The following is a 72,089-nucleotide window of genomic DNA, read 5'->3' on the forward strand; positions in this document are numbered from 1 at the left end:
ATCTCACATTTTACACCGTGCACATTGTGGACAGCCATCCAAACAAAGGGTTTTCGGAGAGAAAAAAAAAAATGAAAAATAGGTCGTCAACAATTGGCTCGTTTAGACTGACTGTATCCAATGAACTACAACCCTGAACAATCATAATAAAATTTTAAAATAATAATCAGTGCCACATATTAATATTGAAGATTGTCATATTTGAAGTTGGCATCTTAATGTTTTACCAATAGGACTTCAATATTTGCTAAATACTGCTGCAGTGTAATTAAAAATTGCAAACAAGCAAGCTAAGGAGATTGTGAAATTCCAACTAAGCGTTGCTGAAAGATGGCCTTTCACCATATGACAAAGTGCCAGCAACATCACTTTTTTTCAAACATAGCTCTAAAAAAAAATGGCAGAGTGCAAAGGCACCTTACTGACAATTTTTGCACCCACTGTCTACAAAGATAACCATGCCTTCCCATACCTTATATCTTAAAGGCACAAAGCAGGTCTCTGGCACTATGAAGACAACTCATCTGTTGTTTAGGATGCCTATCACAGCTAGGAATAGATATTAAACCCTGTAAGTGAAGCAAAGAATTCTGTTAACCCCAGCTAGCAGCTCTTCACTATTCTAGACTATACTGACACTCCTCAATAGAAGGCAAATGTGAATATTTATAATTGACAGCACTCTTATAACCCCAGAACAACGGAAAAAAGAAGTGCAGACTAAAACGCAAGTGGTTCAAAAAGAACAAAAAAAAAAAAAGCAGAGTACACTTCTGTACCACTTCTACATCTTGACTACATGGTCAGTTTTTTTTTGTGGGTGTTTTTTTTAACAGGTTTTTTATTTTCATTTCTTGATTTGACCCACAACTAAAAGGTTAAAGTTTCAGGTTTGACGTACCCCATTTAATTTTTTGGTCAATGTCCACTAGATTGATGTAATAGTGTGCACGTTTTCACAAGGGTGTATGTGCAGCGTATTTTATGTTTCAGCATCGTTCAGTTTTAGCCTCTTATAGAAATATCTAGGAGCCTTCTGTACGGAACTGATTGAAAAGAGTGGTGTTAACATAAATTGTTTAGGTATTGCGCCCCTACATAAACCATTAAAGTCACTGCATTGCCAGTCCTGCTGCTGATTTTAACAGTCATTTAGGCATGTATTCAGCCTACTAATGCAAAATACAGATCTCTCATTCACATGGCACTGTGCTCTCAAATTAGAAAGCTGAATTAACACCTCAAAATGTACTTAAAAATAAACAAATACGTCTTAAAATTGCTTTCACACCATAGAGACTGTACACTGAATTTAAACAAAAATTGCAATTTAAATTTTTCATGAGTCAGCATAGTGGTGTCACGTTTGAGAGCAGAGTAGTTAGACAGGAAATAACATTCTGTATTAAGTTAAAGCATTTATTGGCCATTACATCTTCGTGATACAAAACGTAAAATTCTGAATACTATAATTTGAGATTTGCAAATTGTTCAGGTTTACAAAAAATAAATTCGAAAATAAACGAGAGCAGCTTCTTAACAATTCCTTGAAGTATTTTACTGAGACCCCCATTCCTCCTTTTTCTCCACTAAAATTTTGTGCAGCTCATCAGCATCATCACCGGTTTTCACTCTTATCAACATGGTAACCGGCACGTTGGGATTCTTTTCATCAATGGGAGGGTTTGGTACACATAGAACAATCACGTTATTTTTCCCAGTTCTTGAGCAGGCCATCGAAGGCTGGACCAAAACGTTTAACAGAATATTACCTAAATTTGCAAAACAAAAGCAAAAAGTGCATATTTAAAGGAAGAAAAACCGTGCCAGGAATTTTAATCTTTAGCATGACTAATAACATTCTTTGCAGTACCAGAACAGTCAACGTTTGCTGAAAGGTCGCTTATAGCCAAGAAATAAAGACTGTATTTCACCATCTCCTGTCTATCCCACTTTTAGATGTCATTTCACTCAAGGAATTCTGGAACATTTTAGGAATGTGAAAAGAACAGAATACCAGGAAGGGGTTAAGAATGTTATAAAATATCTTCTTGCATGAAGGACAGAGGCTTCATATATCTACTAGTCTGGTAAAATAATCCACTTGTAATTTTGGTGCCAGGCAATGAAGTTTCATGCTATGGTAAAGTTCTCCTTACATCAGCACTCTGATCATAGCCTCTCTGAATAATCCAGAGTCATGATGAACAAGTTATCTACCTTTGGTAACACCTTACCTGGTCTAGCCGCAGATTAGTTACCTTTGAATTTCCCCAGGTGTCAGACTGGATCTGAAAGATTTTAGAGAGCAGTACACCCTGGCTAGTGCCAGGGTGCCCACACACTAAGTAACTTTGCACCCAACCTTCACCAGGTGAAGGTTAGACATAAAGGTGACAGATAAGTTACTTAAGTGCAATGGTAAATGGCTGTGAAATAACGTGGACGCTATTTCACTCAGGCTGCACTGGCAGGCCTGTGTAAGAATAGTCAGATCTCCCTATGGGTGGCAAAAGAAATGCTGCAGCCCATAGGGATCTCCTGGAACCCCAATACCCTGGGTACCTCAGTACCATATACTAGGGAATTATAAGGGTGTTCCAGTATGCCAATGTGAATTGGTGAAAATGGTCCCTAGCCTGTTAGTGACAATTTAGAAAGCAGAGAGAGCATAACCACTGAGGTTCTGGTTAGCAGAGCCTCAGTGAGACAGTCATCACACAGGGAACACATACAGGGCACATACTTATGAGCACTGGGGCCCTGCCTGGCAGGGTCCCAGTGACAGACTAAAACAACATATATACACTGAAATATGGGGGTAACATGCCAGGCAAGATGGTACTTTCCTACAGTACTGCACCCTCATCCACACAGAGGCTGGGGAGCATTCCTAGGTCAGTGGCTGGGAGGGAATTAGCATGGCTGTAAGCCCCTTCAGGTAGCCACAAAAGGAGAGTAAGGGGGATAATTAAAGGGGGGGGGGGGAAGGTCCAAGGACTTTGCCGTAGCACGAGAGTCCTTAAAGTGCTCCAGGGCTGAATCTGCATAGTGATGGATGCCAAAGGACATGTCCATGAGGGAATCATAAGGATGCTTGGACATCCCTTGAAAAGCCAGACGTCCTCAACCAGGCATGACGCCACAGGGCTACTGTCGAACCCACTCTGCCCAGTGAGTCAGTGGTGTCAAGTGCACATTGTATTGTGAACTATGCTGCATCTCTCCCATCTGCAACAGCCTGAGAGTACGGCCCACGCCTCCTCCAGGACCGGTGACAGCACTTGCACAACTTTGTCCCACAGTGTGACTGAACACTGCATGCCTTTTGGACCGTTAACTCAGACCGCAATGCTGGGCTGGTGGAAGAAAACTTCTTCTTCCCCAAAGAGTCCATTCTCTTTGAGTCCCTATTGGTGGGGAGGGTTGGTGTCTGGGGGGTTGGAGGTGAAAACTCTTGATTATAGGAAGCAAGGTTCCAGCTGCCATTGGATGCGGCATCGTGCAGCGCCCCTCCAGCTCAGTGTCAGGGGTCACAATGGGGATGGCGCAGCCAGAAGAGTTGACATTGGGACTGGTGAAGGTTGAGATGGAACGACTATTGCCATTCCAGATCCAAGAATGGAACCCTGGTTGCCAACTGGAGCTGGGGCCAGAGCCACCTGAGCGGAACCAGATGGCCTGCCCATAAATGAGGTACCTGGCCTCATAGAACTCCTTCAGGTGCACGGGGGTTGCTCCAGCTCCCAGAAAATCAGGGAGGCGCGAAGGTGGCCCAAGCTCTGAGGAATCAGGCCTTGAATGTATAAGCTCCTTTGTCTCATCGGTCGACAGACAAGGCAAAGTTTGAGACCACTTCAACTGCTTGCGCCTCAACTTACCCGTTCGTCCCAAGGACTTAGAGTGGGATGATGACTACTTTGGGCTCCGCTACCAGACCCAGGACTTTCCTCTCAATGGGGCCCTTGACTTGTGCAGTCTTGCATGCCAGGCTACGATGAGCTTTAGGGACCGCTCCCTCATAGCCTTCGGGTGCACAGCGTGGCAATCAGAGCACGACTGAGTCATAGTCACATTCTAGAAACAACAGGCAGACAAGGTGCAGGTTTGTCACCAACATCTGCTGATGACAGGCTTCGCAGGGCTTGAAGCTTGTCTTCCTTGATGACAGCTTCTTACCCTCTAGGAGGAAATCATCAAAAATTCGACAGGTCAAAATAATCCAGTCAAAAAATAAGAGGGGTAGCTCTTCTCCGGATCAGTGCACCTGGGTGGCACCTATGCCGGTACCACGACATCTGAGCAGATCAACACTACCTACTGGTGTGCACGGGTACTGCTCACACATCTTCTGAATCCAGTCTGACACCTGGGAAATTCAAAGGTAAGGAATCTGTGGATAGAAGTCTATCAGGACTTCGATTTTAGCAATGCCCCGATTTTGTCAACGTTCTGCAAATGTACATGCATGTGATTGGGAGTAGCAGGAGGCAGTAGTTTCAGTGTTGGAATGCCCTTTGAGTCTGGATACAGTGACAAACTTACACATTTAAAGGTTTTTCGCAATTCTTCAGAAGTCTCTCAGCAATCTGTTATTTTCTAATTAGATGGAACAATTGGAATGCTTGGAAATTTACTTCTGAGGAGGGCAGAAGTAAAAATTTAGCATGGAAGGGGAAAAAGGTTTTGGAGAGGAAGTGAACTTGCACACACATGCATTTTCGTTCATGCAAAAACACAAAGCACTATTGTAGGATTTTCTTTTTTTGACTGAAGGCCCGTCTCAATCAACAACCACTATACCTGTCAAGGTGAACCACAAAAGCCACTAAATTAACCTGTGCTTCACTCTCTGGCAGCTTGACACATAAGCAGTCATTCTTAACTTGGAGGCATTTACGTAGCACACAAACAGTAATAAACGGAGAACACAACACAAGAAAAAGCCCACACTAGCACACCTTAGCCACATTTGGTAAACTATCCATGGTGGCAAAAAACGCAGGGAAAAGGACTAGGTACAACAAGTCTACAGCATCTAAGAGGGTAGACTGAATATCGAACATTGCAATACCCATTGCCCTTCGGAACAGTAACTGGTTGTCACAAAGATTACAAGGTCATAGAACATAATTTTGTGAGTGACATATTGCAGGTAGGGATGTTTATGGTCGGACTAATATTTGTCCATTTTATTTATTATTATTATTATTTTTTTTTTTAAGAAGAGGGTGATACCAAGGTTCTTTCAAGGAGGGTGCAACTTTAGTATCATTAACACAGACAGCCAGCTCCTTGAAGCCTTCCTTTACCCAACTGGAAGAACCTTGATTTCTGACTGGCCGTGGGATTAGAAAACTTCATAACGTTCACATCCAAGGAAATTTCCAGGAATAAAAAGACACTACCTAGTAAAGACAATGTACTACCTGTATCCTGATTAACAGCTAACAAATGATCACTTTCCCAAAACACTCCATTTTATTGTGGAAATAATCCTGAGCTATAGTTCAGGTATTTGTTCCGCTTTAAGAACGGCTTACAGGTCTTTCTAAAAAGCCCTTTTGACAGGTGTATTCAGATGTCCTCAGTTTACCCTGCTCAGCTCATAACTAAGCCAGGTCTAGTATTTATTAGGCCGGTTTGATTTTAAGACTTCAACAGTGTATATTGACAAGTATTACTGTTCCGTTCAATCATACAGTGGCAATATAATTAAAGTGGCCATTTCACTTATTGACTATCAATAGTATGAATTACTTTATCCAGTCAGAGGGTGTTACGACCACAATAGATTGGGATTTTTTTATTTTCTATTTTGCTTTTAGGAAGCTTCCAGAGTTCGTTCCACTATTAATGATTTTTTAGATACAGAAAACCATATGTATTTTGGTTTAAATATGGAAACCAGAAATGGGTACTCAGTGATTATCAACATTTGTACAGCGTAAAAACCAATTAGGCATCCGAGGTCAAATGTACCTATTAGTAAAATAATTGTGGGAATACAGTAGCTGCAGCTTGCTTATGTTACAAAATAAACTTGAAATATACTGATGTATACAGATACAATAAGCAAAAAAAAAAAAAAAAAATACGGGCACAAACGTACATCTACCTAAAAACAAACACCATACAATGAAGAGTTTGAGTTCTAAACCTGTGAGGTGAACACAAGATCAGGAATAGTTAATGACTAATAGACTAAACTAAAGCATTAATTATTCAAAGGTCGTAGCAGCTGAGGAACTGCATATCTGGCATTTAGAGAAGGGAAAACCCCAAGGCCTTCACCGGGCTCTCACTACGCCCTTCACTGGAAGTTGGTTCAATCCAGCCTAATGCAAATGTGCGCGTGTGGCATGACAAAAAATAAGATCCAGCTCAGATGTTTCACCAAGACTGATTTATCCGACCTTAAGACTTATTAACACTACAGCTAATCCTCAATGAAGCAATAGGGGCCTGAAGATTCTGCTGTTGGCTTGCTTACCGAGGCACGCCCACATTATCCTTTCAATTTTTAGTTAGTATTTCACAGGGAAAAAAACCTCATTATAAAGGACTTCTCTCGCATGGTTGATAAATGAGATCTTCCGATCTGCAATTAATAAATGAAAGGACTTTTTTTTTTTTTTTTTTTTTTTTTTTACAAAACAAGGTGTTCTCATCAACAGAGCTGGGGAATCTTTTCCTAAAAACTAATTTTGCATCAATAATGTATTCATGGCATCACAAAAGCCTGTGCTCCTTGACCAGAGAAAGATTCTTCTTTAGTGATTCTGAACCATACTTGCATGATTACATACAGGCTCACACAAACCGAGAAACTGTACTAAACTCTTGTCAAAAATATTTGAGCTTTTGAGCATATGATGTGTGTAAAGGTTATTTGCAATGTGAAAGACAGCTGAGCTTGTTACTCAATATATCAATGAATGTGTGTTTACCTGGCAAGGCTTCCTGCAATAACTGCAGATTGATACCAGAGTTCGAGAAAACCAAGATGTACATGTTTATGTGCAATGCCCGGCTACATTATAATGATCCAGGGCTTTTGACAGTCTCCAATCTCTTGTTGCCTTTGAGTCTAAAATCTGAGGGACAATTGTAATATTTCCTTCATTCATATTAATCAGTAGATGGTTTTGTATGTGGCAAGGATTCCATGCCCTTTTAGTTTGAATCACTGCTAATCCAGAAATATGCCCCTCCCCCCCCCAAGGTGCTCTGGAAGGCCACAACCTTGTATGTTGTTATTTTATGAAACAGACAAATGCTATACAACGTCACTGTGTACACAGAGGTTCACAGGAAGCTAGAATTACCAAATTAAGAAAAAATGCACTTCTACTTTAGAATTTCAACCAACTGAATGTCTAAATGGTGTATTTCGCATGTTCAGCTCCAACACTCACGTTAGAGGAAGTGATTAGAAATAATGGACACAACATCAAAAGACCAAAACTAAAATGGCCTTAATCTAAATTGTTCCTTCTTCTGAATTACTTTATTAAAATAAAACACATCACAAATCGAAAGGGGGGTGGGGTAAGAGAAAGAAAAAGTACCCCAAAAATATGAATTAATCCAGTAATCAGCGGGGTTATTCAGCTGCCCTTGACAGTTCAAACTGACGTAGACGTTGGATAAGTAATGTTATTAAACTGAATAGCTGGAGCAAGGCAATAAAACATTGTGACTTCCATATGACCAAATTTGTAACCTAAGAAAATGTCTAATGAAAATTAGATTACCAAATTCAGCAATAAGACAGACATCTGCAAAGACATATCATTCATGTAAAGCTTATAAAACAAAATCTCTAACACATCCACAATCTATTGAGTTATCCAGATTCAATTTCCATAATTTTTTTTAGAGCATTTGTCAATGAAACGCAACAACTTCAAAGAGAACACTTAACAGCACAATATGTACCAAATCTCCAAATTACAAATACTCACCTAGATTTGTATCTGCCCGCACCAACAACTGTGTCTTTTTATTTCCTACAGGCTTCAAGTGCAGGGTGCCTACTCCCTTCTCTTTGAATTCGTTCTCTTTTTTATAAAACAATTTGCACCTGGAAAAAAAACCACAAATTTAAGTTCCAGACACTTCCCCCCCCCCCCCCCCTTTTTTTTTTAAATCAAAACATGTCAGTGAGATGCTTATATAGTACAATATAATTAGATGAATAAGCAAACGTGGCGCTGTTATGTTTATCTCATGTCTAGAAAAAAAAAAAATAATAATAAAAGGACTCGGGATGAAAAGCTCAATTTGATTTGGAATGTAAACAAGCAGAAAGGTTGTGAAGTGCAATGCCATTTGAGGGGATCATGAAGTCTAGAAAAAAAATACAAGCAGATTCCGAAAAACTGCAGAGGGAAAAAAAAGCTTCTAGGTTAAGACTGATGCTTATATGATACGTGTAAGTTGAGGAATCTGCAGCAAGGGAAAGGGAGTCACCTGTAATCCTAGTTCATTTCCAAGGAAATAGTCATCCAAGTAATAAGCGCTGATTATATATATATATATATATATATATATATATATATATATATATATATATATATGGAAAATGTCACTTACCCAGTGTACATCTGTTCGTGGCATGAGACGCTGCAGATTCACATGCTGTGCACATCCCGCCATCTAGTGTTGGGCTCCGAGTGTTACAAGTTGTTTTTCTTCGAATAAGTCTTTTTCGAGTCACGAGATCGAGGGACTCCTCACCTTTCGGCTCCATTGCGCATGGGTGTCGACTCCATCTTAGATTGTTTTCCCCGCAGAGGGTGAGGTATTTTTTTTTTCAAACTTTAAGAACGGCTACAGGCTCCCGGGGAGGTGGGAGGGCGCATGTGAATCTGCAGCGTCTCATGCCACGAACAGATGTACACTGGGTAAGTGACATTTTCCGTTCGATGGCATGTGTAGCTGCAGATACACATGCTGTGCATAGACTAGTAAGCAGTTATCTCCCCAAAAGCGGTGGCTCAGCCTGTAGGAGTTGAAGTTGTTTGAAATAAAGTCCGTAATACTGCCTTTCCTACTGTGGCTTGCTGTGTTGTTAACACATCCACGCAGTAATGTTTGGTAAATGTATGAGGCGTAGACCATGTGGCTGCCTTACATATTTCAGTCATTGGTATGTTTCCGAGAAAGGCCATGGTAGCACCCTTCTTTCTAGTTGAGTGTGCCTTTGGTGCAAACCTGTTTTATATAACAGGTTTGAATGCATTTAACTATCCATCTGGCAATGCCTTGTTTGGATATTGGATTCCCTGTATGAGGTTTTTGGAACGCAACAAACAATTGTTTTGTTTTGCGAATTTGTTTCGGTCTATCTATGTAGTACATTAGTGCTCTTTTATTGTCTAATGTATGTAATGCTCTTTCAGCTACTGAATCTGGTTCTGGAAAGAACACTGGGAGACTGATTTAAGTGGAACGGTGATATGACTGTAGGTAAAAATGTAGGATTTGTTTGTAGAACTACTTTATGCTTATGTATTTGAATAAAGGGTTCTTGTATAGTAAATGCTTGTATTTCACTTACTCTTCTGAGAGATGTGATAGCTATCAGAAAAGCTACTTTCCATGTTAAGTACTGTATGTCACATGAGTGCATTGGCTCAAAAGGTGGACCCATAAGTCGTGTTAAGACAATGTTGAGGTTCCACGAAGGAACTGGTGGTGTTCTTTGTGGTATAATTCTTTTTAGACCCTCCATAAATGCTTTTATGACTGGGACCCTGAATAATGAGGTTGAGTGTGTAATTTGCAGATAAGCCGAAATTGCTGTGAGATGTATTTTAATGGATGAAAACGCTAACTTTGACTTTTGCAAGTGTAGTAGGTAGCTGACGATATCTTTAGCAGATGCGTGTAATGGTTGAATTGGATTATTATGGCAGTAATAAACAAATCTTTTCCACTTATTTGCGTAGCAATGTCTTGTGGTTGGTTTCCTAGCTTGTTTTATGACCTCCATACATTCCTGTGTAAGGTCTAGGTGCCTGAATTCTAAGACTTCAGGAGCCAGATTGCTAGAATCAGCGATGCTGGATTTGGGTGTCTGATCTGTTGTTTGTGTTGAGTTAACAGATCTGGTCTGTTTGGTAGCTTGATATGGGGCACTACTGAGAGGTCTAGTTTTAAGTTTGTTTCGACTCAATTTGTTTCATAGATATGGAATGAGTGGGAGAGGGGGAAAAGCGTAAGCAAATATCTCTGACCAACTCATCCATAACGCATTGCCCTGAGAGTGGGCCTGTGGGTACCTGGATGCGAAGTTTTGGTATTTTGCGTTTTCCTTTGTTGCAAAAAGGTCTATTTGTGGTGTTCCCCACCTTTGGAAGTAAGTCTTTAGTATTTGGGGGTGAATTTCCCATTCGTGGATCGGTTAGTGATCCCGAGAGAGATTGTCTGCTAACTGGTTTTGGATTCCAGGTATGAATTGCGCTATTAGGTGAATGTGGTTGTGATTCGCCCAATGCCATATTTGCTGTGCCAGGAGACACAATTGTGTCGAGTGTGTCCCTCCCTGTTTGTTCAGATAATACATCGTTGTCATGTTGTCTGTTTTGACAAGAATGTATTTGTGGGTTATTATAGGTTGAAATGCCTTCAGCGCTAGAAATACTAATAGTAGTTCTAAGTGATTTATGTGAAACTGTCTTTGCTGAGTGTCCCATTGTCCTTGGATGCTGTGTTGGTTGAGGTGTGCTCCCCACCCTATCATGGAGGCATCCGTTGTTATTACGTATTGAGGCACCGGGTCTTGAAAAGGCCGCCCTTTGTTTAAATTTAGTGTTCCACCATTGAAGCGAGGTGTATGTTTGGCGGTCTATCAACACTAGATCTTGAAGTCGACCCTGTACTTGTGACCATTGTGATGCTAGGCACTGTTGTAAGGGCCACATGTGTAACCTTGCGTTTGGGACAATGGCTATGCATGAGGCCATCATGCCTAGTAGTTTCATCACTAATCTTATTTCTATCTTTTGATTTGAGTGCATGGCTTGTATGACGTTTTGAAAAGCCTGTACCCTCTGTGGACTTGGAGTGGCAATCCCTTTTGTTGTGTTGATTGTTGCTCCTAAGTATTGTTGTATTTGACACGGTTGTAGGTGTGACTTGTTGTAATTGAGTGAGAAACCTAGTTTGTGAAGGGTTTCTATGATATACTTTGTGTGTTGTGAACACTGTTCTTGCGTATTGGTTTTGATTAGCCAATCGTCTAGGTACGGGAACACATGTATTTGCTGCCTCCTGATATGAGCAGCCACTACTGCCAGACATTTTGTAAAAACTCTTGGCGCTGTTGTTATCCCGAATGGCAACACTTTGAACTGGTAATGTACTCCTTGGAATACAAAACTTAAGTACTTTCTGTGGGAAGTATGTATAGGTATGGAAATATGCATCCTTTAGGTCTAGTGTTGTCATGTAGTCTTGTTGTTTGAGCAGTGGGATCACGTCTTGTAGTGTCATCATGTGAAAGTGATCTGATTTGATGTAGACGTTTAGTGTTCTGAGATCTAATATAGGTCTTAGAGTTTTGTCCTTTTTGGGTATGAGAAAGTACAGGGAGTAAACTCCTGTTCCTCTTTGAAGAATTGGTACTATCTCTAGCATCTTTTTGCAACAACGCTTGGACCTCCAGTTGTAAGAGTTCCATGTGTTTGGACATGTGTGTTTTCGGTGGGACATTTGGAGGGAATTGTAGAAATTCTATGCAATAACCATGCTGGATAATGGCTAGGACCCACGTGTCTGTTATTTCTTCCCAGTGTTTGTAGAACTTGCTTAGTCTCCCCCCCACTGGTGTTGTGTTGGGGATTTGGGACGTTGAAGTCACTGTTTATTTGGTGGAGTTTTGGGACTCTGGGACTTCCCTCTACTCTTTGGGAACTGTCACCCTCTATAGTGTCCCCGAAAACCTCCCCGTTGATATTGACTCTGATAAGTGGGCCTTGTTTGTGAGGTTGAGGGTTCTGTGCTCTGTCCCCGAAAACCCCCTCGAAACTGATTTCCGGCTTGAATCCAGTTGTACGCAGCCATGCGTGTCTCCTTATGGTCACTGCTGTATTTACTGTCCTAGCAGCTGCGTCCGCTGCATCCATTGCAGAGCGTATCGGATTGTTCGAGCTACTCTGTCCTTCCTCCACCACTTGTTGTGCTCTCTTTTGGAACTCTTTGGGCAAGTGTTCAATGAAATGCTGCATTTCGTCCCAATGAGCCCTATCATATCTTGCAAGCAGTGCCTGTGAGTTGCCAATGCGCCATTTGTTGGCCGCTTGTGCTGCAACCCTTTTACCCGCAGCGTCGAACTTGCGACTCTCCTTGTCTAGAGGTGGTGTGTCTCCTGAGGTGTGTGAGTTCGCTCTCTTGCGAGCTGCCCCTACTACCACAGAGTCTGGTTTTAATTGCTGCGTGATGTACACAGGGTCTGTTGGTGGCGGCTTGTATTTCTTCTCCACCCTTGGAGTTATGGCCCTGCCCTTCACAGGCTCCTGAAACACCTGTTTGGAGTGTTTTAGCATTCCAGGTAGCATAGGGAGACTCTGGTACTGGCTATGTGTGGATGATAGTGTGTTAAATAAAAAGTCATCCTCGATAGGCTCAGCATGCAGGGGGACATTATGAAACACCGCTGCTCTTTACACCTGTGCGTAGGCTGTACTGTCCTCAGGTGGTGACGGTCTCGCTGGATAACAGTCTGGGCTGTTATCGGATACTGGCGCATCATAAAAATCCCATGCGTCGGGATCGTCCTGACTCATTCCAGTATGAGTTGGGGACTGCATCAGTGGTCGAGTGACTACCGGTGATTGTTGTGTTGAGCGTGGTGGAGATGGTGGCGGGGTTACTTGTCTTGCCACCTTTGCCTGTGGCTGCTTGTCTTTCTCTTGGAAGGCAAGTTTTCTTTTCATCCGAATTGGGGGAAGAGTACTGATCTTCCCTGTATCTTTTTGGATGTTGAGCCTTCTCTGAGTGTAATCTGGCTCCATTGACTCTAGATCTTGTCCGAATCTATGTCCTTGCATTTGTGAGGACAGTCCCTCACAAATCCGAGGCCGGATGTTTCGGTATGGAAACCTTTTCAGCAGTCTTTTTCGGCTCCGACAACACTTTTTAAATCTTCGGCGTTCCGGTCTCTCTGTGCCGACTCGTTTCGGTGCCGCCCTCTTGGTGCCGAACCTGCTCTGACCCGCTGTCTCGGGGTAGAGTCTGCTCTGTGCCGGTATCTCGACCGGAGTCGGATGCCTTCGACACATGCGTGCCCTTTTTCGGTGCCGATGGTCGGTCACCTACTTTTCGGGTTAAGCCATGGCCTGCTGGCGGTGGCGTCCCCTGGGCGTTACTGGATTTTCCGTGAGTTTTGTGTATCCTAGTCTTACTCACGGTTTTCGGCGTCTGTCCGAAAACTCGATGGAGAAGGTTTCTTCTTCCTCCTCCAAGTGTTTTTGTCCTGTCGGCGACGACGCCATTTGTAGTCTTCTCGCTCTTCGGTCTCTTAAAGTCTTCCTCGACCGAAACGCTCGACAGGCTTCACAAGTATCTTCTTTGTGTTCTGGAGACAAACACAAGTTACAGACCAGATGCTGATCTGTATAAGGATACTTGTTGTGACATTTGGGGCAGAAGCGGAATGGGGTCCGTTCCAATAGCCTTGAAGACGCACGTGGTCGGGCCGACCAGGCCCCGCCGGGGAATCGAAAACCCCAAAGGGCCACCGGAGCTCTTCAAAATTCGTGTCGATCTGTTGTAACTAACCAACCAGATACTGAACGCAAACAATACCGTCGAATTTTCCGAGATTCTAACTATCTTTCCGAACCGAAACGCGGAGCGAAAAGGAACACGTCCGAACCCGATGGCGGAAAGAAAACAATCTAAGATGGAGTCGACGCCCATGCCCAATGGAGCCGAAAGGGGAGGAGTCCCTCGATCTTGTGACTCGAAAAAGACTTCTTCGAGGAAAAACAACTTGTAACACTCAGAGCCCAACACTAGATGGCGGGATGTGCACAGCATATGTATCTGCAGCTACACATGCCATCGATCATACATGTGTGTGTGTGTGTATATATATATATATATATATATATATATATATATATATACACATATATATACACACATACATATATATATATATACACACATACACACACACACACATTACATGCATACATACAGACACATGCATACATACATACAGACACACACACACACACGTTTACCAAACTCCCACCAATGCTGCCAAACTGCAATTCATGGCGGGTGCCTCGGTCGTGGGAGTAGGATCCACGTAAATACACCAAACAAAACCGAAACGGGTCACTCACAACGGCCTCCATAAAGTTTAATATAACTTCCACATTCAGACGCGTTTCAGTGTGATGCCTTCCTCAGTGATTGTGATTAACCAAACAACAAGCTTAATTTCAAGAGTTCACACATGTTGCTCCAATGCCAACCAGTCTAACTGAAAAGGGGGCGACAGACACGGATACAAATAGTGTTCTATGGCTGCCAAAATGAAAGGGTAATTCCCCCCCCTTTTTTTTTTTTTAAATAAGTTTCAGTACTGGCACTCCACATAATTCATTCAATTGATGGCTTGAATGCCCAATATTCAATCTCAACCTAATGGGCATGAAGTTGCTCGATACCATATTACACGGCAACCAATGTTGTTAAAAGGTCCCAGCAGTCCACCTCTCATGCACCAGCCACATTCTACTTTTACACGCTTGCCTTGCACTTACAAAACCCTTCGCCAATCTGCTAAATATGGGTTTACCATAGGTGGCAGTAAAATTGCTATACATCTTTGAAACTTGTATAGTTCAAGACTCCAAGTCAATGGCCACAATTCTCCGCAACGGCGGTTCAGGCAGTTTAAATACATTTCTTTACCAAAATCCCACCAATGCTGCTGAACTCCCATATATGATGGGTGCCTCAGTAATGGGGTAGGACCCACGTAAATATGCCAAAGAAAAAAATTAAATGGGGCACTCACGGGGCATCCATAAAGTTTAATATAACTTCCACATTCAGACGAGTTTCGGAGTGATGCCATCCTCAGCGATTATGAAATGTGATAAACCAAGTGTAGGAAGTTGGCTCTGTATGTACTATTTCAAAGTAAGAAATAGCATGCACAGAGTCCAAGGGTTCCCCTTAAAGGTAAGATAGTGGCAAAAGTAGATAATTCTAATGCTCTATTTTGTGGTAGTGTGGTCGAGCAGTAGGCTTATCAGAGGGTAGTGTTAAGCATTTGTTGTACACACACAGGCAATAAATAAGGAACACACACTCAGACAATTCCAGGCCAATAGGCTTTTTTATATAGAAAAATATATTTTCTTAGTTTATTTTAAGAACCACAGGTTCAAGATTTACAAACAATACTTTAAATGAAAGGTACTTCACTTAGGAACTTTGAATTAGCAAAATAGCATATACAGTTTTCACACAAATGGCAATAAGCTATTTTAAAACTAGACAGTGCAATTTTCAACAGTTCCTGGGGGAGGTAAGTGTTTGTTAGTTTTGCAGGTAAGTAAACCACCTACAGGGTTCAAAGTTGGGTCCAAGGTAGCCCACCGTTGGGGGTTCAGGGCAACCCCAAAGTTACCACACCAGCAGCTCAGGGCCGGTCAGGTGCAGAGGTCAAAGTGGTGCCCAAAACGCATAGGCTTCAATGGAGAAGGGGGTGCCCTGGTTCCAATCTGTCACCAGGTAAGTACCCGCGTCTTCGGAGGGCAGACCAGGGGGGTTTTGTAGGGCACCGCAAAAAGTACACCCTCAGCGGCACGGGGCGGCCGGGTGCAGTGTGCAAACAGGCGTAAGGTTTGCAATAGGTTTCAATGGGAGACCAAGGGGTCTCTTCAGCAATGCAGGCAGGCAAGGGGGGGGGGGGTGGGGGGGGGCTCCTCGGGGTAGCCACCACCTGGGCAAGGGAGAGGGCCACCTGGGGGTCGCTCCTGCACTGGAGGTCGGATCCTTCAGGTCCTGGGGGCTGCGGGTGCAGTGTCTTTACCAGGCGTTGAGTCTTTGAAGCAGACAGTCGCGGTCAGGGGGAGCCTCGGGATTCCCTCTGCAGGCGTCGCTGTGGGGCTCAGGGGGGTCAACTCTGGCTACTCACGGTCTCGCAGTCGCCGGGGAGTCCTCCCTGTAGTGTTTGTGCTCCACAAGTCGAGCCGGGGGCGTCGGGTGCAGAGTGCCAAGTCTCACGCTTCCGGCGGGAAACGTGTGTTTCTTTGTTGCAAAGTTGCAGTCTTTGTGGAGCAGAACCGCTGTCCTCGGGAGTTCTTGGTCCTTTTAGATGCAGGGTAGTCCTCTGAGGCTTCAGAGGTTGCTGGACCCTGTGGAACGCGTCGCTGGAGCAGTTCTTTAGAAGAAGTGGGGAGACAGGCCGGTAGAGCTGGGGCCAAAGCAGTTGGTGTCTCCGTCTTCTCTGCAGGTTTTTCAGCTCAGCAGTCCTCCTTCGTCTTAGGTTGCAGGAATCTATCTTGCTGTGTTCGGGGAGCCCCTTAAATACTCAATTTAGGGGTGTGTTTAGGTCTGGGGGGTTAGTAGCCAATGGCTACTAGCCCTGAGGGTGGCTATACCCTTTTTGTGCCTCCTCTCTGAGGGGAGGGGGCACATCCCTAATCCTATTATGGAGGATTTCCAAAAGTCAGAGTCACCTCAGCTCAGGACACCTTAGGGGCTGTCCTGACTGGCCAGTGACGACTCCTTGTTTTTCTCATTATCTCCTCCGGCCTTGCCGCCAAAAGTGGGGCCGTGGCCGGAGGGGGCGGGCAATTCCACTAGCTGGAGTGCCCTGGGGTGCTGCAACAAAGGGGGTGAGCCTTTGAGGTTCACCACCAGGTGTTACAGTTCCTGCAGGGGGAGGTGAGAAGCACCTCCACCCAGTACAGGCTTTGTTACTAGCCACAGAGTGACAAAGGCACTCTCCCTATGTGGCCAGCAACATGTCTGGTGTGTGGCAGGCTGCTAAAACTAGTCAGCCCACACTGGTAGTCGGTTAAGGTTTCAGGGGGCATCTCTAAGATGCCTTCTGGGGTGTATGTTACAATAAAATGTACACTGGCATCAGTGTGCATTTCTTGTTCTGAGAAGTTTGATACCAAACTTCACAGTTTTCAGTGTAGCCATTATGGTGCTGTGGAGTTCGTGCATGACAGACTCCCAGACCATATACTCTTATGGCTACCCTGCACTTAAAATGTCTAAGGTTTTGCTTAGACACCGTAGGGGCATAGTGCTCATGCACTTATGCCCTCACCTATGGTATAGTGCACCCTGCCTTAGGGCTGTAAGGCCTGCTAGAGGGGTGACTTATCTATACCTATAGGCAGTGTGAGGTTGGCATGGCACCCTGAGGGGAGTGCCATGTCGACTTAGTCTTTTTATCCCCACTAGCACACACAAGCTGGCAAGCAGTGTGTCTGTGCTGAGTGAGGGGTCCCCAGGGTGGCATAAGACATGCTGCAGCCCTTAAATACCTTCCCTGGCACCAGGGCCCTTGGTACCAGGGGTACCAGTTACAAGGGACTTGCCTGGATGCCAGGGTGTGCCAATTGTGGAAACAAAGGTACAGGTTAGGGAAAGAACACTGGTGCTGGGGCCTGGTTAGCAGGCCTCAGCACACTTTCAAATCATAACTTGGCATCAAAGGCAAAAAGTCAGGGGGTAACCATGCCAAGGAGGCATTTCCTTACACCAAGCAACTCCCTGCGAGTGCTCAGTTTCGTTTAAAAAAAAAATAATAATAATAATGTTTTCCGAGGTGTGCATATATACATCCAAGCACCCCCTGCCCATCCATCTGCAAAGCAAGCTAGTTCCACTGTTCATCCAGGCATTGCTGTAAAGGTATCATGTGGAGTCTGGCATTAGGAACTAGTAAAATGCAAGAGGCCATTTATTCCAACAGAGATGAAATCTGCTGAGTTGGTGGGTGAGGGGGGTTGTAATACAGAGTGACATCAGTTGAATTGACAACAGTCTCTACTCCGAGGTACAAACTTTTTTGGACTGCGTTACCTATTATAGGTCCCAGATAATGAATGTTATGAACTCTGAAGGTTGTCAATTTTTTGGGAGACTTACATGAATACCTAACTAGGCGAGAGTGTGGAGACATGTTTGAAAATGGTGAGGAAGTTCCTATTATGTGGCAGTCTAGGAAGGGGATAGAGGAATATTTTTTGATTTCTCAGATGTGCGGCGATGACAGCCTAACATTTTGCAAATGTTCAGGGAGCCGACTTAAGCCCGAAGGAAAGGACTTTGCACTGAAAATGCCTTAGGCCTTAAACCCTTGTTTTTTTTACCGTATTATGGAAGTAGGCATCTTGAAGATCTATTGCACATTTCCAGTCCCCTGGATGTGGCTGAGGGTAGACCTGATGTAATGCAAGCATTCTCATTTTTTCTTATGTACTTGTTCAGTACACTGAGGCGGAGAAAGGATCTGAATTCCTGTTTTGGTCCTTTCTTTTCTTTCAAATCAAAAAGAATTAGAGTAGGCTCCTATTCCGTTTTGATATGAAGGAACCTCCTCCACTGCATTTTTCTGTAGTAAAGTGTTCACTTCCTTTTATAACAGATCTTGCCGATTCAATTATGTTTTTGTTGGAGGAACAGATGTGGGGATTTTAAACGCAGACCACCATTCCGAACAATATTCAGAACCCATCTGTCTGTAATCAGCAGACAATGTAAAATGTGTTGCAATACTTCCTCTCACCGTAGTGACTAATGAATGAATTGGGCCTTGAAGAGTACAGACATGACTCATTGTTTGTTGGGTGTTTTTCCCGCAGCTGATTGTGCTGATGGTGCCCCCCCTTTCCTCTATAGGATCAGCACTGATTGATAGTATGACTGTTTCTGCTAGTGTTGTTGTTGGTGGTGGTGGTGGTGGTGGTGGTGGAGGTGCGACGTGTGTGTGTGTGTGTTGGGTTGACAGTCTCTATTGCTTTGTGCTCCTTATCTGGTGGTATGAGGGGCGCTGGTGCTACTATGTGTGACTTTCTTGCTGCAGCTACAATTACTGAACCCGGTGGTGGATTTGCCCTAAGAAAGAAAAGATTTTGGTCAGGAGGCTAATACTTTTTCAAGTTCCTACGTGGAGCCCTTCTTATGGATGCAGGTGTCAGGAACAGTCGTATTGCAGAGTCGAGATGACCTGGGGCCCAGAGGGAGGAGAGATCTTTACGATGCTCTTTGATGTTGGGTCTCACGTATGACAGATGTAGATGCAGAGGGAGCTGGGAGCTAGGAATGTTCAGTTTTGTTGCCCCCACCCATTACAAGCATCTCATTAAAAGTTGTCAAATAGTGAAACCCTTGGTGGAGGTGTTGGAGACAGAGAATAATCTCCATTGGAAAATCTTGAAGTAATTCATGAAGGGGACCATGTTTTGCTTTGTGTTCTTCTGTAACAGCAAGTACTAGATCTTCTGGATCTAGAGTAGGATGACTGATGTTTCTCTAGATCTTCTTGGAGCTCTATGTCAGGATCTACAGTGATGACCATGAATCGAAAGTGGACGGTTCTGTGGTCTTCTGAGGACAGAAGGAAAAGGCCGGAGGTATTCCAGGTGACGCAACTGAGCGTGGAGAGAAAATGGATGTTGTGGCTCCCTGTGGTGAAGCTGCACCAGAAAGTGCTATATCCAGCATGTGACGTGATTAGGAATATGTCTGGGAATAATAGGAACTTGGAATCGCAGGTCTCTGTCCGAGACGCCTGTGACCATATAGAAGATCAATGCATAGATGGTGACAAAGATTTTGACGGCTTGGGCGTCGAAGTTGAAGGTGAAAGTAGCCTCTGCTTTAATTTAGATGTCCTTTATGTCGACTGAAGTGGCCTGGACGTCGAAGGAAAAAAAAAAAAAAAAACACATAAAGGCTGAAACTAGTGCAGATAACTTGGGGAATAAGAATGTTGTTGGTGTACAGCACAGGTCTGGTATAGCAGAGTTCCAAATTCTCAGTGCCTTGTTGCAGAAGGCTTACACTAGAGTGCAGGTCTCTTTAGAAGAATTTCTAGCTAGTTTCTTCGTGCTAAGAGAAGTCTCGGAACTCCCTCAACGTATAATGTGTGTGACAGATATATGGTAGTTTGCTCTGTTGCATTAATACGATGTATAGGGTAGGTGAATGAGTGTTAGCATGCATCAGGCTTCAAAAAGGAATGCAGAACAAACAGGATCAGAGTTATCAGACCGAAGGACATTGCACCCATGGCGTTATGGGCAACCACAATTTGGCTTTTTGGCATATCAAGGCGAATATCATTAAAAAGGAAATACATCTATCACAATGGGGCATTCTAAATGCATCTAGGAGAAAGCAGGACCTCCCCAGCTCAGGTGTTTGCTAAATCTTTCAATCCTATGTATATGTATACATATTGTTAACAATGTAGCTGACACAGTGCTAAAGGAACCTGACAAAGTCTCATTCAGCTTTGCAAAATATTGTTCCTACACAGATCCTTGTGCAATACCTACTTCTTTGAGTAGAAGGCATCTTCTTCCTTTACTTCATTCACTACTGCTTTGGGGGGCTCCTCAGTTTCTTCACTGCCTTCTTTATCTGTCATAAAAAAGAAAAATTGTTTTAGCACTGTGAGAACACCATGGGTTCCGAAACGGATTGCAGCAATAAGCATGAGACTAAGTTTACTTTTTTCACAGCGGAGTGGATCCATCTTATCGAAATGTAGCGGGGCTGAAAAGACTGCCAAAACATGGGTGTGGTGTTCTCTAGTGAAGGGCCTAATAACTCAGTTATAATAACAGGACCAAACAAGGTCTTCTGAGGCGTCCTTTTGTAGGAAACACCAGCCCTCACACACCTGAAGGTAACATGCTTCATCAATGTGCGGTGCTTCTTGTTGGGCTGGTGCTGTAAAGCTCAAACGGGCCCCATGAATGGGCTCTTTGCTTAAGAGTTTGTCTATTGCCTCAGGGTCTGGTGTCCAAGTCAGATGCCTTCCGAATTTTGTGGGGAGAGGGATATCATGTGAAGAGTACACTGGACTGTGAAGTAAGATTAAAATTGACTAAAATTTCCCCAGACCACTATTGCTAAATTCAGTATCTTGGGCACATTTAAAAAACAAGCACATATGTTTCTTTCACATACATTTTTTAGTCATTAGATTTTACTATATGAATTGAGTCATGGTCGGTACACAATGAAAAATTGTAAGCTGCAGCTCAGTTGTTAGCTTTGGGTATTGAATATCTTAAACACTAAATATCCATAAGACCAGAATACTCTGATGGACATAACAGTATATTACTTCAGTAAATCTGCTACTAGGGCAAAAAAAATATAACAGATAACAGAGTCACCCATTTCTTTTTTCCTTACTTATTTTCATTTACTTTTTGTGAATTCAATAATTAGTTTCTTTACAAAAACTATAAGCAATCTACTAATAGTTGGTCTATTCTTTAGGACCATACTAAGGGAAATGTAAGTTTGGCATCATGGAATATTACAGGGGCTACAAACAAGCTTAGTAACAGCAACTGGTTAACAGTTATCTCTAGGTTTAAGGTATACGGTTTACAAGAAGCCTGGGCAGTTAAATTTACTGTAGATGGCTTTACAGCTTACCACACTCCAGAAACCCCTTCTAGGTCAGGGAGAGGGAAATGCGGTCCAAGTACTTTCGTCTCCATTTGACCATTTCTCCATGGATATGCTGTTTGCCTAACTCAACTCCCGCCCCAACCCCCTTCTATCAGTTTTTGTGTCTGGTTATGAAGGCTGGTCTAGAATTAATAATCAATTTTTACAATAACTGGTTTGACAATCAATGTGGACGAAGCTCTTGAATGTGAACTGGAAGAAATACTTCTCATTCACTAGAAAAGATTTGCGTCGCTTAAGCTGGGGACTTTAATGCCCATATTTTGCTCCTTTCCTTCGAAGGTGGTTGGGGATTAGAGGTTAATCGGAGGAGGGCCATTCTCATTTTGCATACAACTTACATGGCAATGTACTGCATTTTTGTTTTTATGTTTTTAATTTAATTGTAATTTTCCTGCTGGTGTATGTTGCACAATGTCTAAACCTATTCCTATGGTAGAAGGGCCACAAGAACAACTGATCAAATGTTAGTGTCAGTGGCTATGCAGTAATTCCAAATTGCTGATAAAAAAAAAAATACGTAACTTACCTGTAACTGCAGTTATCCGGTATTGGTTTCTTTCAGATTCACATGCCTGAATCATTCCCAGTCATCGTAGTCCCAAGGTACCTTGGTAGAGCAATATGTAAAACTATCATAGGTTATAATGGCCATCAGTTTAATAGCCTATCTATGTCCTTTTTAGACAAAGGACCAAAAAGAGCCAACCTTGAACTATGACCAATCAAGTGGAGAGCCAGAGTCCCTCAGATTTTCGAGCATCAATGGGTATAGCATCCTTGTAATAAGGGGAGCCTCTCAGGGGAGGAGGGTGTGTTGATGTGAATCTATGAAAGATACCAATACTGGATAACTGCAGTTAAAGTTATTTTCTTAACCAGTATTGTATCTTTCATAGATTCACATGCTTGAATAAGAATAGCAAGCAGTATTGTAAGTAAATTAGAGGATGGTGGGTAGAACAACAATGTAGCTACATGGTAGACCATACAAAATAATGCCAGCTTTGTAATGGCAAAATTGAATTGTTGCCACTAACCACTGTGCTACCGTCACTACAGTTCCTTGACGCCCTTGCCCATAAGAGACTAGTCGTCAATCAATTTTTCAAATAAAGTTTAGTACGGTGGAGATAAAAATTTGAGACACCGTTTAATGTCCAAATTATGGAGAGCCCTTTCAGTCAGTGTGGATGGGTTAGGAAATAAATCCGAAGTATGATAGGTTTGTTGAGATGAAATTGAGACTGGACCACTGGAATTAATTTTGGGTTTGTACTAAGAAGTACAAACTTGTCTGTAAAACAGAAAAGGCTCTTGGGTAGGGAAGGTCTGTATCTCATGACCTTTCTTGTGGATGTGAGAGCAAGTAGTAGAGCCACTTTCCACATGAAAAATAAAAAAAACACTTTAGGTCACCCTTATGAATGGGTTCAAAACGAAGCTTCATTAATTGCGAGGACCAAGTTAAGATGCCAATGTTTGCATGGGTGGGGGGGTTGGGGGGGGAGGGGTAGTCGTTCAGAAGGAGCTTGCATTGGTGGGAAAGCTCTGAAAAGTCATTTCATGAATTGTTTAAAGAGTCAGTCTTGCTGAGCAGAGAGAGGGAGTCTGTGTAGAACCGGTGTCCCTTGAAATTGCATCAAGATGAATCTTAACTGATGCATGAACAAGGCCTGACTTGAAAGGAGATGAGGCAAAATCTGCTCGGGAGAGGCTTGAAAGGGTTCCAAGGTATTTTGTTGACACCAGCCTTTAAGTTTTGTTTGTACCCACCGCCCTTGCTTTGGATATAATATCTCTGCATTCTTGAGTGAGGTTTAGGTCTCGAAACGCCTGGAACTCGGGAGCCACGCATGTAATTGTAGAAAGGCTTGATCGGGTGTAAAACCTGGCACTGGTTCATCGTCATGCGGTTTCGCATTTTCGGAAGGCCTATAGGACTTGTCATCGACAGGAGAATGAGTTCTGTGAACCAGTGATTTGTAGAGCCAGGTTGAACAATTTTCATTGTTTTGTCTTGTGATACAGGCCTTGTTCTTTATTGTATTCAGGTTGGCACCCAATAACATTATCCTAGGAGTTGGAATGGTGGAAGATTGCAGGTAGTTTACAGTGAGGCCTAGCCTGTGGAACAGTGAGAGGCAGGCTCTGGTATATTGCCGCGCTGTTGAGGCTTTTAGCTGCCAGTCGTCTGGTAGGGTAATACCTGAAGACCTGGTTTGCAAAGTGTGGCTGCCACTGGGGCGAGACACTTGGTGAAAATCCACGGAGCAGACTTCAGGCCAAAGGGAAGGACTTTGAATTGGTAACAGGTACCGGCTACACTGAAAACTGGGATATTTGGGATGTATGAGAATGTGGAAGCACGAGTCTTGCAAATCCAACGAGGTCATGTAATCTCCGCTGTTTAACAGATGAAGGATGTTGAATAGTGTAATCATACGGAAAGATTGCTTGTGCAGAAATCTGTTCTGTTTCTTGAGGTCCAGGATGGGTCTCCATTCCCTTGTCTTCTTTCATACTAGGAAAAACTGGAATAGAAACCCATGCCTTTTTGATGGGAAGGCACCTTTTCTATCGTCCCCTTGGCCAGCATTGTTAGGGCTTCTTTCCTCATAAGTGATGACGAGGCGGGTGCCCTCCTTTCAGATGATTGTTTGTTGATTTCTGCACAAACTCAAGGGTATGGCTGTAGTTTACCAAGTCCAACACCTATCTGTCCGATGTTCTCTCCTATTGGTGAAGGCAGTTGGAGATATTCCCACCCACATGAGTGGAGGGAGTGGATGTAACCAGTACCTGGTCCAGGTCAAGCTTTGCAGCCTGCATCGTGGCACTGGGGGGTTGCTTCTGGTGCACGCCTTGCTTGCTGAGGGCGGCTGGCGATAGGTCTGATTATAGCAGGGCTTATTTTGAGACAGAGGTTCATAATGCAGAAGCCATTGATTGCCCCCTCTGTAAGTGGAGAAACCTCTCACTCGGGTGCATCGAAAGGGCAATTTCTTAAAACTGTAGAATGCCAAGAGATCTAGCAGTGTCAGTGTCTGTTTTTGTAGCCAACAAGGAGTCATCAATATACCTCCAAACAAAGTTTCACCGTCGTAGGCCATGTCCAAGATCTTTGATAGGACTTCCTGCCTACAAGATGTAGCCCTTAGCTATCTTTGGTGTCTCAAGACTGCTGCTCCGGCTAACTGGTGGAAACCTGTGGAGGCGATGTCTAGAGCATAATCTATAATCTCAGTAGAAGTATGTTCACCCTCTTACAGTATCTTTTGTTTCGGTTTTCTTGTCTTCAGGGATCAGATAGAGTAAACTGCTGACATCTGACCACATCTGGCGGTCCAAGCGCCCCGGAATCGCAAGCGAGTTGGCTGCTTGCACAGTGATGGCAGGCATGAGAGAATAGTTTGCCTACACTGCCCAAGCATCTGTCTTCCTTATCCAGTGGCATAAAAATGGGAACAGAAGGCTTTTTCCTAATGCCTTTGCGCTGCCTGTGAAATGACAGTCAAGTGTCAGGTCACCAGTGAGGCAGGTGGGGGAAAATCATCAGTGGCCTTGTATTTCTTGTCCAGGCAAGAAGTACTGGAGGTACCGTAGTCAGGATCTTCATGATTTTTATTCCCTCATTCCAAATATAGTTACAATGGGAATTGCTTTCACAGATATAGGAAGCTGGCTCTCTATTTAGTGCACTAAAATGAAGTACAATGTGCATAGAGTCCAGTGGAACCCCAATTTTATTGCAGAAACAAAAGCATATAGGATTAATGCTCTATTTGTGGTATTGTGGGTGAGCAGTTAGGCTTTTCAGAGGGTAGTGTTAAGCATGTGTTGCACTCCGAGGCAATACACGAGACACAATCAAAGAATAAATCAGAGACCAAATTAGAAAAACAAAATGTCTTTTTGTAATACTTCAAACCCTTCAAAAGACCTTTGTAATCTGGTAAGTATATTTTCAAGCATAAATACTTTGCAGTTTCAAAAATAGACAGTGCAACTTTTAAAGTTCTCTCAATCTTATCCCATGAGAGGAAAACAAGAATGCAGTTTTGTAGCTAAGTACATGACTTACAAATCCAGTCTTCGGGGTTTCAGGTCAACACCTGGCAAGGTACAAATCAGTATCAAGAGTGCACCCACAGCGGCACAGGGGCTGCCAGGTGCACATCAAATAGGGAGTCCGGTGCCCAATGCTAACCAATGGAGCCTCCGGGTGAATAAAGTTGTGCTGCTCACAGGTGAGTAAAACGGTGTCAGGGGTCGATCTCCTGGGGTTGAGGTAAGCACAAGGCAGTACCAAACTTATACTCTCAGAAGCACAGAGGCAGGTGGTGCAGAGTGCCAACACAGCGTTGGGGGCCAAATGTTAAATAGGGGAGATCACTAGGGACAGAAGGCTGAACAAAGAAAACCCACAAATGCCCAGGTACGCTCTGAAGCCAGGGGACTTAGTCAGTCCAGCTCCCCAAGGCCCAGGGGCTCCAGGTGCAGGGGTGTCTTTGGCATCGGGAACAGCTTACTGGGAAGGTCGTAGTCGGCGAGAGTCTTCGGTTTGAGGCTGCAGGCTTTTAGGCAGAGGCCGGTAGGGGTCAACCCACAGTTGAATTGGACCCCAAATCGCTGGGGAATCTTCACAGGATCGGTGGGCCACTTGGACTCTGACCACAGGTGTCGGGTGCAGAGGTGGGTTCGGAGGAGGTTTCGCAGTTCCTAAGGGAAGAGCTCTTTTTCTTTTAAAGTTGGTTTCATCTTGAACAGGTCCGCTGTGCTCGGGAGATCTTGTATTTGACGAAGGCAGGCAGTCCTCCTAAAGCTTTGGAGGTCGCTGAGCTGCAGGACAGGTAGTCTTTTGTCGCAGGATCGTCGTCGGGTGCAGACAGGCCAGTAGGGCTGGGGCCAAGTCCGTTTGTGTCTGATATCTTCTCTGCTGATGCGACTGTGCAGTGTCTGGCTCTTAGGTCTTCAGGAATCTGAGTTCTAGGGTTCAGGGGAGACACCTAAATACTGAATTTAGGGGTGTTACAGGAAGTGCCAAGTGGTAGCCAATGGGCTACTCACCTTTAGGGCCACTACACCCTTTTTATGCCCACTTCCAAACGGAAGTGGTCCTAACCTCAACCCTGGTAGCCTACATTCCTTTCAAACAAGATGGAGGAATTAAAAAAAGGTAGTGTCCACCTTGGGGATAGAACTGGCATGACGTGGGCATACAACCTAATTTTCCCGCCAGTCCCACCACCAAAAGTGGGGGCAGAAACTGGGAGTTGGCCTTCTCTACCATTTGGAGGCGCCCGATTTGCATTACAAAGGCAGCAAGGCCTTTGAAGCTCCCAGCCATCCATCCTGCCTGGTTGAGGTGTTGGCACCTCTGCCCAGAGCAGGCCTTTGTTCTGAGCCCTTGAGAGCATTGGCTCTCACCTCAGGGGGCCAGAACACAAAGGAGACTGCACTGGTTTTGATCAGGCAGTGCCCATGCTAGGAGTTGGTAGGTTTTCAGGGGGCACCTCTAAGGTGCCCTCTGAGTGCATGTATTAACAAATCCATCAATGGATTTAGTTAGGGTTTATTAATACGAGAGGTTTGATACCAAACATCCCTATCTTCGGTGAAGCCGTCTTGTAGCTGGGGAATTCATAATGACCAGTGCCCAGCACATGTACTTAAAATGGCTTTCCTTTTCCCATACTATGTCTGAGAATCAAAGAAGACTTGGCAGGGGCATATCTGTTCACGCAGGTATGCCCTCACATGTAATATAAAGAACCCTGCCTTTGGGGATGGAATGCCTGCTAGAGGGGTGACTTACATATAATGCATACAGTGTAAAGGGGACAGGGCACACAGGCTATGTGCCATGTTGTATTTTTATTTTAGTTCTGCACCAAGACAAGCAGCCTGCAAAAGCAGTGCTGGGTGCACTTAGTGAGGGTGCCCGAGGGTGGCACAATCCGCCCTGAAGTCCTCAGGGGCCTTCCTTTAGTACCCCATGCCCTAGGTACCAGGGGTAGCATTTACTATGGACTTACAGTGGTAGCTAAATGTTTGCCAACTGGGAAAAACAACAGCAATTTGGGGGAAGATCTGGCACTGGTGACCTGTTTAGCAGGGACTCGGTGCACTTTCAGTCGAAGGGTTGACAATGTAAAAAGAGACACTTTCCTACAATAGACTTCCTGGCCTACTCCTTAAAATCGTGAAGTAAACAGTTGGTCTGTTTAACAGAGGTTGGTAGATGGAATTATGCGGCAGAGCTCGTTCCATTAAATTGTGAAAACCCCCAATGTCTTCTGGAGGAGCGTCTGAAGGGTGAGGTGGCGAAGGAGACTAAGTAGGGGCAAGGTAATCATCCCACTCGTGCTGTGGAAGTTGCAGGCCACAGCTTTTTCTCCACCCCCCCCCCCTGCTCCCCCTCCCACCCTCTCCTTTTTAAAGAAACTGCTAGTTGTACCCCACAGTACTACTTCTACCTAAATTTGTCATAAAGAAGTAGGTTTTATGCATATTGAAGACACCATAAAACGCAACCTATATAGTTGCAGCTTTCAATCTGGTCTAACTCAGAGGTTACCTTGAATAGCGCACTCTTACTGGACTAATTATCTTTCAATTATGCTTTTAGTACACGTTGGCTTGATTTATTTTAACACAACGTGATGAATCTCTGTATTCTGAAGTTCCTTCGACCTTCATTTTATATTCTAAATTAAAAGTGAAATATCTTCTAAAATAAGTGAAAGACTATGAGAGAGATCAGAGAATTTGGAAAACCTACAGTTCCTGACCAAGTTTTACTACTGGTCAGAGTGGGCATTTCAACAATATTTTGTTACTGTGTCAAACCAACACGCTGACTTGTTTCAGATTAAACTTTTTTTGGTTGCTTTCCCAAAGACAGGTCACTGGCACAGAAGCAGTTCAATATGCCCATGGGGTGGCTGCTCAAAACAAAAGTACTCAGCCCTTTTTCTGTAAGCTTCATAAAATCCATACGTCATGTCTCTTAAAACATTGTTACATTTTACTCAATGTAGCCCGAACTCTACTGTCCCCCAATCATTAGAATCATTGCCTACCTGTTTATCTGTACTGAGTTATGGAAAGATGGCCATCAGGATCAGAAAAGGAAATGTAGGTGGAGATGAAATAAACTGCATGTCACCCTTAACTTGTGTGTATGTGATCATTCCACTTTTTAATGCTTTATATAAAGATTTAATTTATATGTTTTATTGTATTTTTATGTACAATCTTATACAGCTTGTGTCCCAAACCCAATAAAGATTGACGATCATTTCAACCACCATCTTCTTAACAAAAAACTTATTAGAATTATTTTCTTGAAGCTCTCTCTGAAAGTGCTAGAAGTAGGGAATCTGTAAGCACCGCAATTAATACGGATAGCATTTGGTTAATCCTCTTCAATCTTCTGGTTACACATTGTTTAAGTTAAAGATGGATGACAGAATCTCAACCTACAGTTCCCCAAGGACCCACTGGAAACTACTCTTAAGTAAGAGGACGTCTTACTGCTACAGGCTAGGCAAGATGTGTTGGAGGCTCAGTGCTGCACGTGCAAAAGTGTACAAAGAAGCCAGAAATGGAATAACACCATTGTCTGCTGTACAGCTTTTGTTCATTTATTCTTTTGAACTAGAGGTTGTCTTTAGGGCTTAAGGCTTACATGCTTTGGGGAGCTGGATGCCTATGTTACATAGCCTTTAATCAGCAATAAATCTAACACCCAGCCACCGCTGCGCAGGTCTGACAGCAGATGACTGGATGCACTTTTTCTGCAACAAAGGCAGGTATGAAATTGCCAGCAGCAGCCAAAAGTAAAAATTTTAACCAGTGACAAGCTCCGAACCTTTGCCTGGTTGAAATGCAAAAATTAGAAGTAATGTGTCCTGAAGACATATTGGTGGACAATGGAGTTTCTGAATAAAACAATGAACATACATTATGGAACTTCCTTTAAAGCTTATTGCTAATATTTCTGGACTTACTGTCCAGCAGTTGGGAGCACAAAGCAAGACAACAATAATATGGATATACTCTTCAACAATGTTATTTAAAATGTACAGCTTCTGTTCAACATTACTTTGCAAAGCGTATAAAAAAATAAATTTTAAAGCCATTTTGGATACAACTGGAATGGCAAGCCATTTACTTGGATATCAAATCAAATGTATACATTCATAGTTACCCTGATCAACGGTATCGCTCTCGCCTTGAGATCCTGGGACTTTCATTGAAAACTTTGGAGTGACCGGTTCAGGTTGATCCCCTGATGAGAAAGAGAAAGGAGCTGGAGGACCAGAGCCAAGTGAACTCAAAACTGAACTGTCAACTTTCTGGCCAAAGTTAAATGAAATCTTTGATGATGTTGCTAAACACTCTTTCTTCTCGAGTACTGGCTGAAATTGCTTGACTGAAGAATTTTCTTTGTTGAATGAAAAAGTTGACCTTTGCTGAGCCTGAGATGTGCCAAATGCAGCAACAGTTTGTGCCTTTGTAGAATGATTACCACCATCACTTTCAGAACCACTTTCAGTACTGCTTCCATATTTTTGATCAATACTTGCCAAATATTTTTCATAGTCTCTGAAAATAGGTGTAAGATCACAAAGTGGATTTGTGTCCACGTGTTTCACTATCCAGTCCCGTACAGAGCAGTTCAGTGCTGCCAATTGTTTGTTGTAATCATTACTGTTGCTGTTTTTTCTTTCATAACAGGGAGGGTTTGCATCCTGTTGTCTTTCACCATTAGTTTTTGTACATCCAGCATTTTCTTTAACCAATATTGAGGTAGTACCATTAGCAGTAAGGGATCCCACTGAAAAATAAAAATTCCTGTTTAAATTTATTTTTGAAAGATATTAAAACATTGTCAACAGGAATAAAAGAGTACTTTTTCAAAATGTGTATTTCACGCTTAGGCAACATTTTTTGGAACGGACACCACAGACTACTCATCGTATTTCACTACACAGTCTGTGTAATTGGACTGTAATTTTACTCTTGCCAACATTTAACATTAATAAAACCCAAGGCTCATCATATCGATCTAGGATCACAGCAGTTTGGAAAAAGGGAAAAAAAAAAAAAATGTATATAGAATATATATATATATATATATATATATATATATATATATATATATATATATATAAAATATTATATATTTATTTTTTTGCGCATATATTCTCCTCAGGTCACAGACAACATGGCCAGTCTTTAGCTGTGTTTTTTTTGTTTTTTGTTTCTGCAGGTCCAGAAATTGTTCCAAGGAGGTGCCTTCGGCTGCCACATCTATGCCTGGCACCAGCTAGTGGGGGTCTGAGGTGGCTCCGAGGCATTCCATTAACCAATGGGGAAAACGGTCCCTGGGGTTTTAGCAGTTCCCTTTGCTCTACTGCAAACAATCCCACAGTGCCCTTCCCTCTCAATTTCCAATATGTGGAAACCCTTCTCCCCATCTACGGAGCGTTAGTGCCCACCCAGAGGTGTGGCCAGGATAATGAGCAGTCTTCTCTGCTGTGGTCACTCAAGACTGGTCTAGGGACAGCTTTCCTCCCACTGGGTTTGCTGCCAGCATGACTAAGGGTGCAAAGGATGGTGGCTTTATAGTTGTCACCTAACAGGCGGTTCTTGATGATAGAAAAGATTTTGCGAAGAATCAAAAATGCTATTTCTGTGGCATAAAATGAGATGCGGGCTGTTCTACTCCGCCCTGGGATTTTTATTTAGTAAATCTGTAGATCTACTTTAATTAGCCATCATAAGAGCAGCACTATTCTCCTTAAAGTGCATAGCATTGGGGTTTTGTGCCCTGCACTTTCTGTGAATATCAGGGAGCAGAAGGGGTGTTGCACTGGGAGGAGCAGTATTTAAGAGGGGCAACCAGCAGCCACTTGTTAAGAAGTGCTCCACAGAGTAACAGATATCATAGGAAATCCTATAAGAGGCAGCTTGAAGATCTTGGGCAAGATTATAGCGGGTAACTTTTGATCAAATTCTGACTAAGGAAGGTTAGATCCTAGTGCCTTGCATGTCCTTACTGATCAGGTAAGGAAGAAGAAATTGCAGTTAGAGTAGCAGGTACATGGTCAAATGCGTTAATGGTGCTGTGACTAGTAAAGATGGGGTCTTCCAAAGTGTACATACATCCTGTGAGTTGAGACCAATAAAATCTGGCCTAGACCTAACGCACCTAAGGATTCTGAAAGGCCTCCTATGCTGGGGTTTGCCGTCTCATCAAGGTGAAAACTGAGATCTGCTAGAATGGAGAAGTTGATATATGTTAGAATGGCTAGAACATCCTTTGGAGATTAGCTAATGTTGATTTAGGAACTGGGGCAACAGATTAAGGCTACAGAGAAGGAGATGTTAGATTTAAAATCTAGAGTAAATGCATCGATTTTCCTAGCAAGAAGGCAGGAGAACGGAGTGCAGAAAATAGAGAAACAATAAGTAACAGAAAGGCAGCTGACCCATTTGTCCTGGACAGCAAAGGTAAAGCACAGAGTAAGTAGCGAGGACTGCAGTCACAATGTCAGGGGCCAAGGAGTCCCGTGGCCAAGTTTCTCTTGGGAATACAGGGTCAGCTAGGAGAAAGGAGATTAAAATATCTAACTGATGTTTAGGCAAACGCCTTAGGTTAACCAGAAAACATTTGGCAGTAAGTTGCGTAGAATGTCCAGGATTCTGAAATTACTTGTTTTAAGTGATACTGTGCAGTCTGGCTTCAATACCTCTCAGGACCTGGCAGAGCAAGGTGGAGAAGTTACACAACAAGCAGGAAAGAAACCACATAAGAGAAAGTGGCTTAAAGTGCAGGTCTTACCTGCAAAGTTGAGAGTGTGGAGTGAAGTGTAGATCTGACAGGCTTTGTAAAACACAACTGTCCCTAGTGCTGCACGCTGATGCGTACCTTTGGTATGCCACCGGCTGCCACAGAGAAGAGGATCATGACCCGAGAAATTAAAGCACTGGCCTCAAAATGTATAGATAAAAGGGGGGGTTGGGGGCACGCAAGGGGCAACAAAGTGTCCAACTATGCCCTGCCACAGCCACTAAGCTAAGTAGTGGTGTATACTGGGAAACAAGAAATAATTAAAACTGTATTTAGGAACACATTACATTTTTAAAAGCAATGTTTCTAATCACGCCTCGATGAGTGCAGACTGTGTATTAAACACAGAATGGATAGAGCCAAACACCTTCAACTTAAGGCACAAGGCAAAAGAAACAAGGCTTGAGAAGACAGCAGTGCCCTAAAAGTCTACAGTGTAGCTTAATGGATGGAAGACTGCCACGGTAGCTGAATCCCACTGCAGCAGTGAGACACCAGACGAAGCAGTTTTAAATATGTGGATAATTGTGTCTAAATATTAAATATATAACTATAAAGCACTACTATTGGTTGGACGCAAAGGCACCTCTGACTCTTAAAATTAACTCGAAGTGACTACAAAGTTATTTGCCATCATGCTCACATTCCTCTCTCTTCCACTTTCCCCTAAACATCATCTGATATTGTTTTGCAGAAACTCAAACACTAAAGCAGAGTTATAGGAATATGCTATACCTACGGCACTGGATAGGATGTACATGTTATTTACATAATTATTAATCAGTTTCTGCAGACAGGATAACCTTTTGTACCAAGCACAAGTTTGTGTGCGGTAGATCACTTTCAAATTAATCTTTGAATCCACTGGAAGCAATTAAGTGGTCATGCTCCCTCAAATGCAGGCACATTTTGGCACAGTCTCTGAAGCCTGGTGGCAGAGCTTTTACACCGGTTTCGTCACCTGGTCCGTGTTTAGGGGTGGGAGTACTGAAACAGAGTACGTCAGAGATAAATTGATACATGGAGCCTTTGGCTTGGATGTTGGTTTCTTTGTGTCAAGGCAGTAAAGTAATAAATGAAAAGTTCCTTTGACCAAAAAAGCATAGTGATAGTCATGGATGGGAGGTCCACTTCAAGTACAGAAAGACTTATTTCCATGCTGCTCTCTCAGTAGGAAAGTTAGTGACTCGTTTTTAAGGTCACATTCTCAATATTTCTTTCCATGGTTTTTGGTAAGGACTGCTTTTTAGGTCGAGTCTGCAAGTGATCTGACCTGTTGTAATCTATCTGTGGTCTTTTAACCACGCCCACCACTGTCAACCATTCGTAGGCTTGCCTTTTAAAAATCCTTTGTTACCACTGCTAAATGCTTTACGTTTGTCCCGCCTTGGATACAGACTGTTACATGGATCCATACCGATAGGTTTGACTGCGAGCAAACTTTTTTCCTTTTGTCTCTCTCCTTCGCATTCATGCTCATGGCGGCTGTGGTGTTTTGAATCGGCTCGCCATGTCAACTATTTTACTTTTCATTTTCAATTTATGTGACAAGAAAAGTCTAGTCAGGAATTTACACAGCAAATAGCAAAACTAAAGCAAACGCAAGACCCATTGCAGTGCAAATGCTTGTTTAATCATGCAAATCAAAAACCACATCAACTGATAAGATTTATAGTAAGGCATACATAGGAAATAGTCCACAAGTGTAAAACGTATGCGTCATCAAAAGCTAACAAAATAAATAATTTTTTTTAAAAAACAATGCAACCAACCAAATGCCAAAATTCTAAAATGTCAGAAAAAAGTATGCTAAAAAGTATGCCAATGTTCAGACATTTCAACAAAAGGGGACTAGGGTACCTATCATGGAGGGAAGGGCTACATTTCAAGGACAGAGGATCTTCTGGCACCTTTAAAGTGAAGCTTGCCTAACTATACTTGCTGACACTAAAAAAATAAACCATAAACACAAGGGAAGAAAGTAGAAAAAATTAAAACATAGGGGGTGAATTTTTGGCTTTAGTTGACATGCCGGTGCATGATGGATACAGTGTGGGGTAACAGATTTTTTCCATAACCCAAAATAACCCAGTTGGTTAACACAGTAACCATGGCTACACATACATATACAATATGGCTTAGGTTGCGCTGGTTATCCTGATTTTAAGCACTCTACCTGGACAATAACAAACAAGAACTGTTCAGACTTACCAAGTGCCATCTTTGTTTCTGTAGTTGATTTTATATTTGTAAACAATAGGTTACTAGATGTGCTACCATTTCCATTAGCTAGTATTTCTAACGGTTTGACTCCAGTGCTTGCACCAAATCCAGAAAATCCACCTCCAGTTGGCAAGACCAAACCTTTAAAACCTTTAAAAGCTCCACCGCTCTCAGACTACAATAAAAATAAATAAAAAGAGAAACACATTGGTCAATATCGGGTTACCTGTACAACTTTAACAATTAGTATTCTTGAAGGCATGATACATCCTACTTAAGGACAAAGGTTTCAAAAAGGTGGACGCTGTAAAAATCCAGAAACAAACTTGTTAACGTTTAATGGACGTTTAAACAAATAAAGGATTTAGTATCAGACCTAGCACAGATCAAGATTTTATGGTTGTGTCATTGTAGATACAGCTATCAATTCAAATGACCACAACAGTAACGATTTCTTCATGAACAGTTTCTACTGTTATTCCAGAGCAGGCAGCATTACTACTGATCCACTTCAAAACACTTATGATTTATACCCTCATCAATTCCAGTTCTTCCTTCTCTGTTAAGCTTCTTGTTGAATCTATGCATCAACTAGTATGAACTAGCCCGATTAGAGACTGAGCTCGCAAGCCTACAAAATCTGTCCAAGGATGGGAGGCTCCCCCACTGCTGAAGTATAAGATACACTTTTAAATGATGCAGGTGCTGTGGTATCCCGCCTTGGACAACGATGGGTACAAGTACGGGACCTCTCAGCTAATACGAAGTTCATCATTGCCTAGACACTGACGTGGAGTAAACACCAGCTGAGCAGAAGAGAACAAAAAAAAAAAAAAGACTACAGACCGAGCTTTTGTGAGGCTGCAATACCCCTCCAGATGTGGCTTGTGTCTGGATAAGCCTGCAGTCACCTTGCTGTTTTGACCTAGGAAAATTATGCAAGACCTAACAATCTGTCGAACAGCAGGACTTCTGCACATGGACAAAAAATGTGAGAGACAGGGAAACTTCAAAAAGTTTAACTGAAGCCATATCCTCTGTCTAGTTGGTTCTGGAGCACAAGTTATCACCAAAGCTCATAAACTACATTTAGACCTTATGTGCAACTTAACCTTTACAAAGCAGAAAATGAAATGACCAAGTTTGCATAAATTGTTTTTTGAGAGACGGTAGATGCTTAGATACTAATAAGGTTTTGTGTTTAAATAACTAGATCTACTCACATTTGTAGCACTATACTGTGGCTCCACGGCAACTAATGGGGCATTTCACTGCCTCTATTTAAGAGTGCCTGACCATTGTGACTGATAGAAATTCTTTATTAACACCCTTCATACCTCCTCCCACCCACCCCCCTCCCAAATTGAGTAGAATCACCCAGGTTCCTCCCTTCATAGATGGATCAGATTTCCTCTATTTTATGTGGCTCCCAGAGCTTTATAGTAGTAGCACTTCTCTATAGATAAGCTTAGGTGCTTCTGGGAACAAAGTCCTCTTTTTCAAGGAAATCAGTGTTAGGATAAATTGCCTAGACAATTATACATTTTTTACTTGTTGGCGTTTCAGTAACCAGTGACTGGCCAAACGTGCTTCCTGCATCTGCCCAAGCGCAGACACAAGAATATCATTCTGCTTCCCCCTGGATGTGCAGTTTTAGCTGTAGTCTAAGCAATGACAATATAGAGGAAGGGAGAATGAGGAAAGTGCATTTCACAGAAATTTTGCAGTGACAAATCATTGGTAACTACTGTGAAATACAGAATCCAGTTAGTTATGGAGATGATATATTGATATATATATCTCTGTTCACCTCATTGCAAAGTCTGAATGTAAAGATCTTAACCAAAGAAGGAGCGCTCTTTTCTCTATTAATCCCTGACATTCTAAGGGCCAGGCTTGGGTATTTTCGCTAAAACATTACAATAGAGTGATAAAGGCAATGCAGATAGTATAAAGTACAAAACTCCCATACCACCAAATATCTGTGTACCTATAAATGTTGATGGCGAATCTTTAACACAGGGGTGTCAGCACTGGCACACACAGATGTCACCTACAAGAGCTTTTTGTAAGTTTAAGGAATGGGCTTTACATTCGATGTCAAAGGTTTATGGCAAAAACATTTAATTGATGCAAAGGCATGAACAAGATGAGATAGCTTAATAAGTCAATTTGGTGAAAGACATAGCTGAATAGCAAACTGTATCTGTACGTACTTCTGATCCAATATTTCTGCGTTTTGCCTTTTTGATCGCTCTGGCTTTCAGTACATCTTCACTTGCCACAGAGAAAGTTCCTGCCTGTAGATAACAAACAATCTTTTATTTTAAATTCATGCAGATCTACAAACAATGTAGAAACATTTATTCCTAGATAACTACCACTGAAGAATAGTATTACGACAGTCTTTCAGTAGATTCACAGAAATACAAAAGATCAACCTTACTTTTCTCCATCTAATAACTATGTTTTCAAAAACTGTCATTTACAATTGAGTGAAACTGCAGTACCAATCAATCAACATTTCATTAAGCGCATAGCTGCTTCAAACAGAAGTGTCCCGGCGCTGGCAGTAACCAGCAGTATAACTAAGTAAGGGATATAGTACCCCCACCATACATTATATGGATATTGCAAGTCACAGATGAGTTCCATAATCATATAGAGGAACCAGCAGAAGGCAGAGTTCCTTTTTTAACGTTATGGAATTCCAATGTGACTTGCAATATTCCTATCATGTATGGTGGGAATACTTTATCCCATATAATACATGGTACACTATCACCTTCCCCACAAATCACCTAAAACTTTAGTGTATAACAATTTTATATGAAAGAGCGAGTATGTTTACACACAGGAAGAATGAAAATTTAACCCCTAGTACAAAATTAGACATATCAAAAACCTGTAGCAAAAAGATGTTAAAAACAGTTCAATACAAGTCAGTTAAAAAAAAAAAGAAAAGAAAAAAAAGCACAGCTCATCAATGAAATACGTAAGACCAAAGGGTAGATAAGAACAAGCTAATTTGCTGTTTCACCACTACTGTCACAAAAACACCTTAAAGCGGAGTCTCCCTGTGCACCATCAAATGACATGTCAATTAATGTGGCTTGAACTGGTGCGAAAATCCAGACATATGGACCCAGGCACAGTGACGTAGAGCGACTGAGGAAGCCATAGCTTGACCCGCAGAGACAGTAGTATCCATACCACAGGGAATTATTAGTTTAGCTGCTTGCTGACCATCCTGAAACATAGGGGTAAGAGTGCTCCAGATATCTTCCGGAAGCAAAGGCAGGATGTTTGCCAGTGAGTCCTAAAATGAATGAGATAAATGCCCAAAAATGCAAGATGTATTTACAGAGCGTAGAGCAGAACTTGGAGGAAAAATGATATCTGCCACCAACGTCTAAAATCCTGGAATTTCTATCAGGTGGGACATGCGGAACAGACTCAATATTATGGGAGGCCTAAGTGGCCTGTACCATTAAACTTCGATGAGTAGGATATCTTAGCAGACAAGCTGGATCACCAGGGGCACATCCGTGTCTGCGCGATATAGCCTAATCAATAGTGATGTCTGTATCAGGCTAAGCCCAAGACCCAAACAAAACTTCATGTAGGGAGATACTTAAAAACTATAACTGCTGATTCTTTACAGTAACTATAACTCGCACCCTAAAGTAACTATAACTTGCACCTTTGCCATGCACAGCTAATTAGTGAGATCTTGTACAGCATCTTTGATATTAGCACTGCAACAGGTACAATAAAATTATTGATACAAAAACCGTGCAAGGGCGTAAGTTATAGTTTCCTTAGGGTGCGAGTTATAGTTTTAAAAAAACGAGAACTGCTGAATTTCTATGGTTTGGTATGAGTAAATTCAGAACCTAACTAGAACGTTCCTGTAACCTATGGCTTTTCTCAGTGAAATATATATATATATACATACACACACATATATAAATACACACACACACACACACACATATATATATATATATACACACACACACACATATAAATACACACACACACATATATATACACACACACACACACACACACACATTATGAAAAAAAAAGCTACTGTTACAGTAACGTTAAAGGGGGGGATGCTCACCCCATCTCTGGTGCTTCCTGCTTGAGGATCACTCTCCTATGGTGACCCACAAGCAGTGAATCACTGGACAGAGGTAGCATTGGAAAAGAGCGATTCTCCCTTTCCAAAATACCTTTCTCAAAGCTATCGATATTCGGGTGACTGAGATATGCACCCAAGCACCGATGCAGTGAAAGAGCTTGGTTTACTTTCACTTTTTTGTAATGTCAGTACGCCCTGCATGCTGATTGTCATTACACTAAGTAAAAACAAAATAAACAAAAACAATTCAGCTTCTTGAGAATCTTTTAGAGCAGCCTTATGTAAAAATAAAATGAAGGACCCCTCTGGTGCATAGGGGCCTATAAATACCTGGGGATGGTAGTGCCATTGGCCGACACCAGCACTTAAAGTTAATACATGTTAAAAACATCAAAAGGGTGAAATTCTGACACAGAATATGCCTTCTTATTGTCAACTTCCCACTACAGAGAGGTTTAGAGAATTATATATTTTTTTGGCTCTCACAGCATACGGAAAATGTATGCTAGAGTGCCAAAGAGAAGAAAAGGAAGAGAAGGATTATTTTACGAATGTAAATGATTGCGTCACTTAAGAAATTGACTGAGACAAAAATGAAAACAATTTACTGCTCTTCATCTCAAAGGAGGACAAGGACATCATCAGCAAATAGAAAAACAGTGAGACTCAAGTAGGCCAATGGCTGAAAGATCACAAGTCAAAGAATGCAACTAACCCAAAGCTGTGTGCAAACAGAACATCTCGGCTAATGCCACACCTACAAACTAAAGGCCCAAAATAGTGCATGACACACATGAACTCACTATGAGGATTTTATGCCATATTGACAAGACAAAAAATAATATTATTAATATGATCAGAAGAATTTGCTCAAGATACAAAATTGTTAAGACACTGAATATGTTTGATTAGCACACATTTCCAAAAGTAGTGCCTACAATTGACTAACCGTGCATGCCATTATAAACAAGTTATTTTTGGTGATCTCTAAAAACACCCAGTAAAACAGGAAAAGTCAACAACTTTGTACTGCTTAGTTAGAAAATACAACAAATGTTTTTGATATTTGTTTCAAAAAACAAAACCCAGATATAGAGTATGGCTTATCAAACCACATATATAGATTTCTGTGCAGCCAAAATAATGTTTAGCGTAAAGGAATAAATATATTACCTCTTCAGTGTCTTCCTCCTGGTCCCAATTTCGGTCTGTAAGTTCCTTCTCAGCAATTCTTTTTGCCATTTTCTACATTCAAGGGAAACAGATCGTGGAAATATTTTCATGACAAATATTCCTTGAACGTGGCCCATTAATATAACTAAGAGCAACTAAAAAATTACAATTATTTGTACCAAACTTTTAGCATGTTTTTAGCCTAACACAAACTCACAATACACTGTTTTGTACTTAGCTAACTTTTTAAAGTAATGGAGAGCTAGAAATCAAAGATGTCCACAGATCTTTCAGATTGTCCAATCCTGGCATTCTGCAACGGTGCCTCTCCACAATGTTGAACACCTATTTCCTTCCAGTAACTAGTTATATTTGTCCCTCTGACAAATGACACACATTTACTCCACTGTATACTACAACAGGTGTTACTATAGGAAGACTGTAAAGAAATTAACAGTGCCCATTATAGCCCAATAGTGCAATGAACAAACTGATTACAGTGACGGACACCTCGAATATTAATTTCATGACCATGTTAAAGACACTACAGAAATTATAGCAAATAACCAAATCCACTAAGGTGTAGAAGAGACACATTTATGTTAACAAGTATGTTTCTCCTTAAAGTGCAATTTGACGAAGTAGACGAGTAGTTTTACCAATGATGAAGACCGCTTCATGTTTAAGCCCCATAAATACCCAGCTTGCTGAATTTTTTACCTCGTCAAACCAGTTCTGCCAGAATTACGCTTCCTACTGATAAGTGTAATTAGGTTTCCACTGGCCCACAGCTCTTCCAAAGAAAAACATGAACGACCATGGTAAAAACTTCTGCCTCGAGGACAACAGCTCCTCTGGTGCAATTGCCTTGCTGCATCAACATAGGGAAAAATAGCTATCACAGAAAGCACATTTGCTTAAGTCAGAGGGTATGCTGCAAAAAGCAGCAAGAAGCAGACTGGAATTTTGAAAAGAGATTTGGGAATCTTCACCACCCACCATATGTAGTAACCCCTGGAAGACAGAACTTTAACTAAGAAGAAAAAGACAAAGAGCACAAGTAGTGTTGGTGTACGTTCTTCCTTGTCTGGGGACTGTTCCTGCTTCCCACTGTATCAAGGACTCTGAAAGAATATACTGAAGGCTAGGAGTGCTAGTCCCTTGAATCCAAGGACAAAAAACTGAAATGTTTTAAAACTATTCTCTGATGGGGTTTTAGTTTCCATGTTAAAACCAAATGACGCTCTACCTGCAGTTTAGAAGCCCAGCACAACAGGATAACAATGACTTTTTTAATGGAAACTTTGTCCTGCTTCAACAACTCCACAACTCCCCCCTTCCGTGCACTTTTATAATCATTCCAGATCACTTAATATGAGCACGTTCACAGTTTTAGAGTAACAGGTAAGGAGAGCGGCCCATAGCATATTGCTGAGTTATCTGTACTTTCTCACTACTGTTCTCAGTCTAGTGTGAAATTAAGGAAATACTCTATCCTTTTGGGATTAGACTCCTGTTTTGCACACTAATTTGTTTTTGGGGAGCCTGTCAAGGTCTTGCAAACATTACGTACGTTTTTCACAGCCTGGCTATGTATGCCTCTGCTCTACCTGCTTAGGATACCTTCATGTCACATCCAGTCACACAAATGAAGCTCATACTGGCCCATTTACAACTTCACCCCTAGGGCATGTAACATGTGTGGGAGAATTTAGGAGTCTTACTTATTTAGGCCCGTTAAGAGCGGGGACCAGAACACCTACCCCTCTCTCATGCTTTACCAGTTCTTCAGAGTATAAATTTATTTTAATTTGAATCCCCATTCTTCAACTCAGACTTGCAATTAAGCCAGTACTCTAGTTATCTTCGACTCCTGTGTAAACCACACCAACCAATATGATGGTTCAGTGATTCTGCTGGACGATGTCACCTCTGCGTTTGTGTGGACCTTCATACACCACTACTGTAGCTATGTGGTTTCTACAGTGATGCAGCACAACCACTTAGTGACTGACTCCATAGGACTACTACTACAGGCTCTGTGGTTTCTACCAACACTTCTGCTTCAAGGCAGACCACTCATAAGCTACTGGACATTCTGTTACATCAACAGGGTACAGATTGAGGGAAGGGGGGTATTTGTGTTAGGGAGTTACATAAACATTCTAAAAGATTCTGTGGAGTTCCGCCAACGGGCAGGAATATGAATGTCGCACTGCTCATGCTGCAATTTAGCGGCAGTAGCACGAGAAGCTCAGAAAAATACAATTATGTCCAACCATTGCAGTACAACTCTGTTTTTCAGCATTGCAGCATAAATATGTGAAAGAGGACTGTCTGCAACCAAGACAAGGTATGTATCCATGTAGTTCAAACTTGTATGCATGGTTCATTAATGCAAAGCTGTCACAATTAGGGAGAGCACTGTAAGGAAATGGAGTGAGCTGAGGCTTGCATTACAGACAATGGTTACGGTATAGAAACATACACACCTATTTACATGATTTAACAATTTGAAGCTACTTACAATGCTTAAAGAATGTTCCCCGAATATATGCAAATACATGTGGCCACCTGAAAGTGTTACCGATTGTTTGCTCTCAAAATAATATCAACATACAAAACAAGCTGCAAATTATAAAGAATGTTTGGCTAAACTACTGTATAACATTGGAGAAAGTGCACCCGAAGGTGTAGGTCCTGGCATAGATATATGATTTAAGAATGAGGAGTTGGTGAATGCCCTTTAACATACATCTAGGAGTTTTGGAATATTCAGAGAGGCACTAACAGAAAAATCCAACTCAATTGTAAGTAATGTGGTTCAGGATAAATTTAAACGCTACTTTGGCATCATGCTAGGTAACTAGTAAAAGGAGTGGGAACATTGTTAGAGACTGGTAAGAAAGAAAAAAAAACTACAGACTGTTACATGATACTTTTATAGTTACTGGAGATTATAATATCGGATATAGAGTACTATAGCCCTAGCATACATTTTTTTTTAAATGCAAGTACAATGAATTCCATAGAGTTACCCAACAAGTCAATCACCCCCCCCCCCCATACACAGAGAGACAGGGCTACATGCTCCATTTGATTTTCAGTTGTACTGAAGTTAAAGACGTGACACAATTACTCTGGATCACTTTCTATCTTTTTTTTCCTTTCAGAACCTTAAAAGTTGGATCTGGAGCAAATAACCATTTCTCATCAATGGAAAACTGAACCTGGACAAGAATTTTTTTAAAAAAAAAAATAGAACCTCACTGTATGATGTTTAGCCAGGTTTGGCTAAATAATACAATGTAAACTCCCTTAAAAGCCTTCTTTGACACCATCCTCGATTTTGCACTTGGGGAAACTCTGTAATGTACATCTTGACTAAGTCTCCGGTATACTTGAACTAAAATTTGAGAAGACAGTGCTGAAAACTACAAGCATGTTAACGGAAATCCTACTTTCAAATGGATAAAATAAAGAACTTTAGACAAAGCAGCAATTGTAACAACTTGACTGCAGTCACAAAAAATATTTTACTCACAAATAATTCTACCGCTCAAAGCGTCCCAAAAGAATTATTCAAAACTATTGAATCTCTTAACAAACCATTGGCACCTTGAGTTCAAGTTACCCAGTGGCAATTCATGGCCGATAACCTAGCTGATTACTTCCATGAGAACAGTAAAGATCAGACAAGCTGCTGTGATGTTTTAGGAATCAACAACACGTTATTAAAGAAGGAGGTTCCAATGGTAATTGTTGCTCTTTTAGTTAGATGAGAATGTTGATGTCTTAGGCTCAAAGTTGGGCGCATGTAGTTCCTTTAGTAATATTGGTCAGGGCTCAAGTAGAGCCAATCTTTACACCTTAATCATTAGTGACTTGCATAAAGTAGGTGTCATACTCACTTCTCTGAAACCAGCTATTATCTGTACCATCTCTAAGAAAGAGCACAGGGGAACTTATTTTATTGGACCTATATGACCTTTGATACCATTTGCCATGACGCGGTTCTTAAAGGCCTGAAGCACAATGCAATTTGGTGGGGGCTACCCTACAATGGCTAAAGTCATTTCTAACAGTTACACCCCAATATGTAAACTGGGCACTTTTACCTCAAAACCCAAGCCACCAAAATGGGCACTATCTCAGGATAATTAGCCTCTTTATTTTTTAATCTGCACGTAAACCCCTTAGGGGAAAGCCCAAAACTGGTCCCCTGTAGTTAGAAAATTAAATCTTTGGACTGACAATGGCATGAAGTTAGATCACCAAATTCAATAACTATTAAATCCTGTATGCACGATCTACCACATTTCCCATTTCTATCCTTCTCCCAAAGGGTACAAGTCACCAATTCCTTCCTTCAGATTTGTTTAGTCTTCTGCAATGCAGCTTATTTAGGTATGATTAAGAAAACCACCTCCAGATCATAAAGATATTAAAAATACAGCTTTTACATTCATCTCCAACCCCTTGTCCTGCTCCCAAAGAAATGTGTGCAAGTGCCTCCGTTATAGACAGAATTTTTTTTAAAAACACAATCCATTCTAAGACCGTATATATCAGATTTAAGATCTTCCACAAGATGGGAAACTATATTTATAATTAGAAGAAAACAAAAGCAAATATTGTCCGAAATGCACTTGAAGATTTCAAAATAAATGTTGTTTTGCCAATTCCAGTGCAAAGTACAAATATTGAAGCAGGAGATGTTACGCATACTATGTTACTCATACTAGTAACATTATCTTTACAACCCGCTCAGGGAACAAATTACTGAGGTGTCGTAAGAAACTGTAAAGGGACCACATATACAATGGAGCACAAAGGATCCCGAGACAGTGACAAGAAGCAAGAAAACTTGACTGGGAATCTGTCACACAGACCCACAGCAGAAGCAGGAGAGGACCGTCAACAGAGCCCTAGCATTTGAACCAACTCCTAAGGAAGACCCTTTTAAACTTCAAAAAGGATCTCCTAATTTTTTCTCTAGAAAGCCTTTTTCAAGGATAAACCTGAAAACAATGGAGAGGCCGACACTGGGCTACGAAACCTTTACACGTTTACCAGACCTTTATCTGCTTTATCTAGAGAAATACTCAGTTTTGAACAAGGTGTTGTTAAGGAAGTGAAGTAATAAAGACTTAATAAGAACTCACAGTATTTCGAAACGTAGGACGATTGACAATGGTTATGTCTTCTGATGACTACAGACTAGAATATTGCCACTTTTAGGAGATACACTTACAAAATCCTCAAGACAGACCCTACCTATGATCTTAACCAGAGAATAAAAGTAATGATCAATGAAGGTGAAACTATGGGTTAGATTGTGAAAAGACAAGCAGAATTTTTGCTAAACCAAAGCCCCAAAAACCCTTATTGTTACATCTTTCCAAAAATACATAAAGGAAGAATGTCCCCTCCTGACAAACCCATCATATCAGACAGATTTGGTTTTGGAACTCCTGTCTGTATTCCGAGAACACTTTCTATGACCAATAGTAAAGAACACTCCTACATTGATGAAGGACACCAAGGATGTCTTTCATTGGATGAACACCAATAATCTAGAAGGCACCACAGATTTCAATTAAATTAGATGTAGAAGCACTCTACACAAGTATTCCAGAAGATGCAACTTTAACTGTGTTTGAAGATCTGATGAGACCGCAACCACGCTATTCTACTATATGTCACTACATTGTACTTCACCTCACAGTACGCAAATACCCTGCAAGCCGTAACACTACTACACACTATTCTGCGCCATTACACTCTACAACACACCGCTGTACGCTATGCCACTCCTTCGCTATTCCACTGTATCCCAATCCACTATACCCCCCACTCAATACCATTTTAGTGTATGCCACTCTACTGTATGCTATGACACCCCAGGCCAGTCCACCTATGCAACTCCACTCTACATTGCTCCGCTCTATGCTATTCCACTCAACGCCACTATAGTGTACACCACTTAACTGTATGCTATTCCATGTGTGCTACTCCATTCTATACCTCTCAACTGTAGGCCAGTACTCTGCACCCCATGTACCATCCTATTCCACTCTAACACACTCTACGCCAATCTAGTCAATCACACTGCTGTATATTACTCAACTCCAGTGCATGCTATTCTATTGCACGCCACTCCACTACATGCCGCACCACTGTAGTCTAGTCTATCTCACTCCACTGAACAGTGTACTCCACTCAACAACAGTTTCATGCACTCTACGAGATGGCATACCACTCTATTGTCCAACACAGTACCCCACTGTATGGAGTGCCACTATAGCGTAATACACTTCATGGCACTCTACTATACGAAACTTTGCTCCACTCTACTCCACTGAATGACAGATTACCCCACTTAACAACACTCCAATGTATACTGCTCAACAACACACTACTGTACTCTATAAAACTTCACTTTCCAGCACTCTACTCCACACCATTCTAAGACACTGCTCAACTCTATCCCACACAGTGTCACTCCACTGCACTCGATCCTTCACTGTGCGACACTCAACTGTATGACAATCCACTTCACTGTGGAACACGCCACTACACTCTAGTATACACGACCCCACAAGATACCAGAACACTTCACTGTACGACTGTTTTTTTACTATACTCTTCAACACTGCACTTTGCACCACTCAAAATTAAATAACATTTGACACTATAATTTGAAACATTAAACCATTTAAAATTAATGGGAAAAAAATGTTAAAGCTCAGTTAGTTAGGAAAACTTTATTTACTCTGTATATACATAACTGCAAAAATTGCAGCTAAAACTCAAATGTGTAAATTACACAGTTAGAGAATGCATTTATAATTTCTCAACATCTTCAACCTACTTTACGTCGCACAACTTCTGTACACACTACATTAACCATAACTTGCCACTCAAGCATGCAGTATGCTTTGAGAAATTATATTATTACACATATCAAATCTTATTACGAATGCTATGATTTCAAATGCTACAATTTATATAATATACAAGGGTGTGAGCAGCGCATGAAGAATGGGCGAATTATAGTTAATGTAGTGTGGAGAATGATACAAGAAGAATGCGCATGGAGGTGTGTAACAGTAGTTTCTAGGGAGTAGGTTAATTATAAATGTAACTTAACTAGTGATGCGTAAATAACAAGTTTAAGTCATAACTTTTAAATTTTTCCTGTTTGTGTAGTTTAAGTTGGGTATGCATATAAAGAATAACGTTATCCTAACTATAACTTAGCTTTAACTATATATATTTTTTTATAAACACATTTTTATTGTTTTGAAAAAGATGAAATGGGAAAACAAGTGGAGAAACAAAAATCAAAACAGCTTGCACAGGTGAATACGGTGTGCTCCAGATCCAGAGGACATTAAACCATTCCATTTGACAGACGTCCGGTTCAGTTCTAAGCACAACAACAGGAGCCACAGTCCCCCAGCAGACTGCGAGCGAAGTCCCAGCCACCCTCCCCATATTTAATGTTTCCGGGGACAGCCCCTTTAAATAAATATAAAGAAACACACACACATATAACACCCCCCCCCCCACCACCAAAAGAGAGAACAAAGGTTAAAGTAACGTTATAGTTGGATGAATTTGTCAGTGGCAACACTAACATTTTGAAGGGGGGGGGGGGGGAGGGGGGGGAAATACACTAAGTTCCACCAGTTATAGACAGTCACTGACCTTAAACTGAGAAATGAAGTGGACAGGATTAGACAAGTGTGTAGCGTTAACACCGTTTACTCAATGGAGAGAGGTTACTCTGTACCACACTGTTTGCAGACAGTGAAACTCCTAAGAAACACACAGAGGATAAATATCTACTAAGCACAGAGTACACTACATGCAAAACTTGTACGGACAGTAACTATTCACTTAAAATAAGCAAGGTCTGTAGGTGCTGAAGATCATACTAACAACACAATGATGGACGGAGTTCCTGACTGCAAGTAAGAAAGGTTGAGTATTTTTGATACTCAATCCAAAAGGCAGTCTACACATGTATATTATTATTAATCCTTACTCACTCTGAAACAAATGTAAGACACAGGAATCAGTTTTTCATAAAGCCAGGGTCTTTTTTCTTACCCTGCATGCCAATATGCTAGCTCAAACAAACCTTCCTTTGAGTGAGTTCATGCAAAGTAAAATGTATAGTGTAATTGGCATGATGCTTCAAGCAAAACCCATTTCATCTTTGGTATTGAGCATTGGAGCCATCAGGGATTCCTAAATGCATATCAGCTGTGATATTGTGTATGTCAAGAAATAATGACTGTCTGCCAACGAGACAGCCCGAGATTCCGCGAGTACAATCACAGGCAGCAAGTCCTGGTGTACTGCACAAATGAACGCACAGATGTAGGGAGTACCTCGGATGAAACTGCCACACTAGGCTACAACCTCAAACTGTTAGCATAAGGGGTATGTGACATCAGTCTGCTGGATTCGTGGTCCTATCTCCAACATGCACCACAGCTCTTATTTGTGAGAGACTGAAGAGAGCTGGTGTAGCATGGTGTTTAGCATTTTTATAATTTCAGAAGAAGCAAAGTTAATGCAAAAGAACCACCGTCCTCCAAGGGCCCACTAGTAGCATTTGATTTACAGGCCCTATGCACCTCTAGTGCACTTTACTAAGGAGTTAATAGTAAATCAAATATGCCAATCATGGAAAAGACAATTAAACATAAAATTTCATATAGGGAGCACTTGCACTGTAGCACTGGTCAGCAGTGGTAAAGTGCCCAGAGTAACAAAAACAGAGTCCAGCACACGGCAACAACCTGGGAAGCGGAGGCAAAACGTTAGGGGAGACCACGCCAAGGAAGTCAGTAACACGTGTTCCCTCCAGCTGAAAAGGGGGAGAACTACCCAATCTCATGGGAGTTCTCTTCACTAAGGCGGAAGAATCTGGACAGACCATCAGCATTGGCGTGTTATGTTCCAGGGCGGTGTCCCACCATAAAGACCATCCCCTGTAGGGAAATGGACCACCTCAACAGTTTTGGATCCTCATCCCGCCTCTGCATTAACCAGAGGGTCTTGTGGTCAGTCTGAACCTGGAAGAGAGCCCTAAACAAGTAGGGTCTTCGCTTCTTCAGCACTCAGACCACAGCAAAAGCTTCACACTCAATTGCACTATATTTACGTTAACGGGGAAGTAACCTTATACTGATGAAGGCTACACGTCGCTCTCTTCGTTTTAGTTGTGACAATACTGCTCCTACACTATGCTCTGAAGCATCCGTCTGCACTGCAAATTCTTGAGAGAAGTCAGGTGCCATCAGCATGGGTGCCGTGCACATGGCTGCCTTCAGGGCATCAAAAGGAGTCTGGCAAGATTCAGTCCAGATCACTTTCTTTGGTTGCTTCTTGCAGGCTAACTGTTAAGGGAGCAACAATGGTGCCATACCACTTAAAACTCCTATAGTAACCTGTGAGACCTAAAAAGGCTCTCACCTCAGTCTGGGTTCTGGGAGGCTCCCAAGCCAGAAAAGTGTCAATCTTGAGTTGTAGGGGTGCCACCTGGCCACATCCTACCTGGTGCCCCAAGTACACTACAGAGCCCTGCCCTATTTGGCACTTACTGACCTTAATAGTGAGACCTGCCTTTTGCAGGGCCTTTAACATTTTGCAGAGGTGCTGCAAGTGTTCCTCCCAAGTGAAGCTGAACACAGCAATTTCCTCCAGGTAGGCTGCACTGAAATCATCCAATACAACCAACACCTGGTTGACCAGCCCCTGAAAGGTGGCATTGGCATTTTTCATCCCAAAGTGCATCATCCTAAACTGGCAGTGCCCATCTGGGGTAGAAAATGCAGACCACTCCTTAGTTCCCTCAGTCAGAGCAATCTGCCAATATCCAGAGGTACTTAGGTATTTGGCAGCCCCTAATCGATCACTGAGCTCATCAGCTCAGGGATGGGGTGCGCGTCAGTCTTCGTGACCGTATTGTGTCCGTGGTAATCCACACAGAACCTGAGGTCTGGAGAGGCACCAAGAGCAGCAGCTTTTGGGACCAAAACCACAGGGCTGGCCCAAGGGCTACTGGAGAACTCAATAACCCCAAGGGCTAACATTTTGGACACCTCATCCTTTATGTTAACCCTAACTTTGTAAGTCACTCTGTAAACTTTATGTTTCACAGGTGGACTGTCCACAGTGTCCACATCATGTGTACACAAATGGGTGATTCATAGGATCAAAGAAAATAAGAACGCATACTGCCCTAACACATGGCGACAGACACACTGTTGCTCTAGGGTCAGTGAGGAGGAAGAGATTCACATCCTCCACAGACCCATCTATCTCCTTGGAAGACAGGAGACCATGAAGAGGCTCACTCTTCCTCCACCGCATCATCTGTTGCTAGGAGCATTGTCACCTCTGTCCTCTCAAAAGTAAGGCTTGAGGGGGCTCACATGTACGACCCTCAAGAGGTTCCTAGGAGTCCACAAGTTCACCAGATAGGTAACATCACTCTTGCGCTCAACCACAAAGGGCCCAGTCCACCTGTCCTGGAGAGCCCTAGGCTCCACTGGGGCCATCACCCATACTTTCTGTCCAGGCTGAAACTCAACCAGAGTGCCATTCTGGTCATACCAGTGTTTCATATCTTCCTGGCTTGCTTCTAGGTTCTCCTGTACTAGCTTCCTGAAGCGGGCTGTCTGGTTTCTAAAAGCTAGCATGTAACTGGATACATCAGGGAGGGGGCAGGAGGTTTGGCTTACTGGAGGCTTTCTCCAAGTTTTCCCTAACCAGACTCAAAGGTCCCCTGACAGGAAGGCCATACAACAACTCAAAATGGCTAAATCCAAGACCCTTTTGTAGCACCTCCCTATAGGGAAACAGAAGGCATGGCCAGAAGACGTCCTACTTACGCCTCAAGGGCTCTGACAGGCCCATGATCATGCCTTTCCAGGTCCAGTTGAATCTCGCAACCAGACTGTTTCCTTCGGGATGGTAAGGAGTTGTAAACTTGTAGGTTACCCCACACTCCTTCCATAGAGCTTTCATATATGCAGAGATTAAATTGGTACCCCTATCAGATACCACTTCATTTGGGAACCTCATGCAGATAAAAAAAAAAAAAACATCAATGCACTTCCCACCACAGGGGCAGTGATTGATATTAAAAGGAATGGCTTCTGGGTGGCATGGTCCACCAAAACCACGACAAACCTGTTGCCCATGGCTGTCCTGTGATCGAGAGGCCCCATATTGTCAACCCCAACCCTTTCAAAAGGGGGGTACTAACAGGAAAAGGTTGGAGGGGACCCTTACATTTCCCCCCACTCTTGCCACTTGCCTGACACGTTCGGTAAGACCTACAGTGTACATGTGAGTGCCCGCGCATTTGGAGCCAGTTAAAGTGGATGACACCTCATTCCAAGGGGAATCCTCCAGATCATTGCTAAGCATACAATCTACAGGCATGGTTGGACTCACAGCTACTCCACAAGCCACCTAAGATCCCCATTCAAAGGGAACCTATGCCACTCCGCAACTACCTGGTGAAGTGGATGTGGAACTACCTGCTCCTAAGATACCAGGTAACTTCTCACAGTAGTCAAACTGGCTCCGGTGTCTCTCAGAGCCTCTATCCTCTGTCCATTGATGGTCACCCATTGTCTGTACTTTTTTATGCTCTCAGGCACAAGGGTCCTCTGGATCATCTCACTGTCCCCTAGTGAGACAAGGGTCATCTCAGCTGGCTCACAACCACCTGGAACCAACTCCTCCTCAAGAGCAATACTGGCCAAACCCTGTGACTGAGCACCAGTGGGTGCCTGTGTCCCCTTGGTCACATGTAAAACACTTGTGGGGACCTCTCTCTATAGGTTTCCCTGTAGAGACCCATGGTTTCTTTTCAACTGGCAGCTGGGAATCCTTACCCTGGGAACTAGGTTGGGGCCCTTTAGAGAACTCCCCCTGTTTACCCTTACTTCTGATGGGGACCCTGACAGCCCATGGCGTGCCTCCTCCTCCCCCACCCCATACTTCCTCTGGACCCTGGTGCTCTCCCAGCAGTCCGCTTCCTGAGCAAGCTTTCTGGGGTCAGTCAGTTGGCTGCGAATTTGGTGTTGGTGCAGCTTAGGAAAACAAGGACTGTACAGGTGCTACCAGGCAATTAAGCTGTAAAGCCTCTCGTAAGTTGTTACCTTACTGCACTTCACCCAGCCATCCAGTGATCTGCAAAGAGTCTACACACTCCAATCAAGTTTGGGAATCCTTTTTCTTATAGGACCTAAACATTTCTTTACATTACTCATTAGTGAGACCATATCTTGTGAGTAGGGCGTCCTTCATAACAGTTTGTAAGTCCCTGAGGATCCCCCAAGGATGCCAGTGTCCCTCCCGTCTACCTCAAAGTGCTTCTACAGACCCGCCCCAATATGCTTCAGGGACCATGTTCATGTTGACAGTGGATTACAACCCCTTAAACTACAGAGGGGTCATCCTCACTCTTTTAATGCTTTACTAAGCACCAGCAGAATTTGATTTACAGTCCCTATAAACGTCTAGTGCACTTTACTAGGGACTTACTAGTAACTCAAATATAGTCATAAAAAACAATCAATCTGTGGAGCACTCAAAATGTAATGATCTATCAACAGCAATGGATTCTTATGTATTCCATAATTAAGTCCAAATGTCCCAGCTCCAAAATGTAATTGGTGTACCGACACATTAAAGGCAAATATGTGTCTAGATTTTAATGAATCAAAGTAGCCATATATAACACAAAAACACTAAGTACTTAATAATAAATCTCAAAAATACTAATCATCAAACCAAGAAAGAATAATGTACACAATCCATCATAAGTCCATCCATGATGTGATTTTTCTCTTTGCTGAGAGGTTTTTGGTTATTAATGTGCTTCCTTTAAAAGGAGGTGCTGCTTTTGATTGTAAAGTTCAGCTAACATATGATGTTAGTTGAAAGATTTACATGACCAATATTTAATGGTTCGGCTCGTCAACGGGCTCTTACATCCAAGCCAGACCCTAGTCTCTAACCTGCAAGTTTGTCTGCTCGCCGAACTCTAATTTAACGGTACTGAAATTAAATAATTAGCCACCTTCTATGGAAACGCAGAATGTTGTTGACCTATAATCGACTTCTTTAGGTCTAAAACATGCATAGATAGATTTTTATGTAGCCCTACAATCTCTCGTCGATTCGTTACCCTTGCTAGTGGTGGTCTCAAGCAAGTTATCAACAAACCAGATCCCGGGTACCTATTAAAACACACACAACTGCCTGTTCATCTGTGCGCCATCAAATACAAGAGGACACAGCTTTCAACGACATACCCCTATGCTGTTCACATCGACATTTCAGACCCACCAAACATTTGAAGATGGCAAAGATGTTAAATGACACAACCACTACTTCCTGCCAACCTTCCTTCGGGGACACACTCGGAAAATATTTAAACAGTCTGCTAAAACGGACATTGTGCAAGGAGTTATTTGCAAATAGAAAAATAACCTTAGCGCAGAGGCAAATAAAAAGCACCACGTGAGAATAACGCAAATAGATGTAAAAAAACAGCCATCAGAAGGAGGCTGCTTATTCTCCCGCGCATTGTACAAAAAAACGCGCCATCTCCATTTGAGTGATACGCAGCCCACCAGAACGCAGATACATTGAAGGTGGGGGAACCGAAGACACGTGCTAAAGAAATCCTTTCGCCTTAGCAGTACAAAACAGACCGGCTCTTTCGCTGCGAAACAGCACGGCAAAAACATTGGGTCATGTAACCGGCATCGTTTCGGGCCTTGGGCCAACAGCCTTGTCAGGAGGAGCCGGCTTCGTCCTCGCACTGACAGCCGGCTGGCAAAACACAGAAGTACAGCACTGTGCCGGATCGCGCCTGGTGCGGGTGGGAGAGGAGACCACCGCTATCCCCGGAGTGCTCGGGGCGCCCTGTGTCGCCCATCCTTAAAGAAGAACATCTGGCTCACAACGTACCGGCTTGCTCGTCCAGGATTTGTGTAGTTTCTCTCTGTTAGCAGCGTCCAGACTCCAGCAGCTGGGAACTCTGAGACCCGGCCATGCGAAGGGGAGCCCTCTTGGTGAGCAAAGTGGGCCCCTTCTGGCACACTCTCTTCGCCGTGCTCCGCGGCTATGCGGAGTACACCACTTCCGGTGGCACGAGCCAACCAGTCGGCACCTTTGCGTCAAAGCGTGTCGCCTCCTATGACGTCCCGTCGGCAAGCGCTGCAGAGTTTTTTGCCCTCAGACGCAAGCTCAGGGGGAGGGGCCTGCAGTGGCTCGCAGCGCGCTCGCTCCCATTGGCTGCTGCTGGGAACTAGAGCAGCTCCCGCAACTACGGCCATCGCATCTAAAGATGTAGGAGGCTCTGATAACAGGTCTTCGAACGAGTTGGGCGCGGTGAACTTATTTTATGTTTTCTCCCTTTGCTCTGAATGACTGTGTCGTTGTTCCCGCAACAGGTGATATTTTGTAAATGAGGCAAGATCTGTTATTGAGTGGAAGACAAGCGGAAATTGGCTAATGGGGTGGGAAAGGGAGAGATTTACACGTGTCATAATGAAAGAGGAAGAGCATCGCGGAACAGACGCTTAGGCAAACTTACGTACCTTAGAGAAGTGAAACTAGCATTGGCAAATCCAATAGGTCTGGTCTCGGCAAGACAGCACATTTTTTTTTCTTACAAACATATACAGTGGTCATTAAAGTAATAGAAAGTGAAGGTTTAAAATGTGTAAAGGCGTGCATGTTTGCAAAAGAAAGTAAAAATGATCTATTGCAAAAAATAAAAAGAAAGCAGAGCTTTGTTTACTGGCAATGGACTACTTTGGAGGTGGATGTACATGTGCAAGCGATAAATGCTCTCACTCATTGGGAAGAGAGCTAGATGCTGACTTTTTGTCCAAGGCTCGTATAGAGATGAGCGAGTCAACAAATTAACAGGGCGAACCGGGCCAGGGTGTGGCTCGGGTCTTAGAGCCCCTGCACGAGCTGAGCCCTGAAGAAATTTGCTATGTAAATCAGACAACTGCTGGAGCATATTGCTTTTTAGGATTATGCGTTGGATGAAGTCGATAAATATTTTTACCCAGCATAAGTGTGTGGAGACAGAGATATCAATTATACAGTAAATCAGTCTTGAATGACAGTATGACCAATGTGGCCCCACAAGGAAAACTCCATTCTGAAATAAAGTCATGGGCTTTTATTACAGATTAAGGCTTAGAGTAATGTAAATAATTCTCAAGACAAGACTGTAAAGATACAGAATCATGATAGGCTGTCCAAATGTCCTAAAGAAGTTCAGACAAACAAACACCAAAAAGACTAATCACTTAATCGATGCTACACATAACAGCAATAAGAAAATTTGGAAAGGCGGAATCAAACGCTGTCTAATTCTGTTAATTATTTAGCAGTTTCAATTCTACAATTTAGTAACCTGGGCAAGAGGTAATCCTAAGAATTGGCAAATCCATGTAACGTGCTGGGTTAAACGTGGGCAAAACGTAAAAAAAACAAAAAGGACAAAAAGAATTAGGAAAAAATAAATCTGGGGAAACAGGTTACTAAGGATGGCGAAAAGCAAGTAAAAAGGGAAGGCATCAGCATGTCAGAAACTCAATCAAGACTTCTCTGGGCCAGAGGAAAAATATCTAAGTATCAACAAAGCATCTCAAAGGGGCAAGAGTCGAGAGGACTGTACCTCTCAGAGTCCAAGGGGTTCAGCAAGCAGCGAAAAGTGGAGAAAATCTCTTCAAAGGGAAGGCGAGAGAGAATTCTGAAAATCCTGCTGAGGAATGGTATATTAAAGTTGATAGTGCAAGATAAATTATTTATCCATCACGCTACATGACACAGAAGTTGTAACTGTCCAACGAAAGTCAGTCATGCGACATGAACTGCAACATTGCCGAAAGTTCCCATCACCAGCATGTAGAAAACATTCCATCTTGGCTCACTGTGTGGATTGAAACAATTGTGCACATAGTCCGTTTTGCAGTTCCTGAATGTACTGGGCTCGAGATTAATTTCTCTAGCTCACTATGTATAAAACAATAGAACATCTGTTACCAAGCTAGCATTCTCATGAGAACAAAGCTTGAAAGAAAAGTACATGTTAGCAAGAGTGACCAAACATTTTTGGCACAATCAGAAAATAGGGTCTTGCAGGCCTCACTTAGGGTAAGCAAAGTGAAATAAAACAGCACATTCTTTTATGCTAATAAGGCACATTTAACATTCAAAATTATAAATACAACATTAATAAGCTTTTTCAGTGATCACGTTATAGTACATTTTAAAACAAAGTAACTCTGTTAACCCATTCATGTAACTATGGCACAGAACCACAAACTTCAACTTTTGCCTGTAGCATTTTAAACCTTTCTTGAATTTTCATGTTGTTTTAGTACACACTTGTGGGAGGACGGTTCTGACTGTCGGGTCCGCCCTGATTTTTTGCTTTTGGATCACGTGGTTTTTGAACTTTTACTGTTCGGGACTCACCCACAGTAAACTCATGGTAAAATGGACTGCGCGTGTTTACCTCCGGTGCCGCCTTGTTAAGCAATGGCTATTGTGGCGCAGAAAGGGTAGGATGCCCAGGGCTGGTTCCACATGATTGTGTGTGCACATGTGTGCACCCATGTGAGGGCTGCATGGGGAGGATTCCTGGCGTGTGCAGCCCAAGAACTGCGCTTAGTTAGCCTGACGCATCGGGATCTTGCAGAGTGGGTGGTGTCCTGGAGTAGGCCGTATGAGATGGATGTACACATGTAAGGGATAGTCAGTGTGCCTACTGTCTTCATTGTAGTGACACTCCATTAAATGTCAATGGTAAAGGATGGCCTAGGGCGCAACTCCAGTTACCTAGGGTGCACAGACTCCAGAGTTGCACCAATGTACACTGTAACCTGTATGAAAAGAATAATGCAGTAAGTTACAAAAGCATATCTGTACAGCTATTGGGTCATCCAGGAATGCCATCTTTCCCCGACTCAGCTCAGGATTAGGGCCAATCACTGCTCTGTCCAGCTGCAGGAGCAGGCCTTGCATCAGTCAGCCAGCTGTCATTCCGTGCTAGAAGCAAGGAGGAACTCCTTCGAGGAATTACTGGGAGAGGCCCTGGCAGGAATGTCAGGGAGACAGGGCTGAGTGTCATAGGGCACATGTGGTAACTGACTCCTGGACAACACCATTTTGAGGTAACCAAGAAGACTGTGCAGGAAGATTGAGACAGGGGAGGATGAGGGATGTGACACATCAGGATAGGCCAAAGGAGCAGCCCTGCTGGACGCTTCTGCCCCCACTTTAAAGGTCTTGCACAGGAAAGGGCTCTCTCTCTTGGATGTGCGTCTCGGTGGAACACTGGGACTGAAGACGGGCGTCATGGACAACTGGAAAGAAGATCCCCCTGACTGCCCACTGGGGCAAGGACTTTGTCCCTGAATGACCCCAGACCCCGTGGTCCACACCCCAGGACCAGGTTTGCTGGTCCCCTTACTCCACCTGAGGACCATTTGGGGGAAAGACCTGGCTCTGGCAAAGGAGAGTGCACTGCCCAGAAGAGAGGAAGGCACCCAAATGAAAGGCAGATACAGGGAGCCAGTGGGACTGGCTGTCTACTGAGTTAGGAGCATTCTGAACTAGGAGGCCTAAAGAAAATGCTCCAGGTGGCTAGGGCTCACCGCAGGAGCAAAATGAGCCAAAGATCGTCAAAATTGGCCCACGGGGACCTGAGATATCCTGGAGGGAAGGTATGTGACCTTTGTCTCCCAGGAAGGACCAGCAGCGAAGCGTGTGGGGCTCTGCCGCCAATTCCGATGTTGCCCCTGGGGTGGACCAGGGCCCCGGGGCTTCTCCAAAGAAGATTGGAGCTAGGGAGCGCTGTTGCGCACCCACAGCGAAAATGCAGTAATGAGGGAGCTCTGTTGCGCTCCCTTGAAGGTGAGGGGAGGGGCCCTGGACCTGATCCCGGTGCCCCACAAAGAACCCAAGGCACGGAACACCGCCACACCCACCCCACCCCCACAAACAGCAAGAGAGGGGTCCCGGACCCCATCCTGAGGCCCTGCAGAGAAGTAAAGTCAGGGGATGCCGTTGCGCCTCCTGTGAATAGGAAGAGAGGGGCCTGGCCTCCATCCCGGGGCCCCACAGCAAACTAAAGTTGGGGTATGCCATTGTGCCCCCCACAAAGGTGAAGAGGGGGTCTCCAGGCCACTTCCTGAGGTCCCCGATGGCCGGAGAAGTAGGGGCATAGTGCTGCGCACATTCCCCCATGTGGGCTCCCTGAGCTGCTCTCCAGCGTTTGTGAAGGCTGTGGGGTGTCTGGGTGGGACTGGGCATCCCACATGAAAAGGAACCGCGTGACACTAGGCCGCAAGAAAGCAGTATCGGAGCAGATCTCCCCAGCGCAGCAGGAGATCCGCTGCTCAAATATCCACACTTCACCAGGAGTGCCCCACAATGCCTTGCTAGGCAGATCACAAAAAGGCTTAAAAAGAGCTTGTTTTTGATGTGGTGACCTCAACTGAGCGGGGTCAATAACAAATTGATGCCAAAATGCCGGGAGAGCTGCAGGAGTGCAGCCTCCCCCCAGTAAAGTTACAAATGTCCGCACCCTCAGTTTCAGGGGACTTTAAAAGGGTCACCCCTCAAGGGTCCCAATGTGTTTTCAACCTTAGTCCCTCTAAGAGTGAACATCATGGCTGCAGTCCTTGTGGCCTGAATGGTGATAACCACAGATTATTACAATGGTAAACCTCCTCTAGGGGTGAAATGCTGTACACATGTTGTTACGGAAATGGATTCCCTCTAGGCATGAGAGATGGGATTACACAATGTGTAATACCCAAGTCATGTCCTTTAAGGACTTTGTCAACCATGCATCATTTTTATGTTGAATGATTCAGTGTGGAATATGATGGACCTTTGCCCACACTCTTTAGGGGTGTGGTTGGACTGCATAGATCATGCTCAGAGTAATTGATACAGCACAAATCATTCCAACATGCCTATACATGTTTCTTGTTGATGCTCACTTGAGTAATGAGATTGACAGTGATCAAAGCAGATGTACTTTATTAGGTGCTCTCACTCCAAGTTAAGTCAAATATTGCATGGGAATACAAGTGAATATTTTGCCATGTGGGTGGTTGGTTTATATCTCCCTTTGGGAGAGACCAGAATGATTATGCAATTTCATCCAAAAGTAATTCCATTAGCTACTGTATATTTGTAAATTGTTGCATAGTATTGATTAGTGTGTGTAATAAATGTAGTTTTATATTATCCAAAGAAAAATCACAGACTGGACAGTCATTTATTGAGTGTTACTCTTGTGTGCTTGTGAATGGTGAATACTAGCACACACCACCTCCCTTGAGTAAGTCTTGGACTGCTCTTCAGTGCTACCCTATGACAGTCAAGCGCTACAACGGGGTGTTTGGTTCCCAGTGGTGGTCGAGTGCGGACCAAATAATTTTGCAGGTCACACAACTAATGGCCCACCCTTCAACAACAGTATTAATTAACATGATGAAGAACAACATGGAAACAAATAAATTTGTTAAACATGAAGTTTAACCCCTTCGCTGCCAGGCCTTTTCCCCCTCAGGTGCCAGAAAGTTTTTTGGCTATTTGGGGCATTTTGCGCTTAGGCCCTCATAACCTTTTGTCCACATAAGCTACCCATGTCAAATTTGTGTTCTTTTCCTCTAACATCCTAGGGATTTTAGAGGTACCCAGAGTTTGTGGGATGACCTGGACGAGACCAAGAAATTAGCTGAAATACAGCGAAAATTTAGTTTTTTTCAAAAAAATTGGAAAAAAGGGCTGCAGAAGAAAGCTTGTGTTTTTTTCTCTGAAAATGGCATCAACAAAGGGTTTGTGGTGCTACAATCACCATCTTCCCAGCTTTCAGGAACAGGCAGACTTGAATCAGAAAACCACATTTTTCAACACAATTTTGGCATTTTACTGGGACCTAACCCATTTTTACTATTTTTTTGTGCTTTTAGCCTCCTTCCAGTTAGTAACAGAAATGGTTGTGAAACCATTGCTGAATCCCGGACAGCTAAACATTTCTAAAAAGTAGACAAAATTCTGAATTCAGAAAGGGGTCATTTGTGTGGATCCTACAATGTTTTCCTACAGAAAATAACATTTGAAATAAAAATAGATAGTGAAATTGAGGTGAAAAAACTGACACTTTTCTCCACGTTTTACTCTATAACATTTTCCTATAATGTCAGATTTTCAAAAGCAATATACCGTTATGTCTGCTGGACTCTTCTGGTTGAGGGGATATATAGGGCTTGTAGGTTCATCAAGAACCCTAGGTACCCAGAGCCAATAAATGAGATGCACCTTACATTTGGGTTTTCATCGTATACCGAGTATACAGCAATTCATTTGGTAAAATATAAGGAGTGAAAAATAAGTATCAAAGAAACCTTTGTATATCCAAAATGGGCACAAGATAAGGTGGGGTTATTTGCACATCTCTGAATTCTGGGGTCCCCATACTAGCATGTGAATTACAGGGCATTTCTCAAATAGACGTGTTTTTACACTGTCTTACATTTGGAATGAAAAAATGTAGAGAAAGTCAAGGGGTAATATCACTTGTTCTGCTATTATGTGTTCTCCCAAGTCTCCCGATGAAAATTGTACCTCACTTGTGTGGGTAGGCCTAGTGCCTGCAACAGGAAACACAACATGGACACATCACATTTTTACATTGAAATCTGACGTGTTTTGTACAAAGTGTCTAGCTGTAGGTTTGGCCTCCAGCTTAGCCAGCACCTTGGGAAACCTACCAGACCTGTGCATTTTTGAAAACTAGACACCTAGGGGAATCCAGGATGGGGTGACTTGTTGGGCTCTCACCAGGTTCTGTTACCCAGAGTCCTTTGCAAACCGCAAAATGTGGCAAAAAACACTTTTCCCTCACATTTCAGTGACAGAAAGTTCTGGAATCTGAGAGGAGCCACACATTTCCTCCCACCCAGCATTCCCCCAAGTCTCCTGATAAAAATGGTACCTCACCTGTGAGGGTATGCCTTGTGCCCCCAACAAGAAATGCCCTACAACACAACATGGACACATCACATTTTCCCAAAGAAAACTGACCTGTTTTTTGCAAAGTGCCTAGCTGTGGATTTTGGCCTCTGGCTCAGCTGGCACCTAGGAAAACCTAGCAAACCTGGACATTTCTGAAAATTAGATACTTAGGGGAACCCAGGATGGGGTAACTTGTGGTGCTCTCACCCGGTTCTGTTACCCAGAGTCCTTAGCAAACCTCAAATTTGGCAAAAAAAACACTTTTTCCTCACATTTCAGTGCTGGAATCTGAAGGGAGCCACAAACTTCCATCTTCCCCCAAGTCTCCCCATAAAAATGGTACCTCACTTGTGTGGGTAGGCCTAGTGCTGGCAACAGAAAATGCACCAAAACACTACGTGGACACATCAAAATGATCAAATACAAAACTACCTGTTTTTGCGGGGAGGGGTGGAGGCACCTGCGTTTTTGGTCCTGGGCTCAGCAGCCATCTAGAGAAACCTACCAAACCCAAACATTACTGAAAACTAGACACCCGAGGGACTCCAGGGAGGTGTGACTTGCATGGATCCCCTAGTGTTTTCTTACCCAGAATCCCCAGCAAACCTCAAGTTTAGTTAAAAGATTACATTTTTCCAAAATTTCTATGTGGGATCACCTCACCTGCACAAATTTCATACCACCTAACATCCCCCTCATGTGGGAAAAATGTGTGATTTCAAGAAAAGTTGGAGGTTTGCAGGGCATTGTGGGTAAGAAAATGGTGCAGGGTGCAAATGAAGCACACCACCCTGAACTCATCCAGATGTTTAGTTTTCAGATGTGTCCAGGTCTAGGTCTTGTAGATTTTTCTACATGGCAGCGTCCCAAAGTCCAAAAAGTGCAGCCCTCACCATTCCAAGTGGGATAATTTTGAGAGTTAGACAAGCTCTCATGGCCAAGATGTAAAACCAAAACCCAAAATAATCAAATGTCCTCTTGCTTGCCGTGGGATAAGATGTTTTAGTGTGCGGGGGGAGAGCTGAAAGGCTATTACCCACTTCAGCTGGATTGGGGGCATAACCATGCTGATACTGGTTGGTAGCCACCACCCCATTATTTTTTTTAAATTCCTTGGCATCTAGTAGGCTTTCTGCCCTCCCATGGAGTGGATCAGGGGTAGTTGCCTCATCTGCCCACCGGTAGGCAGAACGACTTTGTCCCTATTTATTTGGGGTGGGGGTATCGCCACACCCCACCCACTTATTTTGAAAAAAAATCTCCCCTGGTCTCTGGTGGGCTTTCTTCCCCCTTTGGGACGGATGGGCCTTACAAAAATAGGCCGATCTGCCCCCAGGGGGGCAGAAATGGGCGAAAGTAATGCGCTCCCGTGGGGAGCGACTGTTGCCCAAGGGGCTGCCACCCCGAACAAAACACACATATACATGCATATACCAACCCCTGTTGCCTAAGTGGTTTCTGCCCCCCTACCCCCCCTTGGATGGGCCTTATAGAAATAGGCCAATCTGCTCCAAAGGGGGGCAGAAAAGGCCTGAAAAAAGTTGTCCCCCATGGGAGCAGCCCTTGCCTAAGGGGTCACTACCCATCTGTAAAAAATAAAAAAAATCCCTGGTGCCTAGTGGTTTCTGCCCCCGTTGGGGGCAGATTGGCCTAGAAAAATAGGCTGATATGTCCCCAAGGTGGGCAGAAATGGCCTAAAATAAAATTTCCCCCCAGGGGAGCGACCCTTGTCTAGGGGTCGCTCCCCGTCTGTAAAAAAATGTAAATCCCTGGTGCCTAGTGGTTTCTGCCACATGCTAGATGAAAGATTTAATGAATGACAAAATGTACAGGTTAAATGGTGGATATCAGTGGGCGGATGAATGGATAGGGGCTTAGATGGAGGAGACAAGTAAGTTCTGAGGGGGGTTCCAATTACTTGCTTTGCTTATTTGGATCCATAAAGGCTTTAGTTCTAGGTAGGGGGAGGTATTTTAATTTTCTGGCTGCAAAAAATAATATTTCTTCAACTTGGACCTATATAGGGCACATGATAGCACTGCACTCAGAAGTACTTATTAAAAGTGATAGTTTTGTTCAACTGGCAGTCACAACATATGTGTTCTAATACATTTTTATACCATTTATGTGGGGAAGCCACAACTTAGCCATCTTTTCTGGTTTCACTTTGTACAATTCAGCCTTGTAGGAAAGTACCATCTTGTCTGGCATGTTACCCCCATATTTCACTATATATATGTTGTTTTAGTCTATGTGTCACTGGGACCCTGCCAGGCAGGGCCCCAGTGCTCATAAGTATGTGCCCTGTATGTGTTCCCTGTGTGATGCCTAACTGTCTCACTGAGGCTCTGCTAACCAGAACCTCAGTGGTTATGCTCTCTCTGCTTTCCAAATTTGTCACTAACAGGCTAGTGACTAAATTTACCAATTCACATTGGCATACTGGTACACCCATATAATTCCCTAGTATATGGTACTGAGGTACCCAGGGTATTGGGGTTCCAGGAGATCCCTATGGGCTGCAGCATTTCTTTTGCCACTCTTAGGGAGGTCTGACAATTCTTACACAGGCCTGCCAGTGCAGCCTGCGTGAAATAACGTCCACGTTATTTCACAGCCATTTACCACTGCACTTAAGTAATTTATAAGCCACCTGTATGTCTAACCTTCACCTGGTGAAGGTTGGGTGCAAAGTTACTTAGTGTGTGGGCACCCTGGCACTAGCCAAGGTGCCCCCACATTGTTCAGGGCAAATTCCCCGGACTTTGTGAGTGCGGGGACACCATTACACGCGTGCACTATACATAGGTCACCACCTATGTATAGCGTCACAATGATAACTCCGAACATGGCCATGTAACATGTCTAAGATCATGGAATTGTCACCCCAATACCATCCTGGTATTGGGGTGACAATTCCATGATCCCCCGGGTCTCTAGCACAGTACCAGGGTACTGCCAAACTGCCTTTCCGGGGTCTCCACTGCAGCTGCTGCTGCTGCCAACCCCTCAGACAGGTTTCTGCCCTCCTGGAAGGCAGAACAAAGGAAGGCAGAACAAAGGACTTCCTCTGAGAAAGGGTGTAACACCCTCTCCCTTTGGAAATAGGTGTGAGGGCTGGGGAGGAGTAGCCTCCCCCAGCCTCTGGAAATGCTTTGATGGGCACAGATGGTGCCCATCTCTGCATAAGCCAGACTACACCGGTTCAGGGATCCCCCAGCCCTGCTCTGGCGCGAAACTGGACAAAGGAAAGGGGAGTGACCACTCCTCTGACCTGCACCTCCCAGGGGAGGTGCCCAGAGCTTCTCCAGTGTGTCCCAGACCTCTGCCATCTTGGAAATAGAGGTGTTGGGCCACACTGGACTGCTCTGAATGGCCAGTGCCAGCAGGTGACGTCAGAGGCTCCTTCTGATAGGCTCTTACCTCTCTTAGTAGCCAATCCTCCTTCCTAGGTTGCCAAACCTCCTTTTCTGGCTATTTAGGGTCTCTGCTTTGGGGAATTCTTTAGATAACGAATGCAAGAGCTCATCAGAGTTCCTCTGCATCTCCCTCTTCACCTTCTACCAAAGGATCGACTGCTGACTGCTCAGGACGCCTGCAAAACCGCAACAAAGTAGCAAGATGACTACTAGCAACCTTGTATCACCTCATCCTGCCGGCTTTCTCAACTGTTTCCAGGTGGTGCATGCTCTGGGTTAGCCTGCCTTCACCCTGCACCAGAAGCTCAGAAGAAATCTCCTGTGGGTCGACAGAATCTTCCCCCTGCCAACGCAGGCACCAAAAGACTGCAACATTGGTCCTCGGGGTCCCCTCTCATCCTGACGAGCGTGGTCCCTGGAACTCAGCAACTCTGTCCAAGTGACTCCCACAGTCCAGTGACTCTTCAGTCCAAGTTTGGTGGAGGTAAGTCCTTGCCTCCCCACGCTAGACTGCATTGCTGGGTACTGCGTGATTTGCAGCTGCTCCAGCTCCTGTGCACTCTTCCAGGATTTCCTTTGTGCACAGCCTAGCCTGGGTCCCCGACACTCCTTCCTGCAGTGCACAACCTTCTGAGTTGTCCTCCGGCATTGTGGGACTCCCTTTTGTGACTTCGCGTGGACTCCGGTTCACTTTCCTTCCAAGTGCCTGTTCAGGTACTTTTGCGTGTGCTGCCTGCTTCTGTGAGGGCTCCCTGAGTTGCTGGGCGCCCCCTCTGTCTCCCTCTCCAAGTGGCAACATCCTGGTCCCTCCTGGGCCACAGCAGCACCCAAAAACCTCTTTTGCGACCCTTGCAGCTAGCAAGGCTTGTTTGCGGTCTTTCTGTGTGGGAACACCTCTGCAAGCTTCATCGCGACGTGGGACATCCGTCTTCCAAAGGAGAAGGCCCTAGCTCTCTTCTTTCTTGCAGAACTCCAAGCTTCTTCCATCCGGTGGCAGCTTCCTTGCACCCTCAGCTGGCATTTCCTGGGCTCCTGCCCACTCTCGACACTGTCACGACTATTGGACTTGGTCCCCTTGTCTTACAGGTAATCAGGTCCGGAAATCCACTGTTGTTGCATTGCTGGTGTTTGTTCTTCCTGCAGAATCCCCCTATCACGACTTCTGTGCTCTCTGGGGATAGTAGGTGTACTTTACACCTACTTTTCAGGGCCTAGGGATCGAGGTAGGCAGAGGCCATGAAAGCGCGGCTCATTATGGGCTTGTGGTTCCTACAGGACCTCGAGCTGAGCTGGAGCCTCACTTCAGGCTTCAAAAGCCTTACTTCAGGCTTGAGCCTGGCTTTTGCTTTCAGTGTCTCCCCACATTTATCCCCCTATGTTATGGTGGATAGAAGAAACCGTTTGACGAATCTTCATGAAAATTTCCAAGAAAAGTGGCCTGGTGATTCTTGTTGCACACAGGATGTTTTGGGGTGATCCATCAAACGGGGACCAAGAAAAAGGGGGCTTAAAAAACATGGCGTTTCCCATGTTAATTCCCATACAACCTGTCAACACCTCTACAGCCTGAACCACTAGACGGAATTACATCAAATTTGGCAAACAGTTAGCTGTCGATACACAGATAATGCTTTTGCTTATTTGATGTAAATCTGTTCAGTAGTTTATGAGAAAGTAAGGAAAATCCAAGTTTGTGTATCTCTGGCACGAATATTTGCAAATTTTCACGAGGGCATGTACGAATAGAATTGTTGTAATTGCCTAGCCACAACCTGACTAGAAAGATGCGGCCGCCATTTTATGTTATCGGAGAGAGTCCCCAGGACTGAAAATAGAAATGATAGGTGGTAAAAGGGATCAGGGTGGGGGTACCCTGACACCAGCCATGTGATATAGGGGTGTTTTAGGGTCAAATTATTGGTTTATAATGATTTTTCTTCATCATGCGCTATATCCCCGAATATTTGAGAATATCCTTCAATGTTCAAGGACATTCTCGAATATTCGAGGATATTCCCCCCAAAAAAAAACACACATTCAAAGACTCATTCATACACTAATTCGCCATGCACAGATAATTACTCCACACATTATTTCATTGATGAAAGCTTCTATGGCATCTTCGATATTAACACTGCAACATTTGCAATAAAGTTATTGATAAGAAAACTGTGCATGGCAAGGGCGCGAGATATAATTACCTTAGGTCGAGATTTATAGTTACTTGGAATAGCTCTAACTATAACTGCTGAATTTCTATGGTTTTGTACGAATAAATTCAGATCCGAACTATAACATACCTGTAACCTTTGTTTTTTTCAGTGAATATATATATATATATATATAGAGAGAGAGAGAGAGAAAGAGAGATGTTTGAAGTGGGGTCTCTAGTTGGTCAGTTTACGCCCTGTCCAAGTAGGGACCCTCACTCTAGTCAGGGTAAGGGAGATACACAGCTCAGAAAACCCTTGCTCACCCCATGGTAGCTTGGCACAAGTAGTCTGGCTTATCTCAGATGCAATGTGTAAAGTATTTGCACAAACACAAACAGTAATACAGTAAAAACACCACAAAAGGACTCCACACCAGTTTTAAAAAATAGCCAATAATTCTCTAAATTAAACAAAATCACATAAATCCAACATACACAAGTAAAGGTATCAAACTTTAAAGTGAAAAGAGTCTTAATCCATAGCACAAAGTACCTCATATGCGTCACAAATAAAGCCGAAAGGGTGAGGGTGCAGCAGGCACAGATGACAATGGACCAAAATACGCTCCCTGCCCCAGCGAGGGGGGGAGAGGCTGGAGCAGCTGGCTCACCCCTGGAGTCGACAACAACTCACCCGGACCTTGAAGCCATCCTTAAGGCAATCCAAGACTCCCGAGTAGCCCTGGAACACAAAGTAGACGAACTTCGAGTAGATCCCTCACTGATCCGCTTCGAGTAGATCTCTCGCTGATCCAGCAGGACCTGCGAGGAGTGTCCAGGAGAGGGACATAGGCGGAGAAGCATATCTCAATGGTGGAAGATGATCTGGCCCTCCTTAAGCGCCAGGTTTCGACCCTCAGATCGTCGATGGCAGATCTACAGGAGAGAGTGGAAGACTCGGAGAACCGGGCTCAGCGAAACAACTTGCGGCTGGTGGGCCTGCCGGAGGCCTTAGATGCACTTGACCGGTGGTGGCGCTTGAGGAGTGGTTCCGAGCCTGGATGGCGGCAGGAAAACCGTCCACCAACTTTGTTATAGAGCGCGCGCATTGCTCGCTGCCACCTCAGCCTCCGTTTGGCGCTCCCCTTCCCCCCCCCCCCAGCCTGTCATTCTGCGGGTCCTGAACTTTAGGGACAGGGATGCAATCCTACAGGAGGCCAGGACCCAGGCAGACATATGACACCAGAACTCTAAGGTCATGATTTTCCCAGACTACTCTAGGGCAGTGCAGCAGAAGCGCTTGTCCTTTGAGGCAGTTAAAAGGAAACTTAGAATGCTGAACCTCCACTATATGCTACTTTTCCCCACCCGTCTCTAAGTGATGTTTCAATCTACTACCTACTTTTTTGATACTTCGGAGCAGGCCTGGGACTGGGTGGCAGAGAGGTGATACTTGAGAGCGGCGACACGGGGAGCAGGTGCGGGGCTGGAGACAAATGACCCTGGTGGGAACCGCATCCCGGCACGTGTGCGGAGGAAGCGCTTCCGGTTGTGACTATGCTGGACGGCTGCCGAGGAGTGAAGGGAGAGCACTGGTGCTCACCTGGCTAATGATCTGCAGGAGGAACATATTCTGGATGCCGACTTGATAGCCACTCCCACACTGTTTTTATCAACATAGATGATCTCGACCTCGCAGGAGTGAGGAGAAGGTTGCAGGGTGATCCCTGTTTCCGGGACCTGGATGGCTGTGCCGCTGCGGAGACGACTGCACCGCTTCGAATCGTACTAATAACAAGGTCAGGTGGCACATCCGTAATAAAGTCACTGCCAGAATGGAAGGGCCACCACACTTGACTGTTTTACTTGCTAGTTACCAATGTGTTAGGGTTGGGCGACAGATGCTTCAAGGGTGTGGAGTGGGGGTCTGGGGTGGAGGTGTTGGGTTGTTGCTACAAGTTGTTTTACTCTTGCTAGGCTTGTTACATCTACAGTGAGTGCTGTGTGCAAAGATATGTGGTCCTTGGGTGACATGGGTGGCCTGCACGCAGAGCGAAAAAGGTTGACAATGGGGCCTTGGGCGCGCTTAGCCCTACCTAACATGCCAGTGCTATGTTCAAAATACTATCTTGGAACATAAACGGTGTTTTAGATCGTATTAAGAGATCAGCGGTGCTGCGTTATATCAAGAGGTACTCCCCAGAAATTGTCCTCTTACAGGAGACTCACATAGCTGAGACCCAATGTATGTTTCTTGGGTGCTGTGGATATGACTAGTGTTCCATGACGGATTTTCCATGGGATCTAGGGGGGTGGCCCTCATGCTCCATAGGTCAATGCCCCTTCTGGTGACCCAGGTCCATGCTGACCCTCAGGGGAAATACATTGGAGGGATGCCTGACCGGCAGGCAGATTAACATAATCTTGTGCTCTGCACCCCTGCAGCTCCTTAGGTCCACGCTCACCAAATTACGTAGCTTGCTGTTGTCCCTCCCACAGGGCACCACAGTCGTTGTGACGGACTTTACTGTGGTCCCGGACCCGCTTCGATATACCTCAGCTGACCCCTGTCCAGGCAGACGGGCCGGGTCATCATGTCTTGTGGCGTAGGCAGACTCGCTGGTCTTGTGCGATGCCTGGGGGGCGTGGCACCCACAGATGAGGCCATTCACGAATCAGTCGGCAGTGCACCACACAGAGGCGCAAATTGACTTGATATGGCTTCCAGCAGTAAACCTCCTAAGGCTGGCTTCTATGCAAATATTATCCGACAGGATCGCAAATCATGCGCCGATCTTGATGGACTGGGGGACTCCTTTGCAGACCCGACAACCGTGGCGCTTCATAGCCTGGTACTTGAAGGACCCTGATTGTGTTGAATATGTTGCCCAACAAATTGATCAATACTTAAAAAAAATAACGAAGGTTTGGTGACCTAGGCGGGGATCCTATGGGCTGCCAGCAAGCCCTCCCTGAAGGGGGCAATTAAGGGATACATCTGACAACGGGAGTCCAAGCAATGGCAAAGGGTGACTGAGCTGGAGGGTGAGCTGGTGGACCTAGGAGGTCGAGCTCAACAGACGGGGGACATGGAGACGGAGGAACGGCTGGTGCTTTTGCGAGCAGATATTCAGCAAGTATCACTCGCAGAGGCCAGGCAGTGCTGGCAGGGCTCGACCCAGAGGGTCTACGAGTCAGGGGACAAGGCTGGAAAGTTGCTGTATTGGTTGACGACCGAGATGTCTCGTCCTGGGTGGCACCCCTCATTAGGGGCCTGGCCGGTGTTGCTCTGAAGTGCCTGACGGAGATAGCGCACACCTTTGCCTCCTACTATGAGGACCTCCACGCCTGAGTGTCGCAACCCCCAGCGGAGCAGGAAAATCCCATTCTGAAAGACATTCCACTGCCCTCTATTTCGGCATCCTTGGCCGTGGACCTGGATCTGCCCTTGACGGAGGAAGAGGTGGAGTGTGCCATATCGGCCCTACAAACCGGGAAGACCCCGGGCCCTGAGGGCTTTCCCTCAGAATACTACAAGAGGCTCCATCGGCTCTTGGTGCCCCACCTTGTGAATGCCTACAAAGAGGCGATCCAACGAGGCGCATTCCCCGGCCTTGACTGTGCCACCATTGTGGTTATACCAAAGAGTGACTCACCCCGTGACCATGCTCATCAAACCGTCCCATCTCGTTGATTAATGCAGTCATCAAAGTATTCGCTAAAGCACTGGCTACTCGACTGGCCCTCACTCTGCCCTTGCTTGTCCATCCCGACCAGTGCAGCTTCATACCGGGTAGGAGCATGCATCATTGTTTGAGAAAGGTTCAAGTGGCACTCTCCGAGGTGGGTAGACTGGAGGGTGACTAGCCCACTCCTCCTCGTGGATTTCCACAAGGCCTTTGATACCCTGGCGTGGAACTTCCTGGAAAAGGTACTAAGCCTTATGGGCTTCGATCCAACGTTCAGAAGGATGGTCCACCTCCTCAATCATGACCCGTCGGCACAGGTGTGGCTCAATGGCATCCTGTCGGATCCTTTTCCGATCATGTGAGGAACGCACTAGGGCTGCCCTCTTTCACCCGTACTATCCGCCCTGGCCATCGAGCCCCTGGCGTGCCTCCTCCAGGGGGAACCGCTTATGGAGGGCTGGCTGAGGGGGGGTGGCTCCAAGGACCGTGTTTCCTTGTACGCAGATGAAGTCCTGGTGTTTCTGAGGAGGCTTTTGGATTCCGGCCCCCGATACCTTGAGCTCCTAAAGCTGTATGGTGAGGCTTCAGAACTGCACTTGAGCCCTGGGAAATTGTTATTGGTGAAGGTGTGGGGCCAAGTGGGGGGAAGCGAATGGTGTCCAACCATCCCGGTAAAGCGCAATGCCTTCAAATACCTTGGAATCCATCTCTCTCCTCGATCCCAGAGCTGGCCTGGGAATTAAACTTCCAACCCTTTTTTTGAGCCTTGACTGCGGACCTGGGCCGATGTCTGTGCCTGCCCCTGAATCCACTGGATTGCACAGCTCTTTTTAAGATGATCTGCCTCCCCCAATACTTGTACGTCTTGACAAACTTTCCATACTTGGTGCCCTGGGCCTGACTCCGATCTCTTACTTCTAAGCTCACCTCCTTTATATGGGCGGGAGGGCAACATCGCGTGGCCTTCAGTCCAGCGCGGAATTCTCCATACGAGGGCGGAATGGGAATCCCGGATTTATAAATCTGCTACTTGGCGGCCCAGTTGGTCCCAATTAATGAGTGGTTTAACGGGGTTGGGACGATCCGGCTTACTGACTGGAAATCTGGCATGCAGGATTTGTGGGCTTCTTTGGACTTTTATAGGGTGGCTGGTTCCCCAAACAGGTCCTGCTGTCAGAAAGCGGGGTTTTCATCTTTCTTCCCAACATGCAGACATGCGTGCAGGGAAGACAGTTGAAAACAATGCTCCAGGAAGCAGGGCGTTGATATTAAAAGCAGCTCCTTGCTTGCTGCAGCAATTCCAGCTCACACAGGAGGCGGAAGCCGGCTGGGACCACAGGTGAGGCATGAGACTCCCCCTACAGTCCTGTAGCCTGTAAAGGGTAAAAAAATAAAAAACTGGCAGGGACCACAAGGGAGGCCTTGAGGCTACCTCTCCGGTCCCAGATAGCCCGTAAAGCGCACAAAATGAAAAAATAAATAAAAAAACATTGGCCTAATGGTTGAGGCCTCATACTCTCACGCAGAGAGTTGAGGGTTCTAGTCCAGATGTGTCTGTGGTTATTTCCCTACTTTAATTTTGTTTTAACTTTAAAAGTTTAAGATT

At 43.9% G+C, this 72,089-nt stretch overlaps 1 protein-coding gene across 1 annotated transcript; it reads right to left on the reverse strand.

Annotated features, from left to right (window-relative positions):
• Window positions 1–1,405: 1,405 nt before the first annotated feature.
• On the reverse strand, window positions 1,406–54,304 carry NUP50 (nucleoporin 50). The gene is made up of 8 exons (XM_069228265.1): window positions 54,135–54,304; window positions 40,122–40,193; window positions 37,015–37,098; window positions 34,787–34,973; window positions 29,927–30,556; window positions 20,559–20,643; window positions 7,968–8,086; window positions 1,406–1,772 (listed from the first exon to the last, which is right to left on the reverse strand). Exons 2-8 carry the CDS (start codon window positions 40,188–40,190, stop codon window positions 1,558–1,560), a joined length of 1,389 nt encoding a protein of 462 aa, XP_069084366.1. The 5' UTR covers window positions 40,191–40,193; window positions 54,135–54,304; the 3' UTR covers window positions 1,406–1,557.
• Between the last annotated feature and the right edge of the window lie 17,785 nt (window positions 54,305–72,089).

This window comes from Pleurodeles waltl, chromosome 4_1 (genome assembly GCF_031143425.1).
Source record: "Pleurodeles waltl isolate 20211129_DDA chromosome 4_1, aPleWal1.hap1.20221129, whole genome shotgun sequence".
NCBI classification, from domain to species: domain Eukaryota; kingdom Metazoa; phylum Chordata; class Amphibia; order Caudata; family Salamandridae; genus Pleurodeles; species Pleurodeles waltl.

Coding starts and splice junctions, on each gene's coding strand:
- NUP50 (XM_069228265.1), bottom strand. CDS start 40,190: ATGGCAAAAAGAATTGCTGAGAAGGAACTTACAGACCGAAATTGGGAC. Junction 37,099..40,121: donor AGGAGGAAGACACTGAAGAG/GTAATATATTTA, acceptor TGTTATCTACAG/GCAGGAACTTTCTCTGTGGC. Junction 34,974..37,014: donor GCAGAAATATTGGATCAGAA/GTACGTACAGAT, acceptor TTTTTATTGTAG/TCTGAGAGCGGTGGAGCTTT.